This window comes from Zea mays, chromosome 3 (genome assembly GCF_902167145.1).
Source record: "Zea mays cultivar B73 chromosome 3, Zm-B73-REFERENCE-NAM-5.0, whole genome shotgun sequence".
NCBI lineage: Eukaryota > Viridiplantae > Streptophyta > Magnoliopsida > Poales > Poaceae > Zea > Zea mays.
Genome location: NC_050098.1, coordinates 149,080,957 through 149,153,045, shown reverse-complemented (window position 1 = coordinate 149,153,045; position 72,089 = coordinate 149,080,957). Strand labels below are relative to the sequence as shown.

At 43.4% G+C, this 72,089-nt stretch overlaps 1 protein-coding gene across 1 annotated transcript; it reads left to right on the top strand.

Moving 5' to 3' along the window:
* The first annotated feature begins 35,440 nt into the window (after positions 1-35,440).
* On the top strand, positions 35,441-67,318 carry LOC103650712 (patatin-like protein 2). Its single transcript, XM_008676279.3, has 5 exons — positions 35,441-35,650; positions 35,731-35,909; positions 38,796-39,471; positions 39,684-39,752; positions 66,855-67,318. The coding sequence occupies exons 1-5, from the start codon at positions 35,456-35,458 to the stop codon at positions 67,137-67,139; spliced, it is 1,404 nt and encodes a 467-aa protein (XP_008674501.1). The 5' UTR covers positions 35,441-35,455; the 3' UTR covers positions 67,140-67,318.
* Positions 67,319-72,089: the final 4,771 nt, after the last annotated feature.

Below are 72,089 nucleotides of genomic sequence, written 5' to 3'. Positions count from 1 at the left end.
CAGGATATAGCAAACTACCCTGTCTAACTAGAACTAACTAAGACCGAGACTAACGCTAAGACTGAAGCTTCTATGTATATATTTATTTCGTATTAATTACAAGATTCAACTCTAACGATCTATGGTTCTAGGTTTATCTTGGTCTTGCAGGCGGGATTGCCATAAGACTGGTGTCCACGCTGAGGTGAGCGGTACGGGTGCTGAGTCCCAACGGGAGCGGGGGAACCACCGTCCAGAAAACGACGTTCCGCGCGCTCAGCCCGCAGCAGGGCGATCTCAGCACGAGCCCTACTCAGCTCGTCTAGTGCATGGTCCAGCTCCGTGTTTAGCACGGCGGCTAGGTTGACTGTGCTGCTCAACCTAGGATTGCCCTCACCGACGGGTGAGACAATCACGCCTCCTGTGCTGCCAGATGAACGGCGGGGGTAATACTTCAGGTCAAGACCGTCAGCTGCCCCACCGAAAACCGAGCAGTAGTGCGAAAGCGCACGCCGTGCAGCATCTTGCATGGCTGCCTCAGCTGAGTCCCGCTCAGAGATAGAATAGTGCTCTGAACAGGCCTCTGCACCCTGGAGACTGTCCTCCGGGCAGCGCACCAAGCAAGTTGCCTCCCAGCGGTCCGGGTAGACCCCGCGACTATGCTGGTAGACCACACAGCGATACTCGACGGACCAAGTATGCCGGTCAAATGCCCGACGTAGCAGGGTGTCGAGCGCATCATGGAAGTGACACCCGCGAGCAGCGTCGCGAGTGATGGGTCGAGCAACCCATCCTTCCGGCTCAGGGTTAGCAGAGAAGTCGGTGTCGTGGCTCGAGCTGTCATCGCCTCCTCCGTCGTCTGGGTCTCCTCCAGCAGCTACTCCAGAAGTTGGGGCGCCCAGCGGTGGTGCAGGGGGCGGCTCCAGAGGAAGCACAGGGGAGCAGCTCCTCACAGACTCTATCTCCTGGTGGAGCGAGAAGGAAGAGCTCTGCTGCTCCTGTCGTCGACGCTCCTGCTCCTCACGCAGGCGATGGTGTAGTCTCTCCAAGTGGCTGGACTGTCCGGCCACGGGACGGCGAAGCGGACGCTCAGCAAGGCGGGAAGGTAAGAAGGGGATGACTGACTTTCGTGCAGTGTGTCTAAGTCGAGCCATCTACCAAAGACATCGCAAGCAAAAGGGTGAGAACAGAATTAATATGACCAGCAAGTAATGAATCATAAGTAAATGAAGGATCAGAATAAAACATAATTTTCAGCAAGGTATAATATGTAGTAGAACATAGGTTTGGTCAGTAGGACCAACTTTTGAAGGGATATCAAAGTCAAGGAAGAGACAGAGGTCTATAATCCTTAGAACGACCATTCTACTCTAGGTTAGCGGTCCTACAGTCAGCACGGCTTTGATACCACTTATGTCACACCCGGTTTTAGAAGGCAAACCGAATGCGAACCATGTACGTGCCAGGATCAGTTATTCACGTACACAGCAGTTACATAATATGGACATCATCACACAGTGCTCAAAATAGTATTAATAAGGGAAATAGTCGATTACATCATACGTCTGAGACGTCCATATAGTTCTTACAATAAATCAAAGTGCGGAAAAGAAACGTAGATAACGCGGCCTTCACAGGCAGCCGACTGGGGGTTGCCGCTAACCCACACCTAGAACTCGTCGTAATCTTGGAACTCCTGGAAGTCTCCTTCCACAGCTTCATCTTCTCCTGAGCAGTGGTTGCAATGCTGACAACCTGGGGGGGGGGGGGGGTTTGGTGTGTAGAGCAAGGGTGAGTACACATCAACATACTCAGCAAGTATCCTGTTTGGCTGTAGTGGACTAGCTTTATGTGGGGATAAGTCAAGCAGTTGCTTTTAGTTGGTCAGGTTATTATTTACTAGTAGAAAGCCAAGTTTTAGCATTAACCCAAGTTATTAACCCGATGTATCCTTTCCAAACGGAAAGAATACCACTTACCAGCACCATAATCATAACCAGAACCATCAATCTCATAACCACCTGTACCACAATGTCTCTGATCAAGTACCACTAATCACTGGAGCTCCCTTGGCCGCTCATAACCGCGAGCACGGCTGATATATCAGTTTCATAACACTCTGCAGAGGTTGTGCACTTTACCCACAAGCCGTGATTCCCTCTCTGGCCCGGGCTTGCAAGACCCTTATTCACTCCCGAGGTGAATGGCCAGGGATTCACTACGAAGCCTTTACAAAGATTCCCCGGGGCTGTAGCCACCCGTTAGGTTTCCTAAATGCACCGCACTCCTCCCCAAGGGGCGAACCCAAACTTGGCAGAGCGAGCCGCATACACCGAGCCCCATTGACGGCACGACGGCTAAGTGAACTACACCCCGGATCCTCTAATTATTCAGCTAAGGGCACCCCATTCCACCCTCATGGTTGCACTGTTTTCCCGGGCGGTCATCCATAGAACAGGTCCTTACGGAGAGGCACTCGAGAAACCGCTCGAGCCCCCTTGAAAACCACAAGTATAATCATAAAGAAGAACGGGAAAACAGCGTATCATAGATAATCACATCATGTTCATTGATTAGAGTTGAGCAATAGCATCAGACTAAGTAGTAATAATCCGACCCAAATAGGTAAACAAGGACATGGATAACAAAAGCTAGTCAATCCTTAGGTATAAATGTGTAATGCGGGAGGTGAATTAAAGAATGAATAGGACATAGATAGGTCAAAGGACACTTGCCTCCACCAAACGACTGCTGCTCAGGGGCTTCTCCTGCGAATTCCTCGGGCTCTTCGACCGGATCGTTCTCTATGCGAGCGCAAACATACATACATACTTCCACATATTTAATACAAAAGAACAGTACACCATACAAGATAACAAATAAAGCGAATATGCATCAAGTATGACATTCGATAACGCATTTGTTATGGCTAGAAAGAAACGGGAAAGGTCTCGCAGGGGGGGGGGTTAAATCTTATGCACTAACGATCACTTACAAATGGTTCTTAACAAAAGAATTCTGTTACATATATTTATATATACTGATGGAAACCTAATCACTTTTAGTTGATCAACATTGCACAGGGTAAACAATTAACTACGTGAATCAATAGCATAACGGAATTTTAAATTAAACTTCCTATTTCCCATAGCATAAACAGTGATTAGACTACTTAAAATACAGTAATTATGATCACAGAAAGTAAATAAAATAAAATAAAAAAAATAAAAAAACAGAAGGGGGGGGGGGCGGTTGAACCGGCCCTAGGGCGGTTGAACCGGCCCTAGGCGGGGCGCGCAGGGGCGGCCGAACCGGCGGGGCAGGGGGCGGCGCAGGGGGCGGCCGAGCCGGCCGTGGGGCGGCCGAACCGGCGGGGCAGGGGGCGGCGCGGCCGAGCCGGCCATGGGGCGGCCGAACCGGCGGGCAGGGAGGCAGCCGAACCGGCCATGGGGAAAGGGGAGAGGGGATGGGGGAGGGAGGAGAGGGGGAGGGGGGAGCTCACCGGAGAGGGGCGCGACGGCGAGGGGCGGCCGGCGGCAGGGGCGGCCGAGGGCGGCGGTTGGGCAGGGGGCGGCGGCGGCTTAGGGCAGGGGTAGGGGCGGCGGCTTAGGGAGAGGGAGAGAAAATGAGAGAGAGGGAGAGGGATTGGGGGGTTTTGGGGAAAATAAAGGGAGGGGGGGGCGGCATGGGCTTTTTGGGCCCAAAGGGGGCGCCAGGGGCGGCTGGGCCGGCCGGGGTCGGCCCACGGCGCGGGAGAGAGAGAAAAAGAAAGGAGAGAAAAAGAGAGGGAGAAAAAAGAAAGAAAAGATCTTCTCCTCATTTTCGAAATCCGATCTTTCTACATGAATGCAATTGCGCTTTCAAAGCAATCAAAAGAAATGCAAGGGCGGCATGGTGCATCAAACAACATAAAGTATTTAGGGTTTTTATACGTACGGGAATTCCAAACCGAATCCCGCTAGAACTTTGGAAAAGGTCAAGGTTTAGCGAGGGGAAAAAGAAAAGGAAAAGGTAACGCCCGAATTTTGGCGAGTAAAGAAAAGAAAAAATTCAACTGCAAAATTCGGGGCGTTACAGTAACCTTCGGATTTATCAACAATACAAGGACTGAACAAGTTGTGTTTGATATTATTGATATGGAATACCCTTACAATGCAATCATTGGTCGTGGTACTCTCAATGCTTTTGAAGCAATTCTTCATCCAGCTTATCTTTGCATGAAGATACCTTCGGACCAAGGGCCCATCGCTATTCATGGAAGTCAGGAAGCTGCCAGAAGGGCCGAAGGAAACTGGACAGACTCAAAAGCAATCCATAACATAGATGGAGCTAAAGCTTGTGAGCAATACAAGTACAGAAGGGAGAAAGCTGCTTCGGCCAATCAGCCGAAGCCCATGCTCTTATGCGATGACATAGCAGAGCAGAAGGTGCTATTGGGATCTCAACTGTCCGAAGAATAGGAGAAAACCTTGATAAGGTTTCTGTTCAACAACAAAGATGTTTTTGCATGGTTAGCTAATGATCTTTGCGGAGTCAACAGGGATGTTATTGAACACTCGCTCAATGTTGATCCATCCTTTAGGCCCAGAAAGCAGAGGCTTTGGAAGTTGTCTGATGACAAGGCCGAAGGTGCTCGGAATGAAGTAAAAAGACTCCTTAGTGCTGGAGTCATCAGAGAGGTAAAATACCCAGAATGGCTAGCCAACACTGTTATGGTAAAAAAGGCCAATGGCAAATGGAGGATGTGCATTGATTTTACTGATCTCAACAAGGCTTGTCCGAAAGATGAGTTTCCACTACCAAGGATAGATTCCCTAGTTGATGCAGCAGATTCATCAGAGCTTATGAGTCTGCTGGATTGTTATTCAGGCTATCATGAAATTTGGATGAAGAAGGAGGATGAGCCAAAAACTAGCTTCATAACCCCTAGTGGAACATATTGTTACCTTTGGATGCCTGAGGGGCTCAAGAATGCTGGAGGAAGCTTCAGGAGAATGACAGCGAAGGTTCTTCATTCTCAGATAGGCAGAAATGTGCTAACTTATGTTGATGATATCATTATAAAAAGCACGAAGCAAGAAAATCACATTGGTGATCTGCAGGAGACCTTCGCTAATTTTAGACAGGCCGGTCTAAAGCTGAATCCAGAAAAGTGTGTCTTCGGAGTAAAGAAGGGGAAATTCCTTGGTTGCCTAGTTTCAACAAAAGGGATTGAGGCTAATCCAAATAAAATCGAAGCTATGCTTCGAATGGAACCACCTAGCACAAAGAAAGGGGCTCAACGATTGATGGGAAGACTTGCATCTCTAAACCGATTCATATCTAGATCAACAGAGAGAATTCTACCATTTTTTGAAGTGTTGAAGTCAGCCGAAGTTTTTCAATGGGGGCCAGTTCAATAGAAAGCCTTCGACGAGCTGAAGCAGTATTTGATAGACTTAACGACATTAACTCCACCAACGCCAGGGGCTCCTCTATTGTTATATGTGGCAGCTTCGCACTCAGCGGTAAGTACAGCACTTGTCCAAGAGAAGCTTGAGGAGCAAGTCAAAAAGCAAGCCCCAATATACTTCGCCTCCGAAGTCCTTAGTTTATCAAAGAAAAATTATACAGAACTGGAGAAGGTGTTGTACGCTGTTTTGATGGCCTCCAAGAAGTTTCGGCACTACTTTCAAGCATACAACATAATTGTTCCTTCTTCACAACCATTGAAGGATATTATAAGAAACAGAGAAGCTACTGGAAGGGTTGGAAAATGGGCTGCAGAACTCAATGAATTTTGCATTGACTATGTGCATAGATCTTCGTTTCAGTCCCAAGCGTTAGCAGACTTCATTGCTGACTAGACACCAGGGGCTCAGGAAGAAGAAGCGAGTAAAGATGCCAAAGTCTGGACAGTATTCTGCGATGGTTCTTGGGGAACCTTCGGGGCAGGAGCAGCCACTGTGTTAGTTGCACCCTCCAAAGTCAAAACTTGCTATGCAGCATGACTTGATTTCAGCTGCACAAATAACATTGCTGAGTACGAAGCTTTGCTTTTGGGTCTTCGGAAGTTAAAGGCAATGGGAATTAGAAGGGTCATTCTTAAAACTGATTCCCAGGTTATTTCTGGTCATATTGACAAAAGATGCAAAGCAAGAGACCCAAAGTTGGAGAAATATTTAGACACGGTTCGAAGGATCAAAGCTTCCTTTGAAGGATTTTCTGTCAGAAATATCCCTCGAGGAGAAAATGAACATGCTGATTTGCTAGCCAAGTCAGCAGCACAGGGGCTGCCCTTACCCTCAGAAGTATTTTTTGAAACAATAAGAGCACTTTCGGTTGAACTTCTTGAAAGAGCAGTCCTCAATATATCTCTTGTTTGTAGTGAAGATTGGAGAACTGAGATCATCTCTTTCCTTCAGGATAACTTTCTTTCAGATGATGAAGCTTATAACAAGAGAATAGAGGCAAGAGCTCGACCATATGTCATAATAGAAGGGGAGCTGTACAAGCATGGGGTCTGTTCTCCACTACTCAAATGTTTATTCAGAGCCGAAGGTATAGAATTGATGAAGGAAATACACGCAGGCCTGTGTGGATCTCACATTGGATCTAGGCCTTTGCTGGGAAAAGTTTTTCGTCAAGGATTTTATTGGCCAAAGGCAGCTTCGGATGCAGCGGAATTAGTCTAAAAGTGCGAAGGTTGTCAGAAATGTGCAAGAGATCAAAAACAACCTTCGTCTTTAACTCAGTTAATACAACCCACTTGGCCATTGCAAAGGTGGGGCCTTGATTTGTTAGGTCCGCTACCACCAGCACAAGGGAACTTAAGATATGTTGTAGTGGCAGTGGAATATTTTTCTAAATGGATTGAGGCAAAGCCTTTAGCCACAATAACTTCGGTTACTGTTCAAAAGTTTTTCTGGCAAAATATTGTCTGTCGCTTCGGAGTGCCGAAGGTCATTACTGTGGACAATGGAACGCAGTTTGATTCTGAAGCTTTCAGAGAATTTTGTGAACAAATTGGCACGAAGATCCATTTTGCATCAGTTCGGCATCCGGAGTCAAATGGACTTGTTGAAAGGGCTAATGGCATCATAATGACAGGAATAATGAAGTTAATCTTCAACCAGCCCAGGGGGAAGTGGTCGGACGAATTAATTAAAGTGGTGTGGAGCCACAACACAACAATATCAAGATCAACAGGTTTTACACCATTCAAACTGCTGTTTGGTGACGAAGCAATAACCCCAGAAGAAGCTAAAGCGGGATCAATAAGAACAATGGCTTCGGCAGAAGACGAAGCTAATTATTCTGTGGCAAAAGATGCTATAGAAGGGATCAGACTTCAAGCTGTAGAGAATATCAACAAATATCAAGCCGAAACAATAAAATGGCGTGACAGAAAGGTTCGGCTAAAAAATATTAAGCCAGGACACTTGGTACTTCGGAGAGTCGCCAACCCAGACACAGTAGGCAAGCTACAGCTGAAGTGGGAAGGACCTTTCCTGATAGTATCTTCGTCAAGACCCGGTTCTTACAGATTGAAGGATATGGACGGCAACGACATTCCTAGATCATGGAATGCGGATGAGCTTCGGCGATATTATGTCTAGTTTGATGTAATTTTTTATATTCTTTTTCATGGCACCCTTTTCCTTTCCAAAGGGGGAGAAAGGTTTTTAATGGGGCCATAGCATGTAATTTCTCTTTTCCTTATTTCAGCTCTATAAGAGCAAAATCCCCCAAAGATGTAAATGTAAAAGCTGAGAACACACCATCGAGTGCAAAGAAAAAAGAAAAGGAAACAGGGAGAAGCTCAAAAGTCGTTCCCAAGGGAATGCAGAGCTTACAGCGAAAAGTCAACGCTAATTCCGCCGAAGTAAAAGGCGAAGAAGCTCCTAAGGGAGGCTTACAGCGAAAAGTCAACGCTGATTCCACCGAAGTAAAAGGCGAAGAAGCTCCTAAGGGAGGCTTACAGCGAAAAGTCAGCGCTGATACACCGAAAAATAAACGGTGAAGCCGAAAAATAAGCGGCAAAGAAGATTTGAGTCATTCCCAAGGGAATATGGCTTCGAATATGTATTTGAACATTCATTTGCACGATACATTACGTCATGACATTTGCATTCATAAACATTCACTTAGACATACATAGGATCATCATCAGCATAACGTACAAACATGCTTCGGTCCCGAAAGGAAGGCAATTTTATGCTTCGTTGTGCACGCAAAGAAGGGAAGGTGTTTTTCGCCTATGGCTCAAAAGTATTAATTTCGTCCACACCAAAGCATTTTATACATGGACGGAAAAGTAAGATTATATTCCAAAGTAAAACTCAGATTACATCATATTTTACACAAGTTATTACATGAGTTTTTTGAGCTACTTTTACAAGATTATTCAAGCTTCGACACTATCTCTGGAGCTTCGTTCTTCTACTCTGCAACTGCAGCTTCAGCCCGGTCAATCTGTACGAAAGTACTATAAGCCAAATTCAAAAATTCAAAGGAGAAGGTAAGCATAAGGTATGATTTTGTTACCAGCTTGAGGTGGCTTCGAGCTTCGTCACCAGCTTTGCTCCGACCACCCTTTGTCTATACTAACTTTATAAATCTATTTGCAATACTCCGAGCCAGATTGGGAACATCATCTAGGTCTGCTGGTGACAGGCTGAAGTTGGGTCTATTAACAATCTTGTCGTGTTCACAGCTAGACTTCAAAAAAACAACATTTGTGCCCCGAGAAGCTGCCAGGGCACAGAAGTCGCTATGCCCAGCTATAACTTCGTCAAGATCATTAATTTCACCTTCAATGTGCTCGAAGGCACCAGGCAGGTCTTCGGCCGAAGGAGTAAACTCTTCACTACTGGCCCCAACAAAATGGAATACTTGCTTTAACTGATGAATGCATCGAGTGCAGAACTCCAAACACTTATTTTGAAGATTTTTCAAAGATTCTTTCAGTTCCAAGTTTCTTTGAGCTTCGACTTCAAGCTTTGCATCAAGCTTTAGTTTCTCTTGTTCAAAATTTTCTGATTGGGAAAGAAGCTTCGAATTTAATTCTGTTATTTTTGCTTCAGCATCCACTAACAAGCCTTCGACTGTTTGTAGCTCGAGGTCTTTCTTCTCGATGGCAGCAGATTGCTCCTTTATTTTGTTTTCTAAATTTTCAATTATAACTTCTTGCCTTTTATCCTCTAAGTCTTGCTGCATTTTTAATGCCTTGCTCAAAAGTATGCTCTGTGGACAAAAATCCTTCGTTAGAAAATATTTTTCGTACCACAAGTAATAAGAGTTAGACACAGAATGTTTACCTTGAAATTAGAATAGAATAAGCTGCCAACAATATGTTGTCGACGGTAGCGGCTGATATCCGCTTCAAGCTTCGGGAAGTCGATACTCTTTGATAAGGTACCGACAACCTTCGCACCAGTTTGGTCTCGTATGCAGCCTAACCCTTCATCATCAATACCACCAAAGAGAAGCGCCCCCGGCCGATATCCACAAGATATAGCATACTCTTTTAATTCCTCTTTTTCAGCTTCAGTCAGCTCCTGGCCAGCCAAGTTTCGGAAGTCAAAAGTTTCATCTTCCGAAGTATCTTCGGTTATTCCTTCTTTCTAGGGTTTGGCAGCCGTGGTCTCTTCGGTGGCTGCAGCAGTTTCTTCAGCGGCCATGTTTAGCAGCATTTTATCTATATCAGCGGCTATGCTCTCTAAATTAATACCTTCGGAGTTATCATCTTCGGCTCTGGCCTCTTCTGCGGCAGCCTCCCAAGGTACAGCTTCAGTAGCTGTCATGATTTCAATTGTCGGCACCTTCGGAGTTGGAGCTCTTGGTGGTGTTGTTTCAATCACTTCTGTCACGGTAACAATCCTTTGTCTTTTTGGCCTCGATGCCTTTGTCTTTGTGGGCTCCTTTTCATTATGAAAAAGCTTCGTCAGATGAGGCCCCAATGGACTTAGTTTGACAGGCAGAGTTTCAGTCATTACCTTTAGAATTTCCTCTATTTCAGCATCAGAAGATGTTGCAGAAGTCTTCTCTTCTTCATCAATTGATTTTTGTTCCGAGATTGAGTCCTTGCTTTTCTTCGAAGTTAACACTTTCGATTCAAACTTTTGTTTCTTCTTTTTTGATTGATCTTCGTCGTCTTTGATTAAAGCGCCAGTTACTTTTTTTTCCTTTTCTGCCCTTTTGCACCCTTGTCGAGTCGCTCATAATCAGGATATTCAAAGCCTATAGCATCCAATACTCTGTTTAGCCTTCGTTTTGGCCGAGTGCCGAAGGCTGCTGTCATCAATTGATCATCTTTTTTAGAATAATTCCCAAGAATTTCAGTGCACATTACTTCGATTGTTTCGAGCCATTCTTGGCAGGGTACTTTGAAATATTTCTTGAACTTATAGTGGTAGGGCAGTCAGACAAGCTCCCTCTTTCTTCTCTTTTTCAAGCTTCGGCATAGCCCATTCCTTCATAGTTGGAAATATTTTGAAAGCCAGAAATTCCTGCACTAAATCCCTAGTGCCAATGTGCTCTGCGATAATCCTGAATTCAGCCAACGTAGTTTGGGTTGGACCTTCTGGTGTCATATTGCATTGGGGTCTGGTTTCCCCGAAGACCAGTTCAAGCGGACTCTGGACCAGCTTCTCCTTGTCATCGTCAACTTTGACGTAGAACCATTCCGATTTCCAGCCTGCCGGCCACTTGCTTCGGTAGCTGATCACATGAAATTTTGTAGTTTTCCGATAGGCAAAATTGTAACAACCAAAATTTTCATGTAATCCATCCTTTCTGGCCTTGGTTTGGTAATGTAGTTCATGCACCCGGCAGAAACCTTCGGCAAACGGTTCCACCCCCTGGCTTCGGAGAGCCCAAATATAAACACTAAGCCTAACAATAGCGTTAGGAGTTAGTTGATGAAAGTGGACCCCAAACTTCTTTAGCACATCGGCAATCATCCTATTCAAAGGAAATCTCAAACCAGCTTTGAGGAAACTCCTGAAAATCACTATTTCATCTTTCTGTGGCTTCAGAGTAGTTTCTTCTCCACCGAAGCGAATCAGCTCTTTCTTATCTTCGCTAAAATAGCCCGGCTTCACCATCTTAGGAAAATCAGCTTTGGAGATGGTCGACTTTCCGAAGTCCAGATGGCTAGGCTTGCTCGGCACTACGATGTTGTAGTCATCTTCAGAATCGGTCTCTTCAATATCTGCTTGCTCTGCTTCAGCAGCAGGGACGTCTTCCGGTGTTACCAACCCAGATCGCTTCATTGCTTCCGAGATAGGAACAGTTTCCACAGCTTTGGTTTCGTCTCCCTCGCGATCGACTCTTGCAGTAGAGCGAACTCTGGCCATTTGAGTTTGACTTACTTGAAGTTTTTTGTGTTGGTTTTTTTTGTCTTTTCCGAAGCTCTTACACTTGCGCCGAAGCAGATTTAGTTTGAGCGCAGTGATCAAGTGAAAGTCGCCTAGAGGGGGGGGGTGGATAGGCGAAACCTGAAAATTAAAACTTTATCCCCCAACTAGATCCCTTGATTAATGGTTAGAATAAGATATACAATTATCGGAGTATAAAAACTAAGTCCTTGCTTGTAAAGAGTAGTGCTTTCAAATAATGCGGAATTGATAAATCAATACTACTAATAAGTCTATGAGAATAAATCACAAGGGCTTAGATAAGAAGAGTAATGCCATGAGTTCTTTCTTGCAATGTGTTGCCTCACTAAATGAGAATTTAACTTAAGGCAACACCAAATAAGGTTAGCAAAGAATAGTGCAAGGAAAAACTTAGAGTGAGGGAAAACAAACAAATCACAAGCAATAAACACAATGGACACGAGTGATTTGTTTTACCGAGGTTCGGCCCTCGAAGGCCTAGTCCCCGTTGAGGAGTCCACTTAAGGACGAGTCTTTTTCAACTCTTTCCCTCTCTCCACCGATCACCCAAGGATCGACGAGCTCTTCTTCTTCTCAAGGATCACTCTCGATCCCACAAGGACCACCATACTCTTTGGTGTCTCTTGCTAGCTTTTACAAGCCTCCAAAACTTTGGAGGAAGTTCAATGGGAGTCAAAACTCCACGCGCAAATTGACACAAAGATGTAGCACACACTATCTCTCAATGAATCTCACAAGGCACTAGTGCTAAACTCAAATGAGTAGCTCTCTATTGCTAGTTCTCTCTTTTGTGGCACTTGTGTTTGTTGTAGTGGTCTAAATCTTGTGTATAGGATGGATCAATGAATATATGTGGTTGGGAGGGCTTGAGTATGTCAACTAGATGACTTGGAATGTTACTTGGGCTCCCACACCTTGAAGTGGCCGGTTGGGGTGGTATTTATAGTCCTCAACCACCCATATAGCCGTTGGGGCGCATCTGCCAGAAATTGCACTGGCGGACGGTCCGCGGCTAGGGCCCGGACGGTCCGCGACCCTCCAACGGTCGATTCTGACATCTTCAACGGATACTTCTGACAGATCGACGGTTAGATCAACGGCTATCTGCCTCGATGACATCACGCGGACGGTCCGCCCTTGGTCCCGGACGGTCCGCGCCAGCTATATAATTCCTTTTGCTCAACTTGTCACCTTCGGGCTGAACCAGGTCTTCACCTGCGGATTGTCCGTGAATTATAGCCGGACGGTCCGTGCGTTGTAGCTGGACGGTCCGTGGTTTATTCGGACTGTCCCTGATTTATAGTTCCTGGTCGAAGTCAAAGCGGTGTCGCGGACGGTCCGCCGCAAGGGCCCGGACGGTCCGCGCGTGGTCTCGGACGGTGCTTGCTCTTCCATCGGACGGTCCGCAGTAGAGACACATGTTTTTGCATTGGTTCTGTCCGAGGTTTATTTAGGTATCGCGGACGGTCTGCCGCAAAGACCCGGACGGTCCGCGCTTGGCCTGATTTTCCAAAAAGCTTCTCCTGTCCGGAATAATCTACGGTATTCCGGACAGTCGATTTAGTATAGTTGTAGATGAACCTTTGGCACCTGTAGAGCATATAATCTAGAGCAAACTAGTTAGTCCAGTTATTTGTGTTGGGCAATTCAACCACCAAAATCATTTAGGAAAAGGTTTGAGCCTATTTCCCTTTCAATCTCCCCCTTTTTGGTGATTGATGCCAACACAAACCAAAGCAAATATATAAGTGCAGAATTGAACTAGTTTGCATAAGGTAAGTGCAAAGGTTACTTGGAATTAGACCAATTTACATTTAATGTTTTAGACCATGCTTGCACCAATTGTTTTGTTTTTGCAAACTCTTTTGGAAATTCTTTTCAAAGTGTTTTGCAAAACAGTCAAAGAATAAATGAATAAGATTTTGAGAAGCATTTTCAAGATTTGAATTCCCCCCCCCTGTTTCAATTGCTTTTCCTTTGACTAAACAAAACTCCCCCTTAATAAAATCCTGCTCTTAGTGTTCAAGAGGGTTTTGCGATGTTTTGAAAATACTACTTTCTCCCCCTTTTGAACACAATAAGATACCAATTTGAAATTTACCAATTGAAAATCATTAGTTTTTTTTAAACTAGGTGGTGGTGCGGTCCTTTTGCTTTGGGCTAATACTTTCTCCCCCTTTGGCATGAATCGCCAAAAACGGATACTTAGAATGAGATATAAGCCCTTCTTTAACTACTTTCTCCCCTTTGGCAAATAAAACATGAGTGAAGATTATACCAAAGACGGAGAGACGACGGGATACCGACAAAGAGTGGATAATACCAATGGAGTTGAGTGGAAGCGATGTCTTTGCCGAATACTCCATTTCCCTTTCAATCTAAGACTTAATACATGAGATGCTCATGAAAACATATTAGTCTTAGCCTTGGCATAAAGAGAGATAAGAAATATGCAAATGTACCAAAAGAAAGAGATATGATTAAAAGGATATGTCAATTAAGCTTAAACAATTCTATAATATAGATTGCTCCCCCTAAATATGTGCTTTGAGAGGAATACAAATTTTTGGTCTTAAACGCCAAGTGCACATAATTCGGTTAATGAGATCATGTCTATATCATAGAGAATGTGAAGTGCATTGTGTCATAGTATAGGTGTGATGCTCAAATGCTCATGACAATTGATGCACTTATGAAAGCATGTTATAAATATCTCAAGCATTTACCCTTAAGGATTTCAAAGAGACTTAAGGACCATCCACCTTTGGAACAAAGGCAGCTTATCCTCGTTACAAGGTTAAGCTTTAAGCTCTTTGACAATAAAATTACTTCACCTAGTTTTAACAAAGATGCAAGAATGAATGTTTGAGAAGTTAAACTAGGTATGAAGCAGGGTTTAATGCACGAGCATGCTTTCTCTTCCTTTTATACAAGATATGCAAGGAATGTAGGAAGATTTAGGTACATGTATGAATAAGATTGAATAGTTTTACCCTTTTGTACCTTCACATAGAGATGCTCTCTTCATTGTGCTTTGTCCTTAGTCTTAGTCGCTTAAGACCTATACTCAAGACAATGTATGAGAATATTTTGCACAAGAGAGAGTTCTACAACTAGTGATCTTTTTCTAAGTCATTGTTGTTAGATATCAAGTAGATCACAGATTACATAAATGTATCAAGAATTCTCCTTTTAACTTAGTGCATATCAAGATAGATGTCGATTGAAAATACCAATTGAAATCAAATTGAAATTGCATGAAGCACTAAGAAGCATAAGTGATAATTGAAGTTATTCAATGATCATACAACAGATGCGATCAAAAGAACAACATAGGCATTAGTTTTTCAAACATGCTCATAAATAGGAGAATCCAATAAATATGCTACTTTAACATTGAAAGCTACAATCCTTGATAAAGGTGACATTATTTTATTAAGTTGGATTGAAATGAAGTAGCATGCCTTATGAGAAACTTGTTCTCATACAAGAGACTATATGGGATTACTAAGATAACGTGCTAGTCTCAATATAATCAAGATATAGAAATAGGCTCCCCTTAAAGATATGCATCAAGAATGGAAGAAATGGGTGGATGCACTCACTTTTAAAGGCAAATAGGGAGAAGCACTATTTATCTTGATCAAGGCTTAAAGATTTGCAATAAACAATTTTTGCCTAGTATTCTCATAATGAAAAGATTTAGGATGCTTACAACCACACCATTGAATGTTTTGAAAATCTCATTATCCAAGTAGGTGTTGTTGCTCTTGATGTCTTCCTTTTTCATTTGAGTGTCCTCCCTTTATAGTCGACTCTTTTTCCTTCCAAACTTATTGAAAATACTTAAGAGAGATGTTAATAGCACAAGGGAGTAAATGATGAATGATGGTTTCTTTAGATAGAAGATAAGAACAATTCATCATCCATAAGTCACATAGACATGTAGTAAATTTCTTAACATTAGTGCACATCAAAAGAAATATGCACTCTCTAAACATTTTGATCAATCACAGGAAATTTACTTCTTCATATTGAATTTATTAATCATCACTTGGAGGCAAGTCAATATGAGAACATATATAGCAAAGGCATGAAATAAATTCTAACGGACAAGTGCATTTTTAAGAATGAGATTGAATGCACATCTAGCCGACTTTGGTTTAATACAGAATCTATTCTTCACATAGGTAGACTGTGATAAATTAGAGTAAGCAACCATTGATGGGAACTATATTTGATTGAGAAGATGAGTTCCCATACCTTTGCTTTTACCTTCCTTCCTATGGGTGAAGAGCAACCCTTTGAGGCTTGAGGCTTTAAACTTGCACTCACTCTCTTGTAGATTTCATAAGTGAGCTCAAGAGAAATGTTAATAGCAACACAAGCACTAGTTTCCCTTTGAGTAATCATTTTGATAAGGAATGGAAAATAGATTACTAAAGCATGAAAACTTTATAATATGAACTAGGTTATTCCATGATGCATGCTTAGTTTTTGCTTACAAAACAAGCATAGATAATTCTTTTAAGATTATGGGAATAAATCTAATTCATAACATGGAGAGCGATAGATGAAGAAGAATCATATCCAATATAAGCAAGAAGCAAAACAACATAATCATTGGATTGACTTTTCCTTTTATGTTAAATTACGCATCTCCACAAAGAAACATACTAATGAGACTACATTGGTTACTTAGATACAAGCATTAGTCTCACTATTCTAGTTATAGAGAGAATGTTCCTTTTTTAGATGTCGTAGGGATTTGAATTCCTTACATGACATCTTATTCTTTTAGGAACTTGGAACATCTTTCTATATCTAGAATCATGGCAATAATAGGATAATAAGTGTAAAACATGCCATGAGTTACTTAATATTGTAAAACATGTAGATTGCCATAGTATAGGAATGATGAATATACAATCTACCATATGAGAGGAACTTCTTCAAAGAATGGTGATATAATTTAAAGATACTTGAAGTGCTTTATTTTTCTATGTGACTACATAAGACACATAAGAAATGATATTCTAAAATACTTGCACTTAAAAGCATAAATGTTACCATCCTTTGGCTTTCCTCCATGTTGTAGGTCTTGACTTTTTGGCATAGGATTAATTCTTTATTTCCTACAACATTAATATCTTCCCGAGATGATATGAGTTTTAGACATAATAATTTGAAATAACCTTGGGTCAATCTTGGATATGTAGATCACTGTAGATTGATAGCTTGAGTTAATAAAAATTGAATTGACTCTCTCAAGCATCCCAAAGCTTCATACCATCTCCATCTCCTGCAAAGCTTGTCAAGCATGTTTTGGTACCCATCTCTTGATGGGTCCATTATGGTTAGTTAACAAAGATCTAGGAACCCAAATGTCCTTTGTGCTAGCGTTTGGCAAATTCATTGCCTTTCTAGCACAAGTTGCAATTTTGGGTTGCCTAGTTATATATGAATCAAATGACAAGCTATGAGTGGAGGAGTTACCAATGGGACAATCATTGCATTGATGTCCCTTTTCCCGGCATGTGTAGCATAGGCGTTTTCCAAGTTTTGAAGATTTCTTCTTTCCTTGTTTGTTGCTTGCTACATGGTTAGTAAAAACTTTCTTTTCTAACCCTATGCCCTTTTGTTTTAAATGGGGACAAGATTTAATAAAGTGTCCCTTCTTTGAACATTTAAAACAGAGTTTATCATCCTTGTTAATAATCAAGCCATTTTTAATATAGGGAAATGATCTAATCAAATGCCCCTTTTCAAAGCATTCACTACACCTCTTATTTCTATTTGTAAGAAGTGTGACTTGATTATTACCTTGGATGTTACCTTTTATGGAGGCATGGTTGAGGCTTTTGGAGGCGGTATTGATTTTCTTCTTTTGCTTCCTCCTCTTGGCAATCCTCAAGTCCTTGACATTTTCTTCAAGGGATTTAGTGCACGCCACGGTTGTTCCCGTCTCAAGCTTCTTCACCATGTGATCACGGTTATCTTGAGAAGGTTGAGCAATGCATTTCCCTTTTAGTTGTGTCAAGCTCCTTATTAGCCTCTCATTTTCTTCTTTGAGCTTTTGATATGTATCATCTTTTGTTCCTGCAAATTCTAGCTCAAAGGAAGATTTGCTTGTCGACGGACAACAAGCATTAGCACATGGTAATATAGTTTCAATTTGAATATATGTGCAAAAGTGAGGTTGTTGGGATTTTAAGTTTTCTATCACAACCTCATGAGCAATATCTAATATGATATGATCATCCATAAGATTTTCATGAGAGCATAGGAGCATATCATATTTTTCTTGAAAAGCTAGATTTTCAACTTTTAGCTTTTCTACTTGGTCCTTAAGCAAGGTATTCCTATTTACTAATTGAGCGATACAATGTAAAGCGTTATCTTGCTCAATTGAGATAGTTTCATACCTTTGGACCAAATCAACATGAGAGCACTTTAGCTCCTCATGTTCTTTAGTCAACTCATCAAAGTGTAGCATTTTCATGGAGAGAACATCTTCTATCCTTTGACGAGCTTCGCTTTGCTCTCTTGCTCTTTCTAGAAGTTTGAGCATGACCGCCTTATCCTCTTGGCTTAGGCGAGCGTAGAGTTGCATGAAGCTTCTTTCTTCCTCCTCATCCTTAATTGTGCTTCCGCTATCATTTTCATTAGCCACACAACACATGTGGGAATCGAAATGGGAAGACAAACCTTTTGGAGAGGTGGATTCATCGTTTGGTCTCCATCGATCATTTTCTTCTTCTTCCTTGCAATGGTTAGTATCACAAATACCAAAGGAAGTAGAAGCACAAAATGAACTATCATGTTTGGACTTATCAAATTTAGTTTAATTCTAGTCCAAATATCATGCACATCACAAATAGGTTTATCATATTTTATTATGAAGGCATGATAATCTTCTTTGCTAAGGGATTTACTTAAGATGTCATAAGCTAGATAGTTTAAGCGAATACATCTTAAATCTTCTTCCGAGGCATTTTCCCTAGCATAGTTAGGAGGAATAATACTCTTGTCTAAAATTTGTTCTAATTGTGGATCTATGGTTCTAAAAGCATTTATCACACTAGTAGACCATGAGTCATAATTAGAACAATCATCAAATAATATTTCAAGAGTTACCTCCTTTTGAGTTATGTTCGATGGAGGAGTCTTCTTGTTCTTTTAGGATCTTCTACGAGCCATCACTTCGAGTTGTTAGACTCAAGATGAAGTGCCTGATTCTGATACCAATTGAAAGTCGCCTAGAGGGGGGTGGATAGGCGAAACCTGAAAATTAAAACTTTATCCCCCAACTAGATCCCTTGATTAATGGTTAGAACAAGATATACAATTATCGGAGTATAAAAACTAAGTCCTTGCTTGTAAAGAGTATTGCTTTCAAATAATGCGGAATTGATAAATCAATACTACTAATAAGTCTATGAGAATAAATCACAAGGGCTTAGATAAGAAGAGTAATGCCACAAGTTCTTTCTTGCAATGTGTTGCCTCACTAAATGAGAATTTAACTTAAGGCAACACCAAATAAGCTTAGCAAAGAATAGTGCAAGGAAAAACTTAGAGTGAGGGAAAACAAACAAATCACAAGCAATAAACACAATGGACACGGATGATTTGTTTTACCGAGGTTCGGCCCTCGAAGGCCTAGTCCCCGTTGAGGAGTCCACTTAAGGACGGGTCTTTTTCAACCCTTTCCCTCTCTCCACCGATCACCCAAGGATCGACGCGCTCTTCTTCTTCTCAAGGATCACTCTCGATCCCACAAGGACCACCACACTCTTTGGTGTCTCTTGCTAGCTTTTACAAGCCTCCAAAACTTTGGAGGAAGTTCAATGGGAGTCAAAACTCCACGCGCAAATGTACACAAAGATGTAGCACACACTATCTCTCAATGAATCTCACAAGGCACTAGTGCTAAACTCAAATGAGTAGCTCTCTATTGCTAGTTCTCTCTTTTGTGGCACTTGTGTTTGTTGTAGTGGTCTAAATCTTGTGTATAGGATGGATCAATGAATATATGTGGTTGGGAGGGCTTGAGTATGTCAACTAGATGACTTGGAATGTTGCTTGGGCTCCCACACCTTGAAGTGGCCGGTTGGGGTGGTATTTATAGTCCTCAACCACCCATATAGCCGTTGGGGCGCATCTGCCAGAAATTGCACTGGCGGACGGTCCGCGGCTAGGGCCCGGACGGTCCGCGACCCTCCAATGGTCGATTCTGACATCTTCAACGGATACTTCTGACAGATCAACGGTTAGATCAACGGCTATCTGCCTCGATGACATCACGCGGACGGTCCGCCCTTGGTCCCGGACGGTCCGCGCCAGCTATATAATTCCTTTTGCTCAACTTGTCACCTTCGGGCTGAACCAGGTCTTCACCTGCGGACTGTCCGTGAATTATAGCCGGACGGTCCGCGCGTTGTAGCTGGACGGTCCGTGGTTTATTCGGACTGTCCCTGATTTATAGTTCCTGGTCGAAGTCAAAGCGGTGTTGCGGACGGTCCACCGCAAGGGCCCGGACGGTCCGCGCGTGGTCTCGGACGGTGCTTGCTCTTCCATCGGACGGTCCGCAGTAGAGACACATGTTTTTGCATTGGTTCTGTCCAAGGTTTATTTAGGTGTCGCGGACGGTCTGCCGCAAAGACCCGGACGGTCCGCGCTTGGCCTGATTTTCCAAAAAGCTTCTCCTGTCCGGAATAATCTACGGTATTCCGGACAGTCGATTTAGTATAGTTGTAGATGAACCTTTGGCACCTGTAGAGCATATAATCTAGAGCAAACTAGTTAGTCCAATTATTTGTGTTGGGCAATTCAACCACCAAAATCATTTAGGAAAAGGTTTGAGCCTATTTCCCTTTCATCAAGCTTCGGCTATGACTAAAAATTTGGCAGCAAAACAGTACAATAGCAATGAATGTTGTGGTAACTTCACACCTACCCGTCTGTTTATATAGTGCTGCAGGTGGGAAGGTGAATCGGCAAGGTCTCCAGCACCGAACAAACAGTCACCCGCACTCACTAAATGGTGGGCCACATAGCTCGAGAAGGTGAATCGCTGGCGAGCGTGTAATTGGTGCAAGATGGGTCGCGCGTCCGACGATTATTTTAATCGTTTCTCGCCAACGAGCTCAGGGAAGGTGTTTTTTGGATCTTCGGCATCCCGAAGCTTAGAAGATTTTTCACGGATCAAGCTCGTTACGAAAAACGATCTAGCGCCGCGAAGGGGCTACTGTTGGGGGTATGCTTCGTAGCCGAAGATCCTAAAGAAATAAACACCTTCGGCAGATCCTCTCCAAAGCAGCGCCGAAGCTACCGACTATAAAGCTTCGGCACAGTGACATGTCTCAAGACGAAGGGGTGAACCGACTTAAAGATGAAATGACTTAAAGACCCATGATATTCTGTGTCATTATTGTAGTTCATTGTAAAGGGTTTAAATGTAATTATACACAGGCTGTGAACTGTGCCTATAAATAGGTGAACAATACCCCTGTACTGTTCACACGCTCTCCTGTAATCACGCATTGGGCATTTGCTTTTGCTTCACGCTGGTATTTTTGCTTTCCTTCAAGCCGAAGGTACATTTGTAACTTGTTATCATTTTCACAATAACGAAATTGAAATGAGTTAATAATAATAATCATGTGTTTAAATTATTTTACATATTTTTTACCCTTCCTCATTATTTATTGTGTTTATGAAGGTATGACCTTCATAACCTTCATCCGGAATCCATTATATCCCAAGGGAAATAATGCTTCGAAGGACGAAAGACTATAACATTTAGCAATTTCTATGTTGCCTTGTTCTTAATTCATAGCATTTGAGAACAAGTCCCCAACAGCGGGGAGCGTCCGAGAGGAGCCGGAAGCGGAGCACCACTTGCGCGTGGAGAAGGCCCGCGGCTCTTTACGGAGTTACTCGATCGAAGGTTCTTGGCCCTCGCGTGGGCTTCCCTTTGCGTAGGGGCACCAACGAGGATTAGTCGGAACCTGGCGTGGTTCCGGATACCTCAGTAAAAATACCAACGTCATCCACGAGAGTTTGCATTTCTACTTTGATCTTTAAGTTTCCGTATTTATATAAAGCATTTAAGTTTCAATCTTGTATTCATACTTATATAGTGTAGATTGAAACTTAGCCTTTGCGGTAGAGATAGCAACACTTAGACAAAACCTAGTTTGCACATTCTAGTTTGATTATTTGCATAGGTTTTGCTCTAGGGATTTATTAGTGGCCTAGTTTAGTGAAAGTTTTAGAAGTCCTAATTCACCCCCTCTTAGGCATCACCCGTTTCCTACAGGGATGAATACAACAAAGTGAGCGGCTTGGACAATGCCAACCAAATTTGGGATACCCTCAAGATATCACACGAGGGAAACAACGCCACCATGATCACCAAAATGGAGTTGGTGGAAGGCGAGCTGGGAAGGTTCGCGATGATCAGGGGAGAAGAGCCAACACAAACATACAACAGGCTCAAGACCCTGGTCAACAAGATTAGGAGCTATGGAAGCACAAGATGGACGGACCACGACATCGTCCGACTAATGCTAAGGTCATTCACGGTAATTGACCCCCATCTTGTCAACCTTATTCGTGAGAATCCCAGGTACACCAAGATGACACCCGAGGAGATCCTTGGGAAGTTTGTGAGCGGGCGCATGATGGTGAAGGAGGCTCTATATGTGGACGATGCTCTAAATAGTCCAATACCCGTCCATGAGCCTAAAACCATTGCCCTCAAAGCAACCAGCAGCATGGAGACGCTACCAAGCAAGGTGGCACAAGTGGAGGCTGCTGGCCTCAACGAAGATGAGATGGCGCTTATCATCAAGCGCTTCAAGACCGCACTAAAAGGACACAAGGAGTACCCCAACAAGAATAAGACAAGGGAAAGCGCTCCTGCTTCAAATGCGGTAAGACTGGTCATTTTATTGCAAATGTAGGAAACGAAGAAAAGCTATAGGAAGGCGAAAGGCGAGGCTCATCTTAGCAAAGAAAGGGATTCAAACTGCTCTTCATCTGACTCCGACGATGAAGGACTGGCAGCCTCGGCCTTCAACAAGTCTTCGCTCTTCCGCAACGAACGCCACACTTGCCTCATGGCCAAGGAGAAGAAGGTAAGTGGTCGAGATTCCCCCAAGTACTCTACTTCTAGTGATGAGGATTCTAGTGATGATGAAGTAGATTACTCTAGCTTGTTCAAAGGTTTAGATAGAGCTAAGGTACAAAAGAATAATGAATTAATTGATGCTCTAAATGAAAAGGATAGATTGTTAGAAAAACAAGAGGATATTTTATATGAGGAGCATGATAAGTTTGTTAGTGTGCAAAAATCTCTTGCTCTAGAAACTATGAGAAATGAAATGCTATCTTCTGAGTTATCTGCTTGCCATGAAACTATGTCTAGTTTAAAGAGTGTTAATGATGATTTAAATGCTAAGCTAGAGGTAGCTAATAAATCTAGTTCATGTGTAGAACATGTTGTAATTTGCAATAGATGCAAGGATTTTGATATTGATGCTTGTGATGAACATCTTGCGTCCATTACTAAATTAAATGATGAGGTGGCAAGTCTTAATGCTCAACTTAAGAATTGCAAAATTAATTTTGAGCAATTAAAATTTGCTAGGGATGCCTACACTGTTGGTAGACACCCCTCTATTAAGGATGGACTTGGTTTTCGAAAGGAATTCAAGGACTTAACAAGCCAAAAGGCTCCCGTTCTCAACAAGGAGAAAGGGAAGGCTCATATGGCTAGTAGTTCTAAAAAATGTCATGCTTACATTTATGATAGAAAATTTTCTAGAAATGGTCATTATAATAGGAGTTATGATGTGTTTAATTCACATGCTATGTTTGCTTCTAGCTCTACTTTTGTGCATGGTAGAAGTAAGCCTAGAAGAAATCATGTTGTGCATCATGTGCCTAGGAGAGTATGTAATGAATCTTCTACTATTTACTATGCTTGCAATATCTATTTTGCAATTGTTTGTAAGAATGAAAAAGTAGTTTCTAGGAAGTTGGGATCCAAATGCAAGGGAGATAAGACTTGTATTCGGGTTCCAAAAGCTGTTGTGACTAACCTTGTAGGACCCAACAAGAGTTGGGTACCTAAAACCCAAGTGTAAATTACCTTGCGGGTTTATGCATCCGGGGGCTCAAGCTGGATTATCGACAGCGGATGCACAAACAACATGACGGGGGAGAAGAAGATGTTCACCTCCTACGTCAAGGACAAGGATTCCTAGGATTCGATCATCTTTGGAGATGGGAACCAAGGCAAGGTTAAAGGATTGAGAAAGATAGCCATTACATCCGAGCATTCTATCTCCAATGTGTTCTTAGTTGAATCGCTCGGGTACAACTTATTGTCTGTGAGTCAATTATGTAACATGGGTTATAATTGTCTATTTACAAATGTAGATGTTTCTGTCTTTAGAAGGAGTGATGGTTCATTAGCATTTAAGGGTGTATTAGACGGCAAACTCTACTTCTTTGATTTTTCGAAAGAGGAGGCCAATCTAGATGCATGCTTAATAGCTAAGACTAGCATGGGCTGGCTGTGGCATCGCCGTCTAGCACATGTTGGGATGAAGAACCTTCATAAACTTCTAAAGGGAGAACATGTGTTAGGACTAACCAATGTCTGCTTCGAGAAAGACAGACCCTGTGCAGCTTGTCAGGCAGGGAAACAGGTGGGAAGCACTCATCACAACAATAATGTGATGACAACATCAAGACTATTGGAGCTTCTTCACATGGACCTCTTCGGACCCGTCGCCTACCTTAGCATCGGGGGAAGTAAGTATGGTCTTGTAATTGTAGATGACTTTTCCCGCTTCACTTGGGTGTTCTTTTTGCAGGATAAATCAGAAACCCAAGGAACCCTAAAGCGCTTTCTAAGGAGGGCTCAAAACGTATTTGAGCTCAAGGTGAAAAAGATAAGGAGCGACAACGGGTCCGAGTTCAAGAACTTACAAGTTGAGGAGTATCTTGAGGAGGAAGGTGTCAAGCATGAGTTCTCCGCTCTCTACACACCACAGCAAAACGGTGTGGTAGAGAGGAAGAACAGGACGCTTATCGACATGGCGAGGACGATGCTTGGAGAGTTCAAGACGCCCGAGCGGTTTTGGTCGGAAGCTGTGAACACAGCTTGCCACACCATAAACCGGCTCTATCTGCATCGTCTCCTCAAGAAGACCTTCTACGAACTCCTTACCGGTAACAAACCCAATGTCTCTTACTTTCGTGTATTTGGGAGCAAATGTTACATTTTGGTGAAGAAAGGTAGACATTCCAAATTTGCTCCCAAAGCTATAGAAGGGTTTTTACTAGGGTATGATTCAAATACAAAGGCGTATAGAGTCTTCAACAAATCATCAGGTTTGGTTGAAGTCTCTAGCGACGTTGTATTTGATGAGACTAATGGCTCTCCAAGAGAGCAAGTTGATCTTGATGACATAGATGAATCTTCTTCCTCAACGAGGGTGCATCCCCCAACTCAAGATGATGGACAGGTTCATCAAGAAGAGGTGTGTGATCAAGGGGGAGCACAAGAAGAACAAGTTATGGAGGAAGAAGCACCACTGGCCCCTCCAACTCAAGTCCGAGTGACGATTTAAAGAAATCACCCGTTGATCAGATTCTGGGTGACATAAGCAAGGGAGTAAACCCTCGCTCACGTTTAGCTAATTTTTGTGAGCATTACTCATTTGTCTCTTCTATTGAGCCTTTTAGGGTAGAAGAGGCCTTGCAAGATCCGGACTGGGTGTTGGCCATGCAGGAAGAGCTCAACAACTTCAAGAGGAATGAAGTTTGGAGCCTGGTGCCACGTCCAAAGCAAAACATTGTGGGAACCAAGTGGGTGTTTCGCAACAAGCAAGACGAGCACGGGGTGGTGACAAGGAACAAGGCTCGACTTGTGGCAAAAGGTTATGCCCAAGTCGCAGGTTTGGATTTCGAGGAGACTTTTGCTCTTGTGGCTAGGCTAGAGTCCATTCGAATATTATTAGCCTATGCCGCTCACCACTCTTTTAGGTTGTTTCAAATAGATGTGAAGAGCGCTTTCCTCAACGGGCCAATCAAGGAGAAGGTGTATGTGGAACAACCCCCTGGCTTTGAGGATGACAGGTACCCCGACCATGTGTTTAAGCTCTCTAAGGCGCTCTATGGACTTAAGCAAGCCCCAAGAGCATGGTATGAATGCCTTAGATATTTCTTAATTGCTAATTCTTTCAAGGTTGAGAAAGCCGATCCCACTCTTTTCACTAAGACTTGTGACGGTGATCTTTTTGTATGCCAAATTTATGTCGATGACGTAATATTTGGTTCTACTAATCAAAAGTCTTGTGAGGAGTTTAGCAGGGTGATGACTCAAAAGTTTAAGATGTCGATGATGGGTGAGTTGAACTACTTCCTTGGGTTCCAAGTGAAGCAACTCTAGGATGGCACTTTCCTCTCCCAAACGAAGTACACACAAGATCTTCTCAAGCGGTTTGGGATGAAGGACACCAAGCCCGCAAAGACACCGATGGGAACCGACGGACATGTCGACCTCAACAAAGGAGGTAAGTCCGTTGATCAAAAAGCATACCGGTCTATGATAGGGTCATTACTTTATTTATGTGCTAGTAGACCGGATATTATGCTTAGTGTATGCATGTGTGCTAGATTTCAATACGACCCCAAGGAATGTCACCTTGTGGCCGTTAAGCGAATTCTTAGGTATTTAGTTGCTACGCCTTGCTTCGGGATCTGGTATCCAAAGGGGTCTACCTTTGACTTGATTGGATACTCAGACTCCGATTATGCTGGATGCAAGGTTGATAGGAAGAGTACATCAGGGACGTGCCAATTCCTAAGAAGGTCCCTCGTGTCTTGGAGTTCAAAGAAACAAACCTCCGTTTCCCTATCCACCGCTGAGGCCGAGTATGTTGCCGCAGGACAGTGTTGCGTGCAACTACTTTGGATGAGGCAAACCCTCCGGGACTTTGGCTACAATCTGAGCAAAGTCCCACTCCTATGTGACAATGAGAGTGTAATCTGCATGGCGGATAATCCTATTGAACACAGCCGCACTAAGCACATAGACATCCGGCATCACTTTTTGAGGGACCATCAGCAAAAGGGAGATATCAAAGTGTTCCATGTTAGCACCGAGAACCAGCTAGGCGATATCTTTACCAAGCCATTAGATGAGAAAACCTTTTGTAGGCTGCGTAGTGAGCTAAATGTCTTAGATTCACGTAACTTGGATTGATTTGTAGCATACATGTGTTTTATGCTTTTGATCATGTTACTTTATGCATTTATGCTTATTTGTGATGCTCAAGTTGTGCAAAGAATCCCCGGACCTCACAAGTCCATGTGTGAATGATGCACATATTTAGGGGGAGATGTGCTACAACTTGACCCTTCGAGACTAATCTATTTCTTTGAGTATACTTGATGTAGTCTCAAAGGTGGATTGAAAGGGAAAGGCGAACTTGGACCTTGCAAAGACTTCCACTGCACTCTAGAATAAGGTTGATCTTGCTCTTGTTGTTCCTGTGGTCGCACGTCTCCAATCGCCATCGTGCGCATTGCGGCCGTTGCAACATCATCTTCATCTATGTCATCAAGATCAACTTGCTCTCTTGGAGAGCCATTAGTCTCATCAAATACAACGTCGCTAGAGACTTCAACCAAACCTGATGATTTGTTGAAGACCCTATACGCCTTTGTATTTGAGTCATATCCTAGTAAAAACCCTTCTACAACTTTGGGAGCAAATTTTGAATGTCTACCTTTCTTCACCAAAATGTAGCATTTGATCCCAAATACACGAAAGTAAGAAACGTTGGAATTGTTACCGGTGAGGAGTTCGTAGGAGGTCTTCTTGAGGAGACGATGCAGATATAGCCGGTTTATGGCGTGGCGGGCTGTGTTCATAGCTTCCGACCAAAATCGCTCGGGTGTCTTGAACTCCCCAAGCATCGTCCTCGCCATGTCGATAAGCGTCCTGTTCTTCCTCTCTACCACACCGTTTTGTCGTGGTGTGTAGGGAGCGAAGAACTCATGCTTGACGCCTTCCTCCTCAAGATACTCCTCCACTTGCAGATTCTTGAACTCGGACCCGTTGTCGCTTCTTATCTTTTTCACCTTGAGCTCAAATTCGTTTTGAGCCCTCCTTAGAAAGCGTTTTAGGGTCCCTTGGGTTTCTGATTTATCCTGCAAAAAGAACACCCAAGTGAAGCGGGAAAAATCATCAACAATTACTAGACCATACTTACTTCCCCCGATGCTAAGATAGGCGACGGGTCCGAAGAGGTCCATGTGAAGAAGCTCTAGTGGTCTTGATGTTGTCATCACATTCTTGTTGTGATGAGTGCTTCCCACCTGTTTCCCTGCCTGACAAGCTGCACAAGGTCTATCTTTTTCGAAACATACATTGGTTAGTCCTAACACATGTTCTCCCTTTAGAAGTTTATGAAGGTTCTTCATTCCAACATGTGATAGACGGCGATGCCATAACCAGCCTATACTAGTCTTAGCTATTAAGCATGCATCTAGATCGGCCTAATCTTTCGAAAAATCAACTAAGTAGAGTTTGCCGTCTAATACACCCTTAAAAGCTAATGAACCGTCACTCCTTCTAAAGACAGATACATCTATATTGGTAAATAGACAATTATAACCCATGTTACATAATTGACTAACCGACAATAAGTTGTACCCGAGTGAGTCAACTAAGAACACATTGGAGATAGAGTGCTCGGATGTAATGGCTATCTTTCCCAGTCCTTTAACCTTGCCTTGGTTCCCATCTCCAAAGATGATCGAATCCTGGGAATCCTTGTTCTTGACGTAGGAGGTAAACATCTTCTTCTCCCCATCATGTGGTTTGTGCATCTGCTGTCGATAATCCAGCTTGAGCCCCCGGATGCATAAACCTGCAAGGCAATTTACACTTGGGTTTTAGGTACCCAACTCTTGTTGGGTCCTACAAGGTTAGTCACAATAGCCTTTGGAACCCATATGCAAGTCTTGTCTCCCTTGCATTTGGATCCGAATTTCCTAGCAACTACTTTTTCATTCTTACATAAAAGCGTAAATAAAGTATAGCACGCATGGTAAATGATAGAGGGTTCATTGCACATTCTCCTAGGCATATGAGGTACAACATTACTTCTCCTAGTCCTACTTCTACCATGCACAAAAGTAGAACTTGATGCAAACATAGCATGTGAATCATTATAAGTAGTATGAGCATAATTTCTATTATAATGAGAACGACTAGCAACTTTTTCATTATAGATAAAGGCATGGTTCCTTTGAGGACTACTAGTCATAGGGGCCTTTCCTTTCTCCTTGTTGAGAACGGGAGCCGTATGGCTTGTTAAGTTCTTGGCTTCCCTTCGAAAGCCAAGCCCATCCTTAATTGAGGGGTGTCTACCAACGGTATAGGAATCCCTAGCAAATTTTAATTGATCAAAATTAATTTTGCAAGTCTTAAGTTGAGCATTAAGACTTGCCACCTTGTCATTTAATTTGGTAATAGAAATAAGGTGTTCATCACAAGCATCAATATCAAAATCCTTACATCTATCACAAATAACAACATGCTCTTCACAAGAACTAAATCTATTAACTCCTTCTAGCTTAGTAGTTAATTCATCATTTAAACTCTTTAAACTAGATACAGTTTCATTGCAAACAGATAACTCAGAAGATAGCATTTCATTCCTTTTAATCTCTAAAGCAAGAGATTTTTGCACACTAACAAATTTATCATGCTCCTCATATAAAATATCCTCTTGTTTTTCTAACAATCTATCCTTTTCATTTAGAGCATCAATTAATTCATTGATCTTTTCTACCTTAGCTCTATCTAAACCTTTGAACAAGCTGGAGTAATCTACTTCATCATCACTAGAATCATCATCGCTAGAAGTAGTATACTTAGAGTTATCTCGAATGCTTACCTTTTTCTCCTTGGCCATGAGGCAAGTGTGGCGTTCGTTGGGGAAGAGAGAAGACTTGTTGAAGGCTGAGGCTGCCAGTCCTTCGTCGTCGGAGGCTGCCTTGCCCTTTACAAAGTTAGACAATTTCTTAGGTGCATTAAGCTTGACATTGCTTCCCTGTTGGAAACCAATGCCATCCTTAATGCCAGGGCGTCTCCCACTATAGAGCATGCTTCTAGCAAATTTAAAATTTTCATTTTCAATTTCATGCTCATTAATTTTAGCAGTTAGTTGAGTTGTGTGATCATTTTGTTGTTTAATTAAAGATAGGTGATCATGAATAGCATCAACATTAATGTCTCTACATCTAGTACAAATAGTAACATGATCAACACTAGATGTAGAGGGTTTGCAAGCATTTAATTCATAAATCTTAGCATGTAACATGGCATTCTCATTTCTAAGATTGGAAATAGAAATATTGCAAACATTCAAATCTTTAGCCTTAGAAATTAACTTATCATTCTCAGTTTTAAGGCTAGCAATTGATTCATTCAATTTATCAATCTTAGCAATTAAACAAGCCTTTTCATTTCTAAGATTGGCAATTGAATCATTACAAACATTTGATTTTTCAACCTTAGCAATTAAACTAACATTCTCAATTCTAAGGTTGGATATAGTGTCATGGCAAATGCTAAGCTCTTTAGTCAAGTTTTCACATTTTTCAACTTCCCGAGCATAAGCATTTTTAACTTTAACATGCTTTTTGTTTTCCTTAATAAGAAATTCCTCTTGGCTATCCAAGAGTTCATCCTTCTCATGAATAGCACTTATCAATTCATTTAGTTTTTCTTTTTGTTGCATGTTTAAGTTGGCAAAAAGAGCAAGCAAATCATCTTCATCATCACTAGAGCTACCCTCATCACTAGATGTTGTATATTTAGTGGAGGCTCTATATTTTACCTTCTTCTTTTTGTCGTCCTTTGCCATGAGGCACTTGTGGCCGACGTTGGGGAAGAGGAGGCCTTTGTTGATGGCAATGTTGGCGGCGTCCTCGTCGGAGGAGGAGTCGGTGGTGCTTTCATCAGAATCTCATTCCCGACATACGTGGGCATCGCCGCCCTTCTTCTTGTAATATCTATTCTTCTCCTTCTTCTTCCCCCTCTTGTCGTTGTCCCTATCACTATCACTAGATATATGACATTTAGCAATAAAGTGGTCGTGTTTACCACATTGTAGCAAACTTTCTTGTAGCAGGGTTTGTAATCCTTCCCCCTCCTTTGCTTGAGGATTTGGCGGAAGCTCTTGATGATGAGCGCCATTTCCTCGTTGTCGAGCTTGGAGGCGTCGATGGGGAGCCTAATTGATGTAGACTCTTCTTTCTTCTCCTCCGTCGCTTTGAATGCGACGGGTTGCACCTCGGATGTGGAGGTGGCGCCTTGCTCGACGATTTGTTTGGAGCCTTTGATCATCAACTCAAAGCTCACAAACTTTCCTATGACCTCCTCGGGAGACATTAGCTTATATCTAGGATCACCATGAATTAATTGAACTTGTGTAGGATTACGAAAAACAAGTGATCTTAGAATAACCTTGACCATTTCATGGTCATCCCATTTGGTGCTCCCGAGGTTGTGCACTTGGTTGACCAATGTCTTGAGCCGGTTGTATATTACTTGTGGCTCCTCTCCTTGGTTGAGGATGAATCGACCGAGCTCCCCCTCTATCATCTCCGTTTGGTGATCTTGGTCACCTCATCCCCTTCATATGCGGTCTTTAGTACGTCCCAAATCTCTTTGGCACTCTTAAGCCCTTGCACCTTATTATACTCCTCTCGACATAGAGAGGCGATGAGTATAGTGGTGGCTTGGGAGTCAAAGTGCCGGATTTGGGTGACCTCGTCTGAGTCGTAGCCTTCATCCCCCACGATTGGTACCTACGCTCCAAACTCAACAATGTCCAAAATGCTAGCGTGGAGTGAGGTTAGATGATGTCTCATTTTATCACTCCACATACAATAATCTTCACCGTAAAACCTTGTGGTTTGCCTAATGGGACGGAAAGTAAAGGAATGCATTTGGAAATGCGAGGATAATGTAAGGGGATCTTACTAAACTTCTTGTGCTCATGGCGCTTAGAAGTGACGGACGGAGCGTCGGAGCTGGAGGTGGAGGGCGACGAAGAGTCGGTCTCGTAGTAGACCACTTTCTTCATCTTCTTCTTCTTGTCGCCACTCTGATGCGACTTGACGCGGGGAGGTGACTCCTCCCTTCCTTTGGCGCCGGACTCCTTTGATGGAGCCTTCCCGTGGCTTGTGGTCGTTTCCATCTCCCTCTTGGCGGATCCTCCCGACATCACTTCGAGTTGTTAGACTCTAATGAAGTATCGGGCTTTGTTACCAATTGAAAGTCGCCTAGAGGGGGGGTGAATAGGCGGAAACTGAAATTTACAAACTTAAAGCACAACTACAAGCCGGGGTTAGCGTTAGAAATAAAACTGAGTCCAAAAGAAAGGGTGAAAACAAATCACAAGCAAATGAAGCGGATGACACGGTGATTTGTTTTACCGAGGTTCGGTTCTTGCAAACCTAGTCCCTGTTGAGGTGGTCACAAAGACCGGGTCTCTTTCAACCCTTCCTCTCTCTCAAACGGTCACCTAGACCGAGTGAGCTTTCTCCTCAATCAAATGGGTCACTTAGACCCCGCAAGGACCACCACATAATTGGTGTCTCTTGATTTGATTACAAGTGTTAGAAGAACAAGAATGGGGAAGAAGAAAGCGACCCAAGCGACAAGAACTCGAATGAACATGAAAATCTCTCTCTCACTAGTCACTAAGTGTTTGGAGTGGTTTTGGACTTTGGAGAGGATTTGATCTCTTGTTTGTGTCTTGGAGTGAAGTCTAGAGCTCTTGTATTGAATGCAATATGCTGGAAACTTGGATGCCTTGAATAGTGGTGGTTGGGGGTATTTATAGCCCCAACCACCAAAACAACCGTTGGAAAGGGCTGCTGTCGATGGGCGCACCGGACAGTCCGGTGCGCCAGCCACGTCACCCAACTGTTAGGGTTCTGACGGTTTCGATCGTTGGAGCTCTGACATCTTGGGGCACCGGACAGTCCGATGCCGCACCAGACAGATACTGTTCACTGTCCGGTGCGCCTTCTGACGCCTGCTCTGACTCTGCGCGAACTGTCCGCGCACTGTTCAGTTGTCAGTCGACCGTTGCGCTGGCGGCCGTTGCTCCGCTGGCACACCGGATAGTCCGGTGAATTATAGAGGAGCGCGGCCTCAGAAAACCGAAGGTGAAGAGTTTAAAGTCGATCCTCCCTGGTGCACCGGACACAGTCCGGTGGCATACCGGACAGTCCGGTGCGCCAGACAAGGGTTCTCTTCGGTTTCTTTTGCTCCTTTCTTTGAACCCTAATTTTGATCTTTTTATTGGTTTATGTTGAACCTTTGGCACCTGTAGAATATATAATCTAGAGCAAACTAGTTAGTCCAATTGTTTGTGTTAGGAATTTCAACCACCAAAATCATTTAGAAAAAGGTTTGACCCTATTTACCTTTCAAGTTTTCTGAACTCGAGTGCATGTTCGTTTTGATAAAATTGTTCAGAACGCATGTTGATTTTGATAAAATTAGAGGGTTTTTTTTTGCAAACAAGTCCACCACACACGTCTGTCCACCTAGATGCAAGCAAACGGGTTTAGGTTTTAGATGTTGGGTTTTCTTTTTGTTGTCTGGATATCTAAAGCAATCATGTTTTATATTCAGCATTGGATGGGTATAACTTCATAAACCTATTGGTACATAAATATAGCAATTAAAGCAAAATGATAACTTAGGTATGTTGTGTGACACATTAATGATCAGGTCGCATGTGGGTCCATTTTACAATCTATATTAATTTGCAGAGATAAATTTTATATTTTATATAGTATATATCATTAAACTAAATCGAATTCATTATTTACTATGTTTTTCACAATGCATCTTATCAGAAATATCATACAAAGACGGTTAGAAGTGTTTAGTATACTCACTAACATCTGAGACAGTCCTTATAATCTAGACGACTCTAATAATATCTTTATTTAAGATGGTTTCTTATACAAAAGTGTCTAATATACTAACCAAAATCTAAGACAATTCTTGCAATCTTAATGACTCAAAAGGTATATTTATTTGAGACTGTTTTTAATAACAATCTGTCTTAAATCAATATAAGACATTTCTTAACAATGTAACAGTCTCAAAACACTTCTTTATTAAAGACGGATCTCCAACAAATCGTTTTACCTTAATTATCACTATATGATAAAAGACACTTTTATAAAATACATTGATATCCGTATTAAAACGTGCGTTTTAAATAAGCATATCTCTAATAGTGTCGCTAGGACCTCCACATTCTATAGCACCGGATCTCGTTGGAAGTACATTACTAAGGGCGCCTAGGTGTGCACGCTGGCAACATCGTAGCCATGAGAACGAACGCGCCGGCGTTGCCAGCCTGCTCAGGGAAGATGATATTTGAATGGTACGGCAGAACGAAACACCAACAATCGAACCAAAATTAATATATCTCTCGTTTCTTTACTTTTGCACTCGAAGTAGACAACAACGTAACCTTCTTCACCTCAACCTTCACCCCTCTTCGACTCTACGTCGTCTGAAGACGTCTTAGGTGGTCTTCCGATCCCAAGACAAACCCTAGGATATCTCCTTCCCGACAGGATCCCTTCTGGCAACGAGTCCAGATGTGTTGGTGAACGTCGCCGCCTCTGTACACGCGCGGACCGTTCGACCGCCAGACGTGGACTGTTCGGCTTCACCACAGGGAAGACCCGTCTTTGCGCTAGGTCATATACTGTCTGGCCTTAGGCCGTGGAGCGTCAGTGCTGCCGGAGAGAGCACCACCGTCAGTACACCTTGCAGTGATCGGCAATTAGATGGACGCCAACAAATAGTTAATAATCAGCTTGCTCATTTAGTTGATGACCTCGATCAAACTTTAGTTTGGGGGGTTTTGTCCGGGTGGCGGTTGTGGACTTCGTGACTGAAAAAAGAAAGAAGAAATATACTGTTGTATTAGCGTAGGCAAGAAAAAGAAAGGATCGTATTGTATTAGGGTAGGCAACGTAGCGAGCTGTGTTTGGTTAATGAGAACGCAAACGAATCATTTGGCAGCACTAGCTGCTTATAATCCTTTGGGAAAGAGGGTTTGCTGCTGCTTGGCGGCTTGTGGTACGTGGACATCACATCTAACTATCCATACATCAAATACTAGTTTATAATAAAAAATATATAAATTTAGAAATAACATAATTTGAACTTTGGCTTTATTTGATTGGTTTTGTCACCCCGACGCGACCACTTGCTCGTGTGACGTCAATCTCCGGTTTGTTGGCTGGGACGACCCACTTTCGGTTTGAGATACAAGCTCTGCCGCCCCCAATTCCTAACGACGGCGAAAAATTATATATAGATGCGACAAAGCTTGACGTTTTTAATTAAAGACGAGAAGTAAATATTAAATTGGTGAATGTTTATTATGCTTAGAATTAATGATGAGAAGTAATAAATCTTAAATTGGTGCGGTTGGTTCACCGGTTTGGTTACCTTTCTGATCCGATTAGACATTGATTTGATTCAGAAGAACATGTGTGGTCAATTACTCTTACGGACGTTTGGATCTCGGAATTGGAATTATTTAGTTTGAATTTGACATTCCACCACTTTTCAAAGTTCGGATATAAGTCTATCTCAAATTTATGGGGTGGACGATGAAAAATGATTTTATACATTAGTAGAATTTATTTCTACTATGTAACTTACATGATACTTTTCGTTGTCTTATTTCTTTACAGTAAAAATATAGCACGTAAATATCTACGACATCATACTAATAATAATATATAAATATATTTTACAGAAAAACAAATTAGCTTAATTGATATAAACTAAATTATTATTATTATAATGAAATTTAATTCTAATGATCTAAACGGGTAGTCAATGATGAAAAACGTTTAGGTATATATGATAACGTGTACCTTGATTGTCGAAATAGCTAGGACGTTGCAGCCCGTCTCACTCTGGGTCTGGGCAGGAGGCGGGCATGGGCGGCGGCGGCAGCAAGGCACCATTCAGCAACACCAACACAGATGCCGCGTCGCCGGAAAAGCTCCCGCCGCTGGAAAGGCTGCCGCCAGCGAGGTACGGGAAGCACATCACGATGCTGAGCATCGACGGTGGCGGGATACGCGGCCTGATCCCGTTGGTCATTCTCGAATCCCTCGAGAAAAAGCTCCAAGTAAGCAAATCAGTCACACCGTACCTGCTCCAATCCGATCAGACTGAATAAACATTGGCCTAGCTGTTCATCTTCATCAGGACTTGGATGGGAAGCAAGCCCGGATAGCGGACTACTTCGATGTGATCGCGGGCACCAGCACGGGCGGGCTCATCGCCGCCATGTTGGCGGCGCCGGACGAGGAGAGGAAGCGGCCAAGGTTCAGGGTCCAGGAGATCACCAGTTTCTATAAAGATCACGGGCATAACATCTTCAAGAGGTACCGTATATCTGGCCGGCTCCAGCTTCAGCTATTCCCTACACCCTGTAATACTCTTCTTCTTTTTTCCCCATATCTCTTTCATTTCAAAATGAACAGAAACCGGTAGATAGAACCACCGATATACACATACTCCGTTGAAGTTTTTTTTTGTTTTGCTTTCTATATGTAAATTAAAGTACTCCCTCCTTCGATATAGTTTGTCTTTCTAGTTTTGTCTTAAGAACTTGTACAACCTAGATAGATGCTATGTTGCGATTCTTCAAGCAATAGATACACCTAAAAAACTCGGTCATACAATTTAATGTATCGAAGCCTTTTTCTTATTCACTAGAATCCTGAACACAACTCATTTAGGCCTTGTTCGGTTATTCCAATTCCACGTGGATTGGAGTGTATTAGAATGTATTGGAATGAATTTTGACTTGCTATGGATTTAAACCAACTCAATACCACTCAATCCACATGGATTAATGGTGAAATGAACAAGCCCTTATGTGGGTTATATGGGTGTAATCGTATCTTAGACTCAGAGAACCGTGCTAAAACGTTTCTTCACCTAGATACATCTCTCGCTTTTCACTAATTTGTGGCCGCTCCAAGCCCTTGCGGTAGCATCGAGACTCCTAAGAGGAAGGGGTCAAATTTCCGAGGCTCTGGCCCTCTCCTCATCACTGTTAAGGTTCCCGAAGCGAAATGTCGTCTTGGGGATCCGATCGGCGTCATGGACGGCCATCCGGAGCCTGGAAAGATCGTCGAGAATACGCAAGGCTCCTACCTGGCGTGCCAACTACCGGCGTTTCGAACCTCCGCTCCGACAACTAAATATCTATGTGCGCGTTCTAGGCTCCGGACGGTGTGCTCGGTGGATACAAGGTTTATACTGGTTCGGGTAGAACGTCCATACATTCAGTCTTCGGCGCCTCGCGCTACCGGCACCTTTGTTTGCTCGATGCTCGTATTAGGGGTTACAAGCGGGTAAGAGAGAGAGGAAAGGCTCACAGGTCTCTTATGCGGGAGTGGTCCTAAAGACTACGAAACTAGAGTCCTATGCTATGCCTTGGCTCTGGTCTCCAGATCTTCAGGTCTCTCCGAGCGTGATTCTCCTCTGTCCCGTGTCCTCGTGATCGACCTCCTTTTATAGGCCAAGGTGGGGGTCGCCCGTCAGTGGCTTTCTTGAGAAGGAGCCACAATACTTTGGAAAAACCAGGTGTTTTACCCTGGCAAGGCTGCATTGTCCGTATGCGTCTTATCGTCTCTGCTCATGCTCATTATGACGGGCGACGTAAGTGGCGCAGGCTCTGGTGCCATAATTACCAACTTGTTCGGACTGCTGCAGCTGCAATTCATGAAGACAAAATATTGTAGAAGCTGTAGCCGTATTAAAGCCACAGCAAGCCACAACGAACAAGTTGACCTCTGCGCCATGACATCCCCTGGCCTCCGTAGCTTGGGCCTCAGCATGGCTCGTCGCATTGCGGGCCCTATGGATGGTCCGCGTACTCAGGCCTATGCTTGATAGGTCATGAGTGCTGCGTAGACCGAGGGACTTGTAGGTCATGAGTGTGTTGCTGACCAAAGGGCTGCGTGGATCATGAGTGTGTTGCAGGTCGGGGGGCTACGCAGGTCATGAGTGGGAGGCGGACTAGCTCTATATTGTAACTCGGTGTTAGATGTAGTTAATGCGGTCGGGCATTTATAGCGGGTCAGTTTTGGGCCTGGCGAGGAATCCACTCGAGTGACTTCCTTTCGCCCCTCCTTCCGTAGCTCCTCCATGCCCGACCCCAGCTATAGCCTTTTGGAGGACCTAAAGCTACGATATTTCACTTTTAGATGCTATTTCAGCTACAACCACTATAGCCCAATTTAGCTCCGCTAAATATCGTAGCTTTAGGTCCTCCAAAAGGCTATAGCTAGGGCTATTTCTATTTTTCATGGTGGGCCAAAAAATTAATGAATGTAATGAAGAAGGATGAGGAAGCTTGCTAATAAGATGATGCACATGATATCGACATGGATCAATAGTTCTCAAGTGTTCATTCTTCTTATTTAGATGACTCTATGCTTGATCAATAGATTGCACTAGCAAGTTTTTTTGTATGTACTAAATCATGGTACTGTATCGCTATCATGTTAGTGAGATGGTAAATTTTTTACTACTCTAGTTATTAGAACTAAGTAAACCTATTAATTATCATGTTGTGCATCTACCTACCTAGTGGCTAACTATGTTATTAAAGTGTCAAACACTTGAATTCCATGAATCATGTATTGTGTATCGTCTTTAGTCTCCTAGAGCCTTAGAAACATACTGGTCTTAGTCAAATATCTTGACTTCCACATTTTTTTGCATAAATCATGCATATTTCATTTATGTTTTTTTATAAATCCGCTATTTGCTATAGATGCACTATAACCGCGCAATAGTCTTGTAGCCTCGAAAAAATGATGCCGCTATTTTAAACCTTGCTCAAGGTTTATTCGGGGGCGGTTGCTTCCGAGGTAGTCGATTTCTATACTCCCTCGCTGACGGTGGTCCCCAATAGTTCGGGAGTCCTTACTCGTACGCTCTCTCTGGCTGATGGACCTTAGGAGCACAGGGCTCTTTTATCCGACAATACGTCTCTTGCGTCTTTTTTTACGTACCCATTTAAATACCCATTAAGATACATGTCATTTATATGGATGCTCTAAATCATACTATTTAAACTTTGAGAACAATATAATATATATATATATATATATATATATAAGATTGAATTATTTTAAACTAAAAGAATTACTTATTATGATATAAAATCTTTTGAGACTTTTAGTAATAATAAGGGGAAATTAATTACTGGAGTTTGCGTGTTTTGGCAACAAATATAATACTACTATACGCAGGGACGGGCTGCTGGGTCTACTGTACCGAGCTATACCCTTGATGCCCGTTCTGATGGGGCCCAAGTACGACGGCGTGTACCTGCGCGACAGGATCGAGGAGAAAATGAAGGGCCTCACCATGGGCGACACCCGCACCAACATCGTGGTGCCGGCGTTCAACGTCAGATCGATGATGCCTGTCGTCTTCTCCTCGTTCGGTCCCAGGCGAGGACCATGGTCCAGACTGGCGGACATCTGCATCGCCACGTCGGCCGCGCCGACCTACTTCCCAGCGCACAACTTCCCGATACGTTCTTCCACCACCAACGGCAGCCAGTACCACCACGACCTCGTCGACGGCGGCCTGGCCGCCAACAACCCCACCATGATTGCCATGGCGATGGTCGCGCAACAGATAAATCACTACAGGAATCGCTACTTCCCGCCCCGGCTGGACTACGACAAGCTCATCGTCGTCTCCCTCGGGACCACGTATGCCAAGGAGATAGATAGCTACACCGCGGGGGATGTTGCCCAGTGGGGCGCCCTCCGGTGGGTCAGAGACGGGCCCCGCCGCACCCCGCTCTTCGACATGTTGTCCTGCGCCAATGACTACCTGGTCAACGTCAACATCGCCTTCCTTTTCCATAGTAAAAAATTCCAGAACAACTACCTCCGCATCCAGGATGTCACTCTGGTAAACAATCTTATATCTGCAACTATATATATTTTGTTATATCACACGGTTAATCTAACAATAATAACACTAAAAACAAAGGAGTATTAATACTTTACATACATTTATTTAGTGTTTCCTTCAATGCAGAGAGACTCTGCATGATTTATTTAAGTTATAGTACGTTTGTTTGTTTTTTTACTCAACCTTTTTTCATATAAATATGTATGTAGGCCAAGCGTAAGGACAATGTGTTATCCTTCGCCGACAAATACATCCGCATCAAGTCTGTTGTGCCTCTGGTAAGTAGATTACTATTACTGCGTAAGGACAATGGTACACTTTATTGCGTGATTACTATTACACAAGCACTGTTTGTAATCCCCACGATACTCAGTTTCCGAAGATTACTACTATAGACGGTAGAATCCATCATTTTCTAGATCCTACACCCTACAAACTTCTTTATCTTTCATCCGCATGTAATTCCTACGATATTTAGATTTTCTCCACAGCTAAATTCTTCATGTTCAGAAAAAATTTGAAACAAGCATGCCATATGTCCTCTTGATACTCATTGATTGATGAACACAAAAGTGAAGAAGATTGCAAGGTAAAGATTCTCCACTTCCCACTAGGTTCCGATGGGAGTTCTTGCCTACTAGTACTAATCCACCTTTATGCCTACCCTTATTATCTGCTATGAGCGGGAGTTTCTGTTTCCCCTAGGCCTCTTAGGGCTAGTTTGGAAACTCAAATTCCCTCCAGGATTGGAGAGATTGGGGAGGGGGAATTAGTTCATTCCTCTCCAAATCCCCTCCCATCACAGAGGGGATTGAAGTTTATGAAAGTCGCCTAGAGGGGAGGTGAATAGGCGGAATCTGAAAATTACAAACTTTAAGCACAACTACAAGCCGGTGTTAGCGTTAGAATTAAATCTGAGTCCAAAAGAGAGGGCGAAAACAAATCACAAGCAAAATAAGAGAGTGACACAGTGATTTATTTTACCGAGGTTCGGTTCTTACAAACCTAGTCCCCGTTGAGGTGGTCACAAAGACCGGGTCAATTTCAACTCTTCCCCTCTCTCAAACGGTCACCTAGACCGAGTGAGCTTTTCTCGTTAATCAACCGGGTCATTTAGACCCCTACAAGGACCACCACAACTTGGTGTCTCTTGCTTTTATTACAAGTGTCTTGAGAACAAGAATGAGGAGGAAGAAAAGCTAACCAAGCAACAAGAAAACACAAGTGATCCTCTCTCAAGTCCTAGAGCACTAGAATTGTATTTAGGGACTTTAATTGGATCTGTGGCTTTGATTTGTGTCTTGGAGTGTTGCACTTTGCTCTTGTATTGAATGCACTGTTATGAATGCTTGGATGGTTGGAGTGAAGGTGGTTGTGGGGTATTTATAGCCCCCAACCACCAATTCAACCGTTGGGGCAGGCTGCTGTCGATGGGCGCACCGGACAGTTCGGTGCGCCAGCCACGTCACCCAACCGTTAGGGTTCTGACGGTTTCGACAGTTGGAGCTCTGTCTTCATGGGGCACCTGACAGTCTGGTGCCGCACCGGACAGGTACTGTGCACTATCCGGTGCGCCTCTGGCGCCTGCTCTGACTTCTGTCGCGAACTGTAGCTCTGTTAGGCACTGTGCACTCCGCTTGGTGCACCGGACAGTCCGGTGGCACACCGGACAGTCCGATGAATTATAGCGGAGTGCGCCTGAAGAAACTCGAAGCTGAGGAGTTCAGACTGTACGACCCCTGGTGCACCGGACACTGTCCGGTGGCGCACAGGATAGTCCGGTGCGCCAGACTAGGGCAGCCTTCGGTTTCTTTTGCTCCTTTCTCTTTGAACCCTAACTTTAACTTTTTATTGGTTTGTGTTGAACCTTTGGCACCTGTAGAACATATAATCTAGAGCAAACTAGTTAGTCCAATTGTTTGTGTTGGGCAATTCAACCACCAAAATCATTTAGGAAAAGGTTTGACCCTATTTCCCTTTCAATCTCCTCCTTTTTGGTGATTGATGCCAACACAAACCAAAGCAAATATATAAGTGCAGAATTGAACTAGTTTGCATAAGGTAAGAAGGTTGCTTGGAATTTAAACCAATTTATACTTTTACTAGATATGCATGAAGTGCTTTCTTTTATTTAACATTTTGGATCACGCTTGCACCACTTGTTTTGTTTTTGCAAGTTCTCTTGGAAAATTCTTTTCAAAATCCTTTTGCAAATAGTCAAAGGTATATGAATAAGATTGAAAGAAGCATTTTCAAGATTTGAAATTTTCTCCCCCTGTTTCAAATGCTTGTCCTTTGACTTAAACAAAACTCCCCCTAAATGAAATTATCCTCTTAGTTTTCAAGAGGGTTTTGAGATATATATCAATTTGAAATATAGATACCAATTGAGATACTCTCATTAGAGGAATACCAATTTGAAAGATACTAATTTGAAAACTTTATTTTGATTTTTTTGATATTGGTGGTGGTGCGGTCCTTTTGCTTTGGGCTAATACTCTCTCCCCCTTTGGCATTAATCGCCAAAAACGGAGACTTAGTAAGTGCTCTTGTAAATTCTCTCCCTCTTGGTCAAACAAGATATGAGTGAAAGATTATACCAATGATGGAGAGATGGTGGAATATCGGCAAAGAGTAAATAATACCGATGGAGTTGAGTCGAAGCGTCGTCGTTGCTGAATACTCCATTTCCCTTTCAATCTATGACTTAGTAGAGAAATTCACTTGAAAAACACATTAGTCATAGCTTTGGTACTTAAATAATGAAAATTATGCAATGGTACCAAAATGAAAGAGATATGATCAAAGGTATATAAATGAGCTATGTGTGCAAAGTATCAAACAAAATTCCGAGAATCAAGAATGTTTAGCTCATTCCTAAGTTTGGTAAAGGTTTTCTCATCTAATGGTTTGGTAAAGATATCGGCTAGTTGTTCTTTGGTGCTAACATAAGTAATCTCGATATCCCCCCTTTGTTGGTGATCTCTCAAAAAGTGATACCGAATGGCTATGTGCTTAGTGCGGCTGTGTTCAACGGGATTATCCGCCATGCGGATTGCACTCTCATTATCACATAGGAGAGGGACTTTGCTAAATTGGTAGCCATAGTCCCTGAGGGTTTGCCTCATCCAAAGTAATTGCGCGCAACAATGGCCTGCGGAAATATACTCGGCTTCGATGGTAGAAAGCGTTACTGAGTTTTGTTTCTTTGAAGCCCAAGACACCAGGGATCTCCCCAGAAACTGATAAGTCCCTGATGTGCTCTTCCTATCAATTTTACACCCTGCCTAATCAGCATCTGAATATCCTAATAGATCAAAAGAGGATCCATTGGGGTACCAAAGACCAAACTTAGGAGTATAAACTAAATATCTCAAGATTCTTTTCACGGCCCTAAGGTGAACTTCCTTAGGATTGGCTTGGAACCTTGCATACATGCATAAGGAAAGCATAATATCCGGTCGAGATGCACATAAATAGAGTAGAGATCCTATCATCGACCGATATATCTTTTGATCTACGGATTTACCTCCCGTGTTGAGGTCGAGATGCCCATTTGTTCCCATGGGTGTCTTGATGGGCTTGGCATCCTTCATCCCAAACTTGTTGAGAATGACTTGAGTGTATTTTGTTTGGCTGATGAAGGTGCCTTCTTGGAGTTGCTTGACTTGAAATCCTAAGAAATACTTCAACTCCCCCGTCATTGACATCTCGAATTTTTGAATCATGATCCTACTAAACTATTCATAAGTAGATTTTTAGTAGACCTAAATATGATATCATCAACATAAATTTGGCATACAAACAAATATTTTGCAATAGTTTTAGTAAAGAGATTAGGATCGGCTTTACCGACTTTGAAGCCATTAGTGATAAGAAAATCTCTTAGGCATTCATACCATGCTCTTGGGGCTTGCTTGAGCCCATAAAACGCCTTAGAGAGTTTATACACATGGTTAGGGTACTCACTATCTTCAAAGCCGGGAGGTTGCTCAACATAGAATTCTTCTTTGATGGATCCATTGAGGAAGGCACTCTTCACGTCCATTTGATAAAGCTTGAAGCCATGGTAAGTAGCATAGGCAAGTAATATGCGAATTGACTCAAGCCTAGCTACAGGTGCATAGGTTTCACCGAAATCCAAACCTTCGACTTGTGAATAGCCCTTGGCCACAAGTCGGGCTTTGTTCCTTGTGACCACACCATGCTCATCTTGCTTGTTGCGGAATACCCACTTGGTTCCTAAAACATTTTGATTAGGACGTGGAACCAAATGCCATATCTCATTCCTCGTGAAGTTGTTGAGCTCCTCTTGCATTGCCAGCACCAAATACGAATATCTTAGTGCATCCTCTACCCTGTATGGCTCAATAGAGGAGACAAAAGAGTAATGCTCACAAAAATGTGCGACTCGAGATCGAGTGGTTACCCCCTTATGATATCGCCGAGGATGGTGTTCACAGGGTGATCTCTTTGAATCGCCTGGTGGACTCTTGGGTGTGGCGGTCTTTGACCTTGTACTTCTTGTTCATCTTCCTTATCTTTATTATTATCTCCCCCTTGATCATTGTCCTCCTCTTGAGGTGGCTCATCTTCTTGATCTTCTTCTTCATCATCTTGAGCCTGTTCCTCATCTTGAGTTGGTGGAGATGCTTGTATGGAAGATGAAGGTTGATCTTGTGCTTGTGGAGGCTCTTCGGATTCCTTAGGACACACATCCCCAATGGACATGTTCCTTAGCATGACGCATGGAGCCTCTTCTTCATCTAGCTCATCAAGATCAACTTGCTCCACTTGTGAGCCGTTAGTCTCATCAAACACAATGTCACAAGAAAATTCAACTAGTCCAGTGGACTTGTTAAAGAATCTATACGCCCTTGTGTTTGAATCATATCCTAGTAAAAAGCCTTCTACAGCCTTAGGAGCAAATTTAGATTTTCTACCTCTTTTAACAAGTATAAAACATTTGCTACCAAAGACTCTAAAATATCAAACATTGGGCTTTTTACCAGTGAGGAGTTCATAAGTTGTCTTCTATAGGATTCGGTGAAGGTAGAGCCGGTTGATGGAGTAGCAGGCGGTGTTAATCGCCTCGGCCCAAAACCGGTCCGGAGACTTGTACTCATCAAGCATGGTCCTTGCCATATCTAGTAGAGTTCTATTCTTCCTCTCCACTACACCATTTTGTTGTGGCGTGTAGGGAGAAGAGAACTCATGCTTGATGCCCTCCTCCTCAAGGAAGCCTTCTATTTGAGAGTTCTTGAACTCCGTCCCATTGTCGCTTCTAATCTTTTTGATCCTTAAGCCAAACTCATTTTGAGCTCGTCTCAAGAATCCCTTTAAGGTCTCTTGGGTTTGTGATTTATCCTGCAAAAATAATACCCAAGTGAAGCGAGAATAATCATCCATAATAACTAGACAGTACTTACTCCCGCCGATGCTTATGTAAGCTATTGGGCCGAATAAATCCATGTGGAGTAGCTCGAGCGACCTGTCCGTTGTCATAATGATTTTGTGTGGATGATGAGCACCAACTTGCTTTCCTGCTTGGCATGCGCTACAAACCCTATCTTTCTCAAAATGAACATTTATTAGTCCTAAAATGTGTTCTACCTTTAGAAGCTTGTGAAGATTCTTCATCCCAACATGGGCTAGTCGGCGATGCCAGAGCTAACCCATATTAGTCTTAGCAATTAAGCAAGTGTCGAGTTTAGCTCTATTGAAATTAACTAAGTATAGCTGACCCTCTAACACTCCCTTAAATGCTACTGAATCATCACTTCTTCTAAAGACAGTAACACCTACATCAGTAAATAGACAGATGTAGCCCATATTGCATAATTGAGAAACAGAAAGCAAATTGTAATCTAAAGAATCTACAAGAAAAACATTGGAAATAGAATGGTCAGGTGATATTGAAATTTTACCAAGTCCTTTGACCAAACCTTGATTTCCATCCCCAAATGTGATAGCTCTTTGGGGATCTTGGTTTTTCTCGTAGGAGGAGAACATCCTTTTCTCCCCTGTCATGTGGTTTGTGCACCCACTATCAATAATCCAACTTGAGCCCCCGGATGCATAAACCTGCAAAACAGTTTTAGGCCTTGTTCTTAGGTACCCAAACAGTCTTGGGTCCTTTGATGTTAGAAACAAGCACCTTGGGCACCCACTTTGCCTGATTTGTTAGTTAAAACATATGAAGCATCAAAAGTCTTAAATGAAATAATTGGCTCATTTGATGCAGTAGGAGATTTCTTTTTAGGCAATTTAACATGGGTGGATTGCCTAGAGCTAGATGCCTCATTTTTATACATAAACGCATGGTGAGAAACAGAATGAGACTTCCTAGCATGAATTCTCCGAATTTTGTGCTCAGGATAACCAGCAGGATATAAAATGTAACCCTCATTATCCTGAACCATGGGAGCCTTGCCCTTAACAAAGTTAGACAATTTCTTAGGGGCATTAAGCTTGACATTGCCTCCCTGTTGGAAGCCAATGCCATCCTTAATGCCAGGGCGTCTCCCACTATAGAGCATGCTTCTAGCAAATTTAAACTTTTCATTTTCAATTTCATGCTCATTAATTTTAGCACTAAGTTGAGTTGTGTGATCATTTTGTTGTTTAATTAAAGCAAGGTGATCATAAATAGCATCAACATTAATGTCTCTACATCTAGTACAAATAGAAATATGCTCAACGGTAGAAGTAGAGGGTTTGCAAGCATTTAATTCATCAATCTTAGCACGTAATATTGCATTCTCATTTCTTAGATTGGAAATAGAAATATTGCAAACATTCAAATCTTTAGCCTCAGAAATTAATTTATCGTTCTCTATTTTAAGGCTAGAAATAGATTCATTTAATTTATCAATCTTAGCAATTAAACTAGCATTTTCATTTCTAAGATTGACAATCGAATCATCACAAACATTTAATTTCTCAACCTTAGCAATTAAATCAACATTTTCATTTTTAAGGTTGGAAATAGTGTCATGGCATATGGTAAGCTCCTTAGTCAAATTTTCATTTTTCTCTACTTCCTGAGCAAAAGCATTTTTTACCTTAACATGCTTTTTGTTTTCCTTAATAAGGAATTCCTCTTGGCTATCCAAGAGTTCATCATTCTCATGAATAGCACCTATTAATTCATTCAAATTTTCTTTTTGTTGCATGTTAAGATTGGCAAAAAGACTAAGCAAATCATCTTCATTATCACTAGAGCTATACTCATCACTAGATGTTATATATTTAGTAGAGGCTCTAGATTTTACCTTCTTCTTTTTGCCGTCCTTTGCCATTAAGCACTTGTGGCCGACGTTGGAGAAGAGGAGGCCCTTGTTGACGGCGATGTTGGCGGCGTCCTCGTCGGAGGAGGAGTCGGTGGAGCTCTCATCGGAGTCCCATTCCCGAAACACATGGGCATCGCCGCCCTTCTTCTTGTAGTATCTCTTCTTTTCCTTCCTCTTTCCCTTCTTGTCGTCGCCCCAGTCACTATCACTAGATAATGGTCATTTAGCAATGAAATGACCGGGCTTACCACACTTGTAGCACACCCTCTTGGAGCGGGGCTTGTAGTCTTTCCCCCTCCTTTGTTTGAGGATTTGACGGAAGCTCTTGATGATGAGCGCCATCTCCTCATTGTCAAGCTTGGAGGCGTCAATGGGGAGCCTACTTGATGTAGGTTCCTCTTTCTTTTCCTCCGTCGCCTTAAACGCGATGGGTTGCACCTCGGGTGTGGAGGTGCCGCCTTGCTCCAAGTTGATGATTTGTTTGGAGCCTTTGATCATCAATTCAAAGCTCACAAACTTTCCTATCGCTTCCTCGGGAGACATTAGTTTATATCTAGGATCACCACAAATTAATTGAACTTGTGTGAGATTGCGAAAAACAAGTGATCTTAGAATAACCTTGACCATCTCAAGGTCATTCCACTTGGTGCTCCTGAGGTTGCGCACTTGGTTGACCAAGGTCTTGAGCCGGTTGTACATCTCTTGTGGCTCCTCTCCTTGGTTGAGGACGAATCGACCGAGCTCTCCCTCGATCGTCTCCCGCTTGGTGATCTTGGTCACCTCATCTCCTTCGTGCGCGGTCTTGAGCACGTCCCAAATCTCTTTGGCACTTTTCAACCCTTGCACCTTATTATACTCCTCTCGACATAGAGAGGCGAGGAGTATAGTAGTTGCTTGGGAATCAAAGTGCTTGATTTGGGCGACCTCGTCCGAATCATAGCCTTTATCCCCCACGAATGGTACCTGCGCTCCAAACTCAACAATGTCCCATATGCTAACGTGGAGTGAGGTTAGGTGATGCCTCATTTTATCACTCCACATACAATAATCTTCACCATAAAAAACCGGTGGTTTGCCTAGTGCGACGGAAAGTAAAGGAGTGCGTTTAGAAATGCGAGGATAGCGTAGGGGGAGCTTACTAAACTTCTTGCGCTCATGGCGCTTAGAAGTGATGGAAGGCGCGTCGGAGCCGGAGGTGGATGGCGACGAAGAGTCGGCCTCATAGTAGACCACCTTCTTCATCTTCTTTTTCTTGTCGCCACTCCGATGCGACTTGAAGCGGGGAGGGGATTCCTCCTTGCCTTTGGTGCCGGACTCCCTTGATGGAGCCTTCCCGTGGCTTGCGGACTTCTCGCCAGTCACGATCTCCCTCTTGGCGTGATCTCCCGACATCACTTCGAGTTGTTAAACTCTTAATGAAGCACCGGGCTCTGATACCAATTGAAAGTCACCTAGAGAAGGGGGGTGAATAGGCGGAATCTGAAAATTACAAACTTTAAGCACAACTACAAGCCGGGGTTAGCATTAGAAATAAATCCGAGTCCGAAAGAGAGGGCGAAAACAAATCACAAGCAAATGAAGAGAGTGACACGGTGATTTGTTTTACCGAGGTTCGGTTCTTGCAAACCTAGTCCCCGTTGAGGTGGTCACAAAGACTGGGTCTCTTTCAACCCTTCCCCTCTCTCAAACGGTCACCTAGACCGAGTGAGCTTTTCTCCTTAATCAATCGGGTCACTTAGACCCCTACAAGGACCACCACAACTTGGTGTCTCTTGCTTTGATTACAAGTGTCTTGAGAACAAGAATGAGGAGGAAGAAAAGCCAACCAAGCAACAAGAGCAACAAGAAAACACAAGCGATCCTCTCTCAAGTCCTAGAGCACTAGAATTGTATTTAGGGACTTTGATTGGATCGGTGGCTTTGATTTGTGTCTTGGAGTGTTGCACTTTGCTCTTGTATTGAATGCACTGTTGTGAATGCTTGGATGGTTGGAGTGGAGGTGGTTGTGGGGTATTTATAGCCCCCAACCACCAATTCAACCGTTGGGGCAGGCTGCTGTCGATGGGCGCACCGGACAGTCCAGTGCGCCAGCCACGTCACCCAACCGTTAGGGTTCTGACGGTTTCGACCGTTGGAGCTCTGTCTTCATGGGGCACCGGACAGTCCGGTGTCGCACCAGACAGGTACTGTGCACTGTCCGATGCGCCTCTAGCGCCTGCTCTGACTTCTGCCGCGAACTATAGCTCTGTCAGGCACTGTGCAGTCGACCGTTGCGCTGGTAGTCATTGCTTTGCTTGGTGCATCGGACAGTCCGATGGCACATCGGACAGTCCGGTGAATTATAACGGAGTGCGCCTGAAGAAACACGAAGTTGAGGAGTTCAGACTGTACGGCCCCTAGTGCATCGAACATTGTCTGGTGGCGCACCGGACAGTCCGGTGCGCCAGACTAGGGCAACCTTCGGTTTCTTTTGCTCCTTTCTCTTTGAACCCTAACTTTAACTTTTTATTGGTTTGTGTTGAACCTTTGGCACCTATAGAACATATAATCTAGAGCAAACTAGTTAATCCAATTGTTTGTGTTGGGCAATTCAACCACCAAAATCATTTAGGAAAAGGTTTGACCCTATTTCCCTTTCAGTTTCCAATCTAGCCCTTAATGTTACTCTACTCCCCACCTTTTAAAGATCAAGGGAGGAGAGAGGTTACATCAGTTGGACCTTGGATATAACTAAGAGCCCATGCCCTTTTATTCTATTCGTAAAGTCGTATGCAGAGCCATGCCTTCGCTCATGGCATAGTGTCGAAGATTTCCTTCTTCATCGGCTGCCATACCTATTATGTCACTTCTATGGACGTTAGGGCCCATGCCGTTGGGTACGATACACTTGGTAGCCGGTGTAGCCTTCTATACTTAATAATACTTTATGGTACACTAACATAGGCATGTGTGGCTATAGGGTCGATGCACATACCAAATAGTGGTCCAGAGTACCATGTTGCCTAAGTCATGATGACAGTGTGCATGTCAAGATAGAATGTCACACATCACATATTTAATGTGTTGTATGGGAAACTTATTCACTATGCTAGAGTTATGGACCTGTCAGTATGCCCTAGGTATAGGTTTTTTGTTTTGGGGGCTATAATGCCCTCAGTGGGAGTGGGGCCAAGCACATTCTTCTATTGTGTGGACACGATTACACTTAGTCGTAGGAAGTCCCTTGTTTTCGTGGGAGGCCTTGGTCCCCAAGGGGTTTGAGGCCTAGTCGTTCATAATACAAGAGTTCGAGGATCTTAAGGCCCAACGACAAGTAAAGGCCTCGAGTAGATAAGTGTCATTGATTGAATGCCCTGGTGCTTGAAGGGCACTGAACACTTAAATCCACCACGAGCACCTAGGGCATGAGGGGCCCTAGGGGCCTAGTCCTTAATCCATCCATGTAGACTACCACCATAAGTGCAGAGCGCCCTAAATCTTGATGTGCCTCAAGACAAAGAGGGCCCCAGGTTTATTAGTTGTTCTCAACAGGTCTTGGTGGTGTAGATGCCATCCTTTTGGAGTGGCCCAAGATCAAATTTCTTGAGGGTCAAGCACCTACCCTAGTAGAGGCCAGGGGAGGTCTCGAGGTATGGAACCTTGGAGCGATGGTCCTAATAGCTAGGCCCCACTGTACCATTCTATATTAGAATTCTTGAATGTGTATTGGCAGCATTTGGGGGTATGAACTTCCTCGAGCGCTGATAGAGGTCCTGGGTTTGTTATTGGAATCGTCCTATAGGCGGGTCCATCTTTCTTGCTAGACACAAAATAAAATGTATTCCAAGTATGCTTGGTTGGTACTATACATCTCATCATTGAGGGTGTTGGCAAGCATTGTGACATCTAGGTCCCTATGATGATCAAGCGCAAGGGAAGGATTGGACCGAGGAAGGAAGAACTAACCATCATGACGAAAAGGATTCATACATTGGTTTATCTATCCCTTGGGTTCTATCTCCACTACTACCACAATGATTAATGGTGGCAGGCAAAATGATTTTAGGAGGTGGACATTGCAACTGCCTCTAACATATGGCCTCTGCCTCTATTAATCAATGATTAACAGAGGTGGATACTATGCCTGCCTCGATTAATGGGTTAACGGAGGTGGGCGCTTTAAGGCAACCACCTCTATTAATATAGATTAACTAAGCGGGTTGCCTTACTGTTCCTGTTTCAGTAAATAGTTTTAGGATTTAAAAAGCCCATCCGAGCCCAGTAGCCCACCGAGCCTGGCCCCGTGCCATTGCCGCTGCCAGCTCCATCAGCGCACCGATGCTATTGCCATTGGAGCCCAACCCACTTTTATCGTGCATCCACCTCACCGAATCCATTGGAGCTCACCAAGCGAGAACGACACGGCGTGCTGGCGTTGTGCGCACACGTGTCCCTACCGACGCTATGCTTGCGTGGGCCCCCAATGTTGTTAGGTGCCTCCGTGTGCGGCTGCCGTGGTGGAGAGAGAGAGGAAAGGAGACTAATGTAGTGGACCCACGTCGCTGTGGTGTAGACCATCCCACCACCGTGGGACCCCTGCCATGGTGGTGGATATCTGCGCCGCTTGCCCAGCGACCAACTCCTCACCTTTGCTAGCATGGATCTACGATAGAGAAGTTTTGTGTGTGTGAAAGAGAAGGGGGCAGAGGAATATTGGGAGGCATCAAGATCTTATCACCGCCTGGACTGCACATCGCCACCGTCAAAGCGAGATCCTGTCCATCATAGGCTAGATCGGCTCACCCATCACTGGAACCCCTCAACATCTACGTCATAGGTCTGCCGTCACACCCCCTTCTATCGTGGAAGCGAGATGTAGCCCAGGAGATTCTAGATCCACTCGCTCACCCATCCTTTGTGAACCCCTCTAGGAGCACCAACCTGCCGTCATTGGAATTGGAATTGGAATTGTGGTCCCTCCATAGGCTGGAGGTGGAGGCAGATCGATCTCAGGTAGGAGTAGTGATGCCGGGAGGCGACCGGTGGTGGTGACAAGACAATGGGGATGGTGGAGAGATCTTCGCCTTGGAGAAGAAAGGGAACAGAAAAGGGATCAAGCGGTGGAGACGACCATGTGGAGAATGGAATGGAGCACTTAGGCTTTTTTAAGGACCAAGTGGGTGGTACTGGCGGCCCGTTAGGTTGCTTGCCTCAGAAAATAGATTTTCAGAGGGGGCCTCTTAACTAGACTACCTCTATAAATAATGAATAACAGAGGTGACCCAATTAAGAGGCCCACCTTTGAAAATCAATTTTTAGAGGCAAACATATTTTCTAGTGTTTTCCAAAATCATATGTCCCAGAAAATCGTTTACTGAGGCGGTTGGATGTGAGCGACGCCTCTAAAAAATCAGTGTCTTGTAAAATTGTTATTGTAGTAGTGCTCTAGGCATTGTTGCTATGCCACACATGGGCTAGTTGCCAATCATTGTTACCTTTAGTTCGAAAATAGAAGCACTAATAGCAGTTACATTTTCACGTTTCCAACCCTCTGATATGATGTGGTATATCTCTAACGTAGAACCCAATCATATGTGATAGAAAATGAATTACTATTGATTTTTAGTGTGGAGGTTTATTTGGTAATTATTGTGAACTTCGAGCAGGGCTCGGTCCCGAGCGCATATGACAGATCTCACCCATCATATATGGTGGGGTCTCGGGTGTAAATAATCATAGTGGTTGGACAATTATTGCCTGAGCATCTGTCATGTTGCATGACTCGCCTTTTCACGTGTATTGTGCGTCGCTTTAGGTTCTTTACACGGGACCAGAGAGACATAAGGGCACTAAATATGTTTTTGTGGGATATTTTCCTTTATTTTTCACATGGCCTTGTAACACTTTTTTACTTTGTATTTGCCTTCTTCTCCCAACAGTCATATTCCTCCTTGAATGTTCTTCCTTCATGTTTGCCTCTCCTATTCTTGCTGACCACAATGGTTGTAACCTTTACCCTTGATTAGCTTCCTCGAGGGGGAGTGTTGAATGAGGAGGGTTTGTAGAAGGTTTGAGAAATCCTAGTATGGGTCTCCCCACCGATTTCCAATCATGTCTGTCCAGCAACATGGTTTTCTATTCCAATGTAATGATGAACCTAAACTTTGCCTTTTAATGTTTCTTACTTTGCATCCTTGACTAATATGGCCTCTAGGTTGGGCATCTCATGCCTAAATACTATTTTCCCTATCGACCTTCGGATATGTGTGTGAAGCATTCATTGAGGTGAGACAGTGTGTAGAACTGTTCTGAGACTTCTTTGTTTTTAGGCATCAAACGACTTAGATCTCTTCAAGAAGGTTTACTTCCAATTTTGAAACAGGCCCCCGGTGTCGATCTCCATGTGTCCACCATTTTTTCGAGGAGGTGGGAACCCTAGTAGACGTCATGGGTCTATGTCATGGTTCGCTCGAGTTCATACCTAAAGATGCTAACAACTAAGTTGATGGTGGATCGGGCCTCGTGGGAAGATCTTTTAGGGCTAGTTTGATAACCTCATTTTCCCAAGGGAAATTAGTGAAAGTTCCCTATGCCCGGGAACATGATCTGGATGTCGCTTAGAGGGGGGTGAATAGGCGGATAATAATTATCACTTTAAAACTAGAAATTCTTACTCTACTCGAAGGCTGGATCGCAGTGGAATGAAAAAGCCCTTCGAGTAGGTTGCAGCGGACTTGAAGTTCCTGTCTTAAAACACCAGCACAAAGCAGAGCACACAGACACATGGATTTATCACGAGGTTCGGCCAAGCCTGAAATGCTTGCCCAGTCCTCATTGGAGTTAGCCACACCTTGGCTTGGAGTCTGTTTCAACTCCTTCCTCTGTTTGCTCAGATATGTCAGTGCGACAGATAGAGCCTTCCACTATGTTGATATTAGTTACAACAAAGCCGTGGCTGCTTACAATCTTCTCGACAGCACTCCGACAGAGTAACAATGTGCTCAAGATTTTGCTCTAGCTCTCAGCAGCACTTCCCCTCTCTCTAAAGGCTTATCACTTCACCTCTACACAAACTAGAGAGATACACAAGAGAGGGAGAGAAAGAATTGATCCCAACGATGTATGGACTTGTTGGCTGCTCTTGCATTCTTGTTGGAGGCGCCTAGGGGTCCCTTTTATAGTCCCAAAGGGCCTAGGAGCCGTTGGAGCTTCATTTGGTAGGCAATTTTTGCCTTCTGTCGGGTGGCACACCGGACAGTCGGGTGGCTTGTCCGGTGCCCGATCTCCTTCCTTTTCCGGCGAAGCCGACCGTTGGACCTTCGGTCCCCTTGGCGCACTGGACATTGTCCAGTGCACACCGGACAGTCCGGTGCGACCAAGTGACCGTTGGCTCGGCCACGTGTCACTCGTTGATCGCGTAGATGACCGTTGGCCGCGGGCGCCATTGGCTCACCGGACAGTCCGGTGCACCACCGAACAGTCCGGTGAATTTTAGCCGCGCGCCTTCATTTTTTCCCGAGAGCGACGAGTTCATCGCCGGAGTCTTGAGCGCGGGCGCTGATGGCTCACCGGACAATCCGGTGCACCATTGGACAGTATGGTGATTTATAGCCATGTCGCCCTCGCCGATTCCCGAGAGCAACGAGTTCGCCGCCGGGCCAGCCTGGACACCGGACACTGTCCGGTGCACCACCGGACACTGTCCGGTGCGCCACAGGCTGGTGCTGGTTTGGCTCATCAGAGCCAATTCTCCTCCAACTCTTTTCCACTTATCTTGGCAATGTCTCTAGCACTTAGATAAACATGTTAGTACCCAAAAACAATTCACTAAGGCTAGAGTCAAACCTTGATTCTTTGATTTGCATCTCTCATGTGTTAATCACAATAGCATGTGTTGGACTCTAAACTATCAAGTCAACTTGACTTGATCTAGATTGACATATCTGAGCTCCAACACCCTGCAAAGGCGACATAGAATATATCCAAATATAGTAACAACCCAAACTAAAGATCAAGGTGAACTTAGCTCTTTTGGGCTGCTTCCAGTTCTGGTTTTGACACTGCTCCTCCTTCTAGTGACCTTGTTCACTTCTTGAGCTTGATCTTGAGCCTTATGACTTACACCACATAACTCATTGGTTGTAAGTCATGTCCTTATGTAGTGATCATTGATGCGCCATAACTTTTCTTAACTCGATCAACCTTGACTTTGCAAGTCTTCTTCTTCACCCCTAGCTTTGGGTTCCTCAGCCTGTTTGACCTTCTCCCGTGCACTCGGTACCTCGAAGCTCTTCTTGCCTCCATCCTTGGTTTGATCGGTTGTCTCTGAGTTACGCATATCGAGTCTCACTTAAGCAATGTCCATCTTACTTGTTATGTCCATTATCTATAGATAATCCAGTCTTTGGACCATCACACTTGTTCACTTGTGTTGAACCCTGTTACCTTTGCATTAAGCACCTGTTCAACACTTAGCACACTTGGTAGTCCTTTAATTGGGTTGTCATCCAAACACCAAAACCCACAAGAGAGCTTTCAATCTCCCCCTTTTTGGTGATTGATGGCAACACAATTAAAGCTTACATAAGAATAAGATTTAAAGCACAGATTTTGAATTCTAAGTTTATAGAATGCTCCCCCTAAATATGTGCTTACATTAAAATCTTAACTTTGGCCTTATATGCCAAATTGCACATACTTAGGCTAATTCGAAGCATTGCTACACCTTAGCACCTGTGGGATGCATTGTGTCAAGAATCAAACCGTGATGCGTATAACACACAAATGCACAGAATCAGAGTTAAACATCAATTAAATGGATATACCGCATGAATATCAACCTACCACTATTCACCATTAAGATACCAATTTAAAGCACCAGAACCACATGAATATCTATTACATGACAAACACAATAGATACCAATTGATTCATCTCACCGAAGGCACTAATTATGGATATCACCATATAACAAGAAGCACATGATAAGTATTATCAACAAAACTAACACATTCTTCCTTAAGATCATAGGAACTCAAAAAACTAATCTTCACCCTCTTCACCCTTAAGATAAGCTTTCCTCTCAGGTCGAGGTAAGCTTTAATGCACAAATTCTCCCCCTTTGACATCAAACACCAAAACCATATTCAAGCAAGAACATAGGATGATGTCAAGGGACAACATGGTATTAAGCAGAGAAAATACAACACACTAACATTACTCCCCCTTACACATTAAACATATGCAACACAAGCATTGGAGGAAAATTAAGGTACAAATACGCAAAAAGGTCAATACCTCCTTTTGTACCTTTACCATGTTATGGTGTACTTTCCATCTAAGTAGGCAGAGTTCCTTTTGCCATCAATTTAAGATTTCCATCTTGAAAGTTTTATCTCTAGGTAGCTCCTTCACACTTGTGCCTGATCCTTTATCCTGACCTTTTATTGTTGCTAAGACACCAAACTTAGAACAAGTTATAGTATTGTGGCACAAGATGAAGCTTATATTCTAGTGATTACCAAAAGATACCAATTGAAGCACACTACCAAGGCTACCAATTGAAAGATCATCACTGTCATAGCTCCATGATATTTAAAGACAAGCATCTAGGGTCACCAACTATTATAGAGCACGAGCAATCTTTAAATACACAATTTCTCACAACTTTGAATACCAATTACTCAACTTGTGGAGGTACCCAAGTCCTGATTGCTCCATTTCTTGCTCATCTTCCCTTTTCCACCTTGAGACTATATAGGATCACTCAAGGAACAGTTAGTCTCAAAATACACAAGTTATGTGTGCTCCCCCTAAAGTTGTGCATCAAGTATTTGAATGACTTGCACCTTGCACATTCTAGCGTCCTCATAACTAGAGGGGATCACAACATACCTTGGTCTAGGCATAATATATCAATTGCATCACAAAAAGATACCAATTGAATAGATGACATAATACAACTTATGACTAGTGGAAACAATGCATGCCTTAAGATATATAACATTTTAAAAGCAACCTAGGCACACCTCACACATGATGATCATTGCAACACATATACCAATTGAAAGATGACAAGATCATGCATATAAAGCACAATTTCTAAGCACACCATGATTAAGAAGTATTTTGTTAGGTACACCAAAGGAAACAACATTTTAAAGCATAAAGCACCTAAGCCAAGATACTACCAATTGAAAGGCAAGAACATAACTATGATCACAATCAACGGAACTTCAAGATATTCAATGAAATTGCATAGTTCCATTCTCCATACCTTTGCCTTTTACCTGAATGCCATGAGATTCATTCTTTTAGGTAGTGTGGAGTGAGAGCACCTGTTGTCACCAATTGAGGGCTCCTTTTGCTCATGCACCTCATAGCTTGAGAGGGTGCATTAGAGACACGCCATGGATTTCTTGTTTTGGTATACACAGAGTACCAAGACAAAGTAATCATGTGAACATGGACTAAACAAAACTATCATGCTTGCACATAGGTTAATACATAATCATTAAAAACAACACAACATGATTTACAAAAAGATACACGTTTAGCCACATACACCAAGAGAGTTAATCATGGTAGATATATCAAATGAAAAGCTACCCATTGAATGATTCAAGAGATATAACCTATAAAGCACACAGTCATGATTGAGCAAGCATCATTATGATCTTGGAAATCATGAATCATTAATTGAAAGGTATTCAACACAAGCAATCTCAAAAGCATAACTACTCCAAGGACAGGTATAGCACGACGATCCAACTTAAGAGCAATACTAATTGGAAATAATGCACTTAAGATACATGGGTACCGTCCTTTGGAGAGCGAGTTGCAGATTCTCATCAAAGTCCTTTGCTTGATTCACCAATAATGATTAAGGACCTCTACAACTTATTTAACTCGAGATGAACATGGGATTAGTATTGCACAATAATTCAACCTTGGGTCAATAAATAGACAATAAAATTGACAACTTAAGCATAGAGTTTGAATTAACCATCTTAAGCTCTCCCAGGGTCTCCAGTCCATCTCGAGGCACCTGCATGGTCTAGTTGGCACAGTTTGGTACCCATCTTGGGATGGGTCCATAACGTTCATCTAAAAGAGCCTTTGGTACCCAAATAGCATTTGTGCTAGTTCTAGGTGACCTCGTTACTAATCTAGCACAAGTGTATGATTTGGGTCTCCTAAGCGAATAAGATTGATATAAATTTACTTTCTTAGGAACCTTACCCTTCTTACACACCTTAGGTAGATGACCATGCTCACCACACATGTAGCAGAAGCGTCGCTCAACCTGACATGACGCTTGTTGTTTGTCTTTTTTCTTGGTGAGGGTCATCTTGGAGGGTGCACGTCTTTGATTCTTCATGAGCGGACATGAAGTGATCATATGGTCCTTATCATTGCATCCAAAACATCTCCTCATCCCTTCATCCTTGTCTTTGTGTGGACAAGACGCAATGAAGTGGCCTAATTCCTTGCACTTGAAGCACCTCATTTTTCCTCTTCCCTTTTTGCTCTTGGATGACATAGAGAGATGATTAGTGCAAACAACATGACTAATTGAATCTTTACCTTTTTCTTTATTCATGTTGATTGCTTCACTTATTGCCTTAGGAACTTCTTTCTTGTGGAGTTTGACCCTTGTTGCGGTTTCTCCTTCCTCAGGCTCCTTCACCACGTGTTCGTAGATATCTTGAGGAAGTCGAGCATGGCATCTTCTCCTCAATTGTCTTTGTTTCTTGTTCCCAAACAATTTTCTTTTTGACCCTACAACTTGTTGCTCAATCAAAGATTGGCCTTTCTTGGGGCAGTAGAGGTCAGCACATGATAATATTTTAACTAATTGATCACTTGTGCAGGAGTGTGGTTCACATGAGTTTAAACTAGTAATTACTACCTCATGAGCAATATCGAGCATGATAGGGTCATCAACTAATTCATTATGAGAATAAGACAACATATCATACTTTTCACTTAGAGCAAGTTTTTCTAAATTTATCATTTCTACTTGACTCTTAAGCATAGAATTCTCAGTTTTAAGTTGAGCAACATCAGATAATACATCATAATTATTTCTTTGCTCAAATAAAACAGATTCATACCGTTGGACCAAATCATCATGAGAGTACCTTAGCTCCTCATGTTCTTTGGTCATCTTCTCCAGGCTGTCGTTGGTTTTGATGAGAGTCTCCTCCAGCCTGAGAAGCATCTCGCCTTGTTCCTTGTTCCTCCTCAACAACTTAACCAAGAGCTCTTTATCTTCTTTGTTGAGATGGGTGTAGAACCGGTGAATCTCCTCTTCTTCCACATCGTCGGTCTCATTTTCCCTGTCATTATTATTAGTGGAAGCAATACAGGAAAATGTACCTTGTGGTGATGAAGACTCATCCTTGCTATTATCCTCATATTCTTCTTCATCATCACTTTCGTCTCCACTATCATTGTTAGCACTAAGACATTTATAACTAGTGAAAGACAAACCTGTCGGTGAGGTGGATTCATTGTTTTGTTGCCATCGTTTTCTTCTCCCTTCAAAAGATTAGTATCACAAGCAACATAGGGAGTAGAAGTAGTACATTTGGACTCAGAATATTTTATTTTAATTCTAGTCCATAGATCATGAGCATCGACAAGAACGTCACTATTACTATCTATGACAACAAAATAAACATCTTTGCTAAGGGAATTGACTAGGATGTCATAGGCTTGATAATTTTGACGCAAACATCTTAAATCATGCTCAGATGGATTTTTCATATCAATATTAATGGGCAAAAAACTAGCATCAAATATTTTCTCTACTTCGGGACCTAAACTCCTAAAAGTATTATATAAATGAAAAGACCAGGATGCATAGTTAGAGCCATCAAAATTAAGAAGTTCTACAGTTACCTCTTGTGATGACATCGTCATCTCTGGACGGCTAAGCCCACACTGGAGAGGAACAGGATCTGGATGTTGCCTAGAGGGGGGGTTGAATAGGCGGATAATAATTATCACTTTAAGACTGGAAATTCTTACTCTACTTGAAGGCTGGATCGCAGTGGAATGAAAAAGAACTTCGAGTAGGTTGCAGCAGACTTGAAGTTCCTGTCTTAAAACACCAGCACAAAGCAGAGCACACATACACAGGGATTTATCCCGAGGTTCGGCCAAGCCTGAAATGCTTGCCTAGTCCTCATTGGAGTTAGCCACACCTTGGCTTGGAGTCTATTTCAACTCCTTCCTCCGTTTGCTCAGATCTGTCAGTGCGACAGATAGAGCCTTCCACTATGTTGATATCAGTTACAACAAGGTCGTGGCTGCTTACAATCTTCTCGACAACACTCCGGCAGAGTAACAATGCGCTCAAGATTTTGCTCTAGCTCTCAGCAGCACTTCCCCTCTCTCTAAAGGCTCTTCGCCTCTACACAATCTAGAGAGATACACAAGAGAGGGAGAGAAAGAATTGATCCCAACGATGTATGGACTTGTTGGCTGCTCTTTCATTCTTGTTGGAGGCGCCTAGGGGTCCCTTTTATAGTCCCAAAGGGCCTAGGAAATGTTGGAGCTTCATTTGGTAGGCAATTCTTGCCTTCTGTCGGGTGGCGCACCAGACAGTATGGTGCACCACCGGACATGAACAATGATTGTCCGGTGCCCGATCTCCTTCCTTTTCCGGTGAAGCTGACCGTTGGACCTTCGGTCCCCTTGGCGCACCGGACAAAGATCGGTGCGACCAAGTGACTGTTGGCTCGGCCATGTGTCGCCTGTTGATCACGCAGACGACCGTTGGTCGCGGGCGCCGTTGGCTCACCGGACAATTCGGTGAATTTTAGCTGCGATGCCTTTATTTTTTCTCGAGAGCGACGAGTTCGTCGCCGGAGTCTTGAGCGCGGGCGCTGATGGCTCACCGGACAATCCGGTGCACCACCAGACAGACCGGTGATTTATAGCCATGTCGCCCCCACCGATTCCCGAGAGCAGCGAGTTCGCCGCCGGGCCAGCCTGGGCACCGGACACTGTCCGGTGCGTCACAGGCGGGTGATGGTTTGGCTGATCACAACCAATTCTCCTCCAACTCTTTTCCTCTTTTCTTGGCAATGTCTCTAGCACTTAGATAAACATGTTAGTACCCAAAAACAATTCACTAAGGCTAGAGTCAAACCTTGATTCTTTGATTTGCATCTCTCATGTGTTAATCACAATAACATGTGTTGGACTCTAAACTATCAAGTCAACTTCACTTGATCTAGATTGACATATCTGAGCTCCAACACCCTGCAAAGGTCACATAGAATATATCCAAACATAGTAACAACCCAAACTAAAGATCAAGGTTAACTTAGCTCTTTTGGGCTGCTTCCAGTTCTGGTTTTGACACTGCTCCTCCTTCTAGTGACCTTGTTCACTTCTTGAGCTTGATCTTGAGCCTTATGACTTACACCACATAACTCATTGGTTGTAAGTCATTTCCTTATGTAGTGATCCTTGATGCACCATAACTTTTCTTAACTCGATCAACCTTGACTTTGCAAGTCTTCTTCTTCACCCCTGGCTTTGGGTTCCTCAACCTCTTTGACCTTCTCCTGTGCACTTGGTACCTCAAAGCTCTTCTTGCCTCCATCTTTGGTTTGATCAGTTGTCTCTGAGTTACGCACATCGAGTCTCACTTAAGCAATGTCCATCTTACTTGTTATGTCCATTATCTATAGATAATCCAGTCTTTGGACCATCTCACTTGTTCACTTGTGTTGAACCCTATTAGCTTTGAATTAAGCACATGTTCAACACTTAGCACACTTGTTAGTCCTTTAATTGGGTTGTCATCCAAACACCAAAACCCACAAGAGAGCTTTCAATTAGTTCATTTCCCTTGGGAAAATAGAAATCCTTTGTTAAAATGGAGTTCCCAAACTCGCCCTTAGAGATGGATGAAGCATGGGAAACTATCCTTTAAAGATTGAGGATTTCACCGGGATGGGACTCTCCACCACAACCCTTCTAGTGCACTTATCCTCCCGACTGTTACAAGATATTACATATGTGACCAATCCAAGGGGTGCGACAGTTTTCCCCCAAGGGACACACCCCTTGGGATGCACCCCTTCACTTGTATATAAATGTAATTATCCCTAGAGTACAACTATCACTGTCATTTCTCCCTAATCCTGTTCCACTAATTACATCACGTTATTAGCATGAGCTCGCGAGAACAGAGGAAGAAGAGAAGAACACTCACTGTTTTGGAGAAGAACGAAGGCATCAGCCTTAAAATCGACAAAAAAGGTATGAAGCAAACCATTCCTCTTTGCATCCGTCGTATGCGTGAAGTTCTCCATGTCGTCGATGATACGCTGTTGGAGGAGTACGCCACTGGGTAAGAGGCAATGATACTGCCGGTGAATGCCATCCTTGCACGCCGTGTTCAAGTGCACAACGTGCACTTTTGCGTGATCCACGGATGGACAGCGGTAGTGCCGTAGCCGGTGGTTGGATGCGTCCTCCCCATCGCGCTCCTGTCATCGCCGGTGCCGATGGGAGATGCAGAATCATCGGCAACAGTGCCGATGGATGTTGAGTTGGTGGCACCATCGCCTCCTCCACCCACTGCAGCGACTATTCATCGATGTTCCCCAACCCCGCTGGAGTCGGTTGTCGCTGGGACCATCGTTGCCCGTCGCGAACAACCTCCTCGCGCCGTTGACACTATGCGTGGACGCATCATCTTCACTTGCCACCGCCCTAATGGGGTGGCATCAACCTCCTCCTCCAATGCGAGGGCATAAGGGCCCTCATATCGGCCCGTGGCAGTTGGGGCCATGTCAACCGGTGAAGGGGGAGCGGTGGGGACGTTGGTGGAGGCCACAACGCGGGTTTCGGCGAGCCCCGTCGCGGGTCCTAGCGGGCGTGCCTCGACACCCTGACGCGTGTCTCGGTGTGCCCCGGCGCGAGCATGGTACCCTAGTGCGACGGCCGAGCCCTCCTCGATGAGCAGGCGTGCTCCCAGCGCAGTCCTGCGGCGGCCCCGGGGTGACCCCGGGCGCGAACATGGACTCGACACGACAGGCCCCAGCGAGGGCTCGGCGCGGACGACCCCAACGAGGGCGCGTAGGGCCCTGACTCGGGCGCAGACGGCCTCGGGCGGACTGGTCGAACCCCGACATCATAGCTCCGGCCACGACCCCTGTTGGGCGGGCTCAGGCTGTGGCCCTGGAGGGCAACTACGGCCACGACCACTAGCAGGCGGATCCGACGCGTCTGACCGTCCCCCTGGTGGCGGCGATGGTTGGGGCACATGCCCCTGGCGGCGGCTAGGCTGGGGCAGTTAGGGTTTGGAAAACCCTAACCACCCCCATTTTTAATGGGCGCGTGGGGGCTATGGTGGGCCGACCGCTTGGCTGGGCTGGCGTGCAGGCCACCAGGCCGCTGCCTGGCCCGCCTTGCTGGCCTCCTCATGGGCCAAAAATGGCCTATTTACCATTTTAATTTCTTAATTTTTCAGTACAAGGCTATGGTTTGTATATAATTCAGTTCTAACCCGTGTTAGTGTGTCTAAATTCGGCATTTAGACTGCAATTGTTACATGTATTTGTACCATTTTAATTTCTGAATTATTGCATGCAAAAATAGCAATAATTAAGTTCAAACTTAATAATTCTAATGCAAAATAAAATTACATTACATTATTTTGGGATATAATCACAGGGTGATAGAGTCCTAAGCACTCGCTGCACTAAATTCTTTTACAGAGTTTAGTAGCCCAGAGATCGTGCTTTAAGCTGCATTTTGCATGCCTATCACTATGAGGTCTACATCTTTCAGGATGATTACCTATACGTGCTAACTCAATATAAAATACCATACGGAGTTCTTGAATATTAGTTTGATAATTAGTTGAGCATGGGTAGTGGAGTCCTAAGAATGGTTGCGGTTTGTTCATTCATGAACTTATCTGCCCAAAGACTGTGGTTTTAGGCAACAGGTTTCTTGCCCACTACTAGGAGATCTACCTCATTAATCTGAGGATTATCTATAAATTGCTCACTAATATTCAAAATATTTATTCAATTGGAAGGTTTAATACCTTTCATGCAACTCATATCATATGTAATTTTAAAGATTTTTTGCATTTGAGTTTACAACATCACAATTGTGACTCCTAATTTACACATAAATCAATGGAAGTCTATGGTCATGATTGTAGGGACATGCCAACTAAAGAGTTCGAGAAACTCACTCGTGATGGGCACATTTACCCAACTTGGGTTTCAGACATTGAAATAACTTTTGTGTATCATGGGATTATTGATGCTATTGCAACACCAATCACTAGTGCCAATCCAGTTAATGATGTTAAAAAGAACACTACTCTTTTCCTTTTGAGGCTCTACATGCATAAAGATCTCAAGCAAGAGTACCTTATGGAAAGATGCCCACATAACTTATGGAAAGCTCTTAAAGAGTGCTATGAACAATAGAAGGAACTCATATGGACTTCAGCCAATCATGAGTGGAATCACCTTTGTCTGCAAGATTTAAAATATGTTGTAGATACAATCATGCTCTTCATAGTATTTGCTCTAAGTTGAAGTTTTGTGAGAACGAGCCCTCAAAGGCAAATAAGATAGAGAAGACTCTATCTACCATGCTTCCAGAGGATAGGATATTGCACCAGCAATATCACTCTAATAATTTACAGAAATATTATCAACTTATGCACACATTGACTCATGCAAAAAAAACATCATGAGATTCTTTTAAAGAATGCTCAGCAGCACCCTCTGGGTTTTGCTCCACTGCCTGAGGTTCAGTTCAATGTTCATAAGTCTGATAATAAGAAGGGATTCAAGAATTCCCCGTTCGAGGATGATGTGGTGTTTGATTGGGTGGTCCACATGATGCCCCTCTGCAACTTGTTGTAAGGGCTTGGTCCTCATCGGGATAGGAGGCTCTTGGGTGTGAAGTGTCCCATAAGGGCAAGGGGCCCTAGTAGCGAGGCGTTGAGGAAGGGGAAAGGAGTTGCCCTGGCCAGACCCAACAACACTACTAGGAGGAAAAGGATACCTCACTACGATGACTCGTCCCCAAGGAAGCGCCAGTGGTGAGACCCGATGGCCCCTTTCGTAGACACCTGGTGTTGTGTGGATAATCAGGCCCATTGAGTAGCCTAGTATATATATTTTTCCTTTCCTTCCTCTTTTCTTTTATTTTTGTATCCTAATGGTCTTTTGTTATCAGTCATAAAACGATGGTAGGCTCTATACAGGGTGTTTGGGGCCTAGATGTGACCCAGCACTACCCTGAGAAGGACTCAAGCATTAACTGCTTGGAGTGACCAAAGAACGTCGACCCCGACACGAGACGAGTTACCACGACATCTCGAGTGGTGGTACACCTAGAGTGAACCATTTCGTTTTCTCTTCATTTCCCCTACCTCTCGAGAACCAGAAACTGAGTGATTTTCGTCATTTTCTTAAAAATCTCAAACGATTTAGAAATTCAAATTCAAAACATCGGGTTTCGGTTGTCTCGAGCATTTTTTGCCAAATTTCGAGCGGTTTTCGCCAAAAATATGAATTTTTAACAACATTTTTTCACCTCATGGGGCCCTCTACTCGAAAGATGGGGATGTTGCTACAAATCAAGTCTTATATATAGTAGTGTGTGCTTATGCGGATGATAATGAGCTGTCTACTTTTTTGTTGAATTTAATTTGCCTCGAATCAAATGAAGTACAAGTCACATAGCTAGTGCACATCGTCTCCCTAAGGCTATCTGCAATGGTTTCTTCTAAATTTTGTCCACTATATCTCACTTTTGTGTTACGCCACTCAGATTCCACACCTATTTTTCTATCTCTCACGACGGTTCACTCTAAATTTTCCCTTTATACTCTACTGCAACCATAAAATTGCATTTTCCATCTACCATTATCGTTTTTTTCCATCCAACAAATAATGTAAAAAAAGAGGGAGGAGATGGTAGGGGAGAAACCGAGGGAGATTAGGGGCGGGCCCAATTGAATTCAAAGGTATTAAAATGAATACCCATTATTTTTGGCAAAATAACTTCAATATATATACATGTATATAGTGTATATGCATGGAAAATAAAAACGAATCAAATAAATAAAGGAATTCTGTTAATTTGGACTAGAATATCTCCTTCCTATCTCTCATACCTAACTAATCCAATCGTTTGTCGTGGACCATTAAGCCCAACAGAGCGACAAAGCCCACCTCAGTACCTCACGACAAAAAAAATCCTCAAACCCTATTGTAGTCGCACCATGGCAGAACCACCAGATACGCCAGCCACCAAGTCGTGGTCACAACTTGTAGCCCCACGTGCCATAGAGACACCAGCACCTCCGTTGAGACATCATGACTCCGCGGCGCAGCTAGGTGCCCAGACTTGACCAACTAACTATTATTACGTTGCATCTGGCCTCGTTGTTGCGTCGTATGTCGTTCGTCGTCCGAGGCTTCAATCTATCGTAGTCAGGGCGACACATCATGCTAGGACAGACAACGAGGGGCAAGGTCCCATCGTGCCAATGTCCAAGCCTACCCAGTTAGTGGCCACACGACCTAACCTTCCCTACTTTGTTGCTTGCAGTACTGGGCTGCAGATAGAGCATTAGCGATTGGAAAATACCAAAGAGGACAAGCAGCCAGCTAGTAACTGAGCAACAACCAACAAACGCATTTCGATTTAAAACTTTTAAAATAGTTATATAAAATTTGAGTTTAATAGAATAGTTATTGAATCAGTTATGACCATAGTGTGTGCTTAATTATAGATTATACATATATATATAATTAAATATATATGTCGATAGACATGTTTTAATCTTCCAAAAATCATTCTATAAAATTTTTCGAATACCCACACTTTAAATCGTAGACCCGCCACTGATAGCGTCCGGGCGCTAGGGGAGGATTTTGAGGCATCCGTTGCACCATTTGAAGCGTCACTATTGCCTCTAAATGTGCTACTGTAATTGCCTCTAAATGCTGGCACTTGGTGCCGAATTGAATCTGATTCCATTTCCATGAAAGTGACAATGTCTCTCCTTCTCCCAACAATTACAATACTGTTTTATACATATAGGATAAGGATAGATTTCTGATGAAGACGCCCATGAAGCCAATGGACGACGCGAGTGAGAAGAATATAGAAAATCTTGTGAAGGTCGGCCAAAAGCTGCTGCAGATGCCAGTGGCTGAGACGGACATCGCCTCGGGGTACTACCATTACCGCAGGAAGCTCCCAGTCAGAGGTACTAGGCAAAAGCTCCCCACAAATGGGCAAGAGCTGCACCGCTTCGCCAAGATGCTTTCCAAGGAGCGCAAGCTGCGCCTTAAGAATCAAAGAGAGGGGAGAACAAGCTCTTAATTAGCCAGTTTCATATTCATATTGCACTGTTTCAACAGAGCAGTGGCCGTCTATGCATTTTTAAAATATTCTTTCCTTTTTTTATAATATGCCCAGCCCAGCTCAGCTCCAAAACGAACAAATAAATGCATTACTCGCAGGAGGTATCTCTACTATTAAAACTACACCCATCCAGTTTACTCATTGGAGAAACGGCCACGAGAGCTTCGACCCGCTCGCGCGAGAAAATTGCATTTTTTTTTGGACTCCAAATAATGTTTCACACTTTTCTATTTTTAGCATTGACTTCAAAAAAATAAAACTAAAAATATGTCACCTTTGGTTTCAATACCATTTTTGATATTTCTGCCCTTTTACCGCGTACGAAGTCAATGTTAGAAATAGCAAAAGTGTGAAGCACATTGTTTGAAGTTCCAAAAATCCAATTTTTGCGTCGATGTTGGACCCAAAATTTTAGTCCAATCAAGCTAAGTCGTGACCCCGCGCTCGAGGCTCCCTCCACACTCTCACCCTCTTCCCCTTCCTTCCTTACCATGCCTACCACCACATCGTCGTTGTCGCCCAGTGGAGGCGGAAGGTTCATGTCGTCATCTGTTTACCTTTGCGGGTCGTCTCTCTTCCTGAGTCCTGTGTTGTCATCTTCTATCAAAGCCGAGCCCGGAAAAGGGAAAGGCGGTTACGCAAACACAAGGCTCCCCACCCCATCAACCACAACTGAAGCAATTAAAAAGCAGGTGGTGGGGATAGGAATGACAATGACTCGGGTAGAGTATATACCCACCCACGATCATACCTGCGAGAATTAGTCATGCCCGCTTACGACTATACTCGTGAGTAGGTATCAGACTTGTATCGGATACTCGTTAAATATAACAACATTAACCAAATCATATGTGCCCAAGGCTGCAGACCCCGTCTACGTGGACTCTGCGTCACGTAACCGAAGGTCGTCCTCCTTTCTCGAAGCATCCTAGCCGGGTTCACCTTCCCACGTCGAGAAAGACTGCAACGTCATGACGACCGAGGGATGCACTCGCACCGCGTCTGGAGACGTGCCCACACGACTGCGGCGGGGACAACACCCATGCTGCCATGCAGAGGTACACGCCTGCGCCACCATGCCAAGGACCCACACACGCGATGCTGTTGGATGTGGGAGCAGAGCAGTCACCAGTCAGTAGTGGATGCGAAGCGTGGAGCAATGGAGGTGAAGACGTGAAGTGAGTGTGGTCCTGGCGGCTGGATGTGGGAGTCAGATGGAGGAGGAGTGGAAGCGACACAAGCCACTAGGTTAATGTCGTGATGGACCAGATGGGTCGATTACCGGGATTTTCGAATTTGGGCTAAAACGAATTTTGGATATCCGCAGGGAACCGCGGGTAAGAGGTAAAACTTGCACCCAACCCGATTTTATCACAGGCCGAGTGCGGATGAGACCCGCGGGTCAAATTTTGTGCCCGAACTCGACAAGTCAGATATCCAATAGATACCCGAATCCACGGGTAAAATTGACATCCATACGTGGAGAGGTGGGTTGGGGAATTGGAAGCGATCAGAGAAATCAAGCTTGCTTGCTTGCTTTGTCCACCGAATCGCCCATCGCACGCCCTCCATTCACTACATGAAACCATTAAAAACATCGGACAAGGATCGACGTTCTTACTCTAATGGGCCGACGTACTTAGGTGAACATTAGGGTCGATGTTCTTAATTTAAGAACGTCGGTCCTGTGAAAGCCGACGTACTTGAAGGCCTTAAGTATGTTGGCCTCCGTTAGCCGACGTACTTATAACCTGACCACGTGGCAGGTCGTAGGGGCTTCCTGGAAATGCCACGTTGTTGTAACTACGTCGGTCGCCCAACATACTTAAGGCATGTAAGTATGTCGGCCAAGTTGAGTCGATGTTCTTAGTTAGCCTAGCTGGCGTTGTCCCCCTTCCTGCTGGCCTTGCCATATGGCTTTAAGAACGTCGGCTTACTGAGATACTTAGCTGATGTGACTATAAGAACATCAGCTTACTGAGATACTTAGCTGATGTGACTATAAGAACGTCGGCTTACTGAGATACTTAGCCAATCAACCTCACTTTCTCTGTACTGCGCCATTGTGAGGTGTATCTTCTTAGCCCATCTATGCTCATGTTTGTCTTCTAGCGTTTATGCCAAACGACCACGGCCTTGACTCGTGCATCATACATCATGCCCTTCACAACTCTTTGGGTAGTGACATTAAAAACCTCTCACATGTATTGATCGTCAAGGATCATATCATTGGGCAAACCATATTGTTCCTACAATATAGACAATTTTTTATATTTTACCATCAAAGCAAAATACGATAAAATTAAAGAGGCGAGGAAAACTAACCCACAAGCTATCCCACACGATGTCTGTGTGGGATCCACCAGAGCCATAAGCCTTTTGGCTCCAATGACTCCAGACAGTAGCCGCTATAGCCCCACCGACCTCAATGACCATCCCAGGGTAGAATAATCAACTACAGATCCCAATCAAGATGTTGACTGGTGTACGGTGGCCTTGCCCGTCCTAGTCCTTCTCTTCCTAAGACCTGGTCCCCGTCGGCTTAATTATTTGCCACTGCTCGAATTTCTTCCGAGGCTTCAATGTTAGGGAGCGACGAAATCTGCAAAAATGGAACTTGTTATTTGAAAATGAAATTATGGCTTCAATATCAGGGAGCGATGAAATCTACAAAAATGAAACTTGTTATTTGAAAATGAAACTAATATTATTGTAAAATTTAAAGGTGTTAATCAGTCATAAAATACCTAATGTTGCCAGTAGTTGCAGCTGTCGTCTGGTCTGCTTTGTCATCTGCCGCAACGGCAATGCCCCGTATCACATTGGTCTCTACCGGAGCAATCGAGTGATCCAACGACTGCTGCTGGTTTGAAAGACGTGAGGTGAACTACTCTAGCCTTTATTGACTAGATGTGGTTTCATGCGAATGGAAACAATATTAAGATACAAATGACTATTTATCAAATATAATTTCAAAGGAAGAGGGGTGGCTACAGTATGATCGGAATGGCTTGTTACCTAGAGGCTGTTGATCTAGGTGTTTGGAGAGTCACTCGTGACGGGATGAAACCCCCAAAGAATCCCAAGAAACCCACCACGAGTGAGGAAAAAGAAATTCATTTAAATGCTAGAGCCAAAAATTGCTTGTATGAATCTCTTAGCATGGATATTTTAATCAAGTATTTACCTTAAAAACTGCTAATGAGATTTGGCTAAAAGTACATGAGCTCCATGACGGCACATCCAATGTCCGTGAGCAAAACCATTGCCTAGTCTTGAATGAGTATAATTCTTTTGCTAGGAGAGATGATGAGCTTGTTAGAGACATGTATTCTCGTTTAAATCTAATCATAAATGAGCTCAACTCTATTGGCATAAATAAGCTAGGTGATGCGGACATTGTGAAGAAGATTATCTCCCTACTACCACAACAAAGATATGAGAGCATCATCACCATCCTTCACAACATGGAGGACTTGAGTACCATGACCCCGACCATTGTGATTGGGAAAATCGTGGCTTTTGAGATGCCGCAAAAAATGTGTCGGAGAGAGTAGCCAACTTCCTCAAGGCCATATGCTTTTGCATGTGATGAAAGGAAGGGTAAAAAGAAGGCTCCCACTCCAAGTTCCTCAAGTGAAGAAGAGGAAGAAGAAGAAAGTGATGATGATGAAGATAATCAACCATGCACATCATCCTTCGAGGACGAAGAAACAATCCGACGCGTCGGAAAGGTAATGAGGATGATCCGCAAGATTAATCTAATGGGTGTGCCCCTGCAGGTAGAGGATCTTCTCTTTAACATTGACAGGAAAAAACAAAGAAAGAGAGGATGCTTCGCATGTGGGGAGAAGGGCCACTTCAGGGACAATTGTCCAACTATGGCCAAACCCAAAAAGAAGAGGAGCAAAGGCAAGGCGCTAACAAGTGTCAGAACTTGGGATGATTGTTCAAGTGAAGATGAACCTCCAAGGACGCGCAGCCACCGGTCCTCATCGTGGTCATCACACAAGTGCCTTATGGCAAGAGGTAAAATGAGTATTCCATCCTCTAGTGATGATAGTAGTAGTGATGATGAAGGTGAGGGAAAGCCCTCCGTAGATGAGCTTGCGGAAGCCGTTAAATTTTTCTAGGATGTTTTCACTAAGCAAAAAGCTCAACTTAAAACATTGAAAAATAAGTTGATTAGCTCTCAAAATGATTATAAAAGTTTGCTAGAAAATTTTGAAACTTTTGCAAACTTAAATAGTGAGCTATCAACTATAATTGAGCTATTAGAGTCTAGTGCTCCATCCACTACTACCGATGATGGCCTTATTAAAAAGAATGAAAAACTTAAGGCTAAGTTAGCCAGCTCTCAAGAAGCTATTGAAAATTTGCTTGAGAAAATGGAAATTCTTAGCATACACAATAATGAGCTAACTACTAAGCTAGAAAACATTGGTAGCACCCCAGCAACATCTTTGGTTAAAATACCTGAAATAATTAAGAAAGATGCTTCTACCTCCTGCTTTGATTTAATTGATAATTCTAACCCCTGCAACCAAGTTTTTGTTGAGAATATTGTTGTAGAAACATGTTCGGATGAGGTTGCAAAGGAAAATGAACAATTAAAGCAAGAAGTGGCTCGCCTTGGCAAAGCTTTGTATGACAAGAAAGGCAAAGCCAAACAAGTCCGACCTCCACAGGATAACACCACTGCGGGAGTGAACAAGCCTATGGAGGAAGAAACTATGATTTGTAGGCTATGCCACATGGAAGGCCATAAGTCTTTCCAATGCAAGGTGATGACCGGGGATAAGCAAAGGCAAAAGCTCAAGCAAAAGCCAACAAGAAAAATCTCCAACACCTACATCAAAAAGGTGGACAAAAAGGCTACTACACCATATTTGATCAAAAAGAAAAAGA

Bases quoted from the DNA above. Each gene is read 5' to 3' on its own strand.
- LOC103650712 (XM_008676279.3), top strand. From the start codon at position 35,456: ATGGGCGGCGGCGGCAGCAAGGCACCATTCAGCAACACCAACACAGAT. The intron at 35,910-38,795 runs GTACCGTATATC...TACTATACGCAG, and splicing joins GGGCATAACATCTTCAAGAG to GGACGGGCTGCTGGGTCTAC. The intron at 39,753-66,854 runs GTAAGTAGATTA...TTATACATATAG, and splicing joins TCAAGTCTGTTGTGCCTCTG to GATAAGGATAGATTTCTGAT.